The 50,943-nt window shown below is 38.8% G+C and overlaps 2 long non-coding RNA genes and 2 gene segments (V, D, J or C); 1 reads left to right on the forward strand and 3 right to left on the reverse strand.

The window, feature by feature from the left end:
* Positions 1–9,707: 9,707 nt before the first annotated feature.
* Positions 9,708–10,442, reverse strand: LOC113081682 (immunoglobulin kappa variable 1-9-like). The segment is given in 2 exon segments: positions 9,708–10,221; positions 10,326–10,442. Coding segments are annotated over 2 exon segments (372 nt in total).
* A 14,502-nt stretch (positions 10,443–24,944) lies between these two features.
* Positions 24,945–26,695, reverse strand: LOC113081681 (uncharacterized). Its single transcript, XR_003282261.1, has 3 exons — positions 25,788–26,695; positions 25,187–25,275; positions 24,945–25,038 (listed from the first exon to the last, which is right to left on the reverse strand). It is a non-coding gene; the product is annotated as an uncharacterized LOC113081681 (long non-coding RNA).
* A 2,937-nt stretch (positions 26,696–29,632) lies between these two features.
* On the forward strand, positions 29,633–32,107 carry LOC113081680 (uncharacterized). The gene is made up of 2 exons (XR_003282260.1): positions 29,633–29,762; positions 31,579–32,107. It is a non-coding gene; the product is annotated as an uncharacterized LOC113081680 (long non-coding RNA).
* A 3,744-nt stretch (positions 32,108–35,851) lies between these two features.
* On the reverse strand, positions 35,852–36,551 carry LOC113081679 (Ig kappa chain V region 3547-like). The segment is given in 2 exon segments: positions 35,852–36,364; positions 36,466–36,551. Coding segments are annotated over 2 exon segments (372 nt in total).
* Positions 36,552–50,943: the final 14,392 nt, after the last annotated feature.

Below are 50,943 nucleotides of genomic sequence, written 5' to 3' on the forward strand. Positions count from 1 at the left end.
TTGTGTGTGTGTGTGTGTGTGTGTGTGATTGTGTCGATCAGTGTTGTGTGTGTGTGTGATTGTGTCGATCAGTGTTGTGTGTGTGTGTGTGTGTGTGTGTGTGTGATTGTGTCGATCAGTGTTTTGTGTGTGTGTGTGTGTTTGTGTCGATCAGTGTTGTGTTGTGTGTGTGTGTGTGTGTGATTGTGTCGATCAGTGTTGTGTGTGGTGTTGTGTGGTGTGTGTGATTGTGTCGATCAGTGTTGTGTGTGTGTGTGTGTGTGTGTGATTGTGTCGATCAGTGTTGTGTGTGTGTGGTGTGTGTGTGATTGTGTCGATCAGTGGTTGTGTGTGTGTGTGTGTGTGTGTGTGATTGTGTCGATCAGTGTTGTGTGTGTGTGTGTGATTGTGTCGATCAGTGTTGTGTGTGATTGTGTTTGATCAGTGTTGTGTGTGTGTGTGTTTGTGTCTATCTGTGTTGTCTGTGTGATTGTGTCTATCTGTGTGTGTGTGTGTGTGTGTGTGTGTTGTGTGTGTGTTGTGTGGACATGTTGTGTGTGTGTGGTGTGTTTGTGTCGATCAGTGTTGTTGTGATTGTGTTGATCAGTGTTGTGTGTGTGTTTGTGTCGATCAGTGTTGTGTGTGTGTGTGTGTCGTGTGTGTGTGTGATTGTGTCGATCAGTGTTGTGTGTGTGTGTGTGTGTGTGATTGTGTCGATCAGTGTTGTGGTGTGTGTGTTGTGTGTGTGTGTGATTGTGTCGATCAGTGTTTGTGTGGTGTGTGTGTGATTGTGGTCGATCAGTGTTGTGTGTGTGTGTGATTGTGTCGATCAGTGTTGTCTGTGTGTGTGATTGTGTCGATCAGTGTTGTCTGTGTGATTGTGTCGATCAGTGTTGTGTGTGTGTGTGTGTGTGTGTTTGTTGTTGATCAGTGTTTGTGTGTGTGTGTGTGTGTTTGTGTCTATCTGTGTTGTCTGTGTGATTGTGTCTATCTGTGTTGTCTGTGTGATTGTCTGTCGATCAGTGTTGTGTGTGTGTGTGTGTGTGTGTGTTGTGTGTGTGTGTTTGTGTCGATCAGTGTTGTGTGATTTGTGTTGATCAGTGTTGTGTGGTGTTGTGTCGATCAGTGTTGTGTGTGGTGTGTGTGTTTGTGTCGATCAGTGTTGGTGTGGTGATTGTGTCGATCAGTGTTGTGTGTGATTGTGTCGATCAGTGTTGTGTGTGTGTGTGTGTGTGGTGTGTGATTGTGTCGATCAGTGTTGTGTGTGTGTGTGTGTTTGTGTCGATCAGTGTTTGGTGTGATTGTGTCGATCAGTGTTGTGTGTGATTGTGTCGATCAGTGTTGTGTGGTGTGTGTGTGTGTGTGATTGTGTCGATCAGTGTTGTGTGTGTGTGTGTGTGTGATTGTGTCGATCAGTGTTGTGTGTGGTGTGTGATTGTGTCGATCAGTGTTGTGTGTGTGTGTGTGGTGTGTGTGTGATGTGTCGATCAGTGTTGTGGTGTGTGATTCAGTGTTGTGTGTGTGTGTGTGTGTGTGTCGATCAGTTGTGTGTGTGTGATTGTGTCGATCAGTGTTGTGTGTGTGTGTGATTGTGTCGATCAGTGTTGTGTGTGTGTGTGTGTGTGTGATTGTGTCGATCAGTGTTGTGTGTGTGATTGTGTCGATCAGTGTTGTGTGTGTGTGTGTGTGATTGTGTTGATCAGTGTTGTGTGTGTGTGTGTGTGTGTGTGTGTGTGATTGTGTCGATCAGTGTTGTGTGTGTGTGTGTGTGTTTGTGTCGATCAGTGTTGTGTGTGTGTGTGTGTGTGTGTGTGTGTGTTTGTGTCGATCAGTGTTGTGTGTGATTGTGTCGATCAGTGTTGTGTGTGTGTGTGTGTGTGTGTGTTTGTGTCGATCAGTGTTGTGTGTGATTGTGTCGATCAGTGTTGTGTGTGATTGTGTCGATCAGTGTTGTGTGTGATTGTGTCGATCAGTGTTGTGTGTGTGTGTGTGTGTTTGTGTTATCAGTGTTGTGTGATTGTGTTGATCAGTGTTGTGTGTGTGTTTGTGTCGATCAGTGTTGTGTGTGTGTGTGTGTTTGTGTCGATCAGTGTTGTGTGTGATTGTGTCGATCAGTGTTGTGTGTGTGTGTGTGTGTGATTGTGTCGATCAGTGTTGTGTGTGTGTGTGTTGTGTGTGTGTGTGTGTGTTTGTGTCGATCAGTGTTGTGTGTGATTGTGTCGATCAGTGTTGTGTGTGTGTGTGTGTGTGTGTGTGTTTTGTGTCGATCAGTGTTGTGTGTGTGTGTGTGTGTGTGTTTGTTATCAGTGTTGTGTGATTGTGTTGATCAGTGTTGTGTGTGTGATTGTGTCGATCAGTGTTGTGTGTGTGTGTGATTGTGTCGATCAGTGTGTGTGTGTGTGTGTGTGTGTGTGATTGTGTCGATCAGTGTTGTGTGTGTGTGTGTGTGTGTGTGTGTGTGATTGTGTCGATCAGTGTTGTGTGTGTGTGTGTGTGATTGTGTCGATCAGTGTTGTGTGTGTGTGTGTGATTGTGTCGATCAGTGTTGTGTGTGTGTGTGTGATTGTGTGTGTTTGTGTCGATCAGTTTGTGTGTGTGTGTGTGTGTTTGTGTTATCAGTGTTGTGTGATTGTGTTGATCAGTGTTGTGTGTGTGTTTGTGTCGATCAGTGTTGTGTGTGTGTGTGTGTGTTTGTGTCGATCAGTGTTGTGTGTGATTGTGTCGATCAGTGTTGTGTGTGTGTGTGTGTGTGTGTGTGTGATTGTGTCGATCAGTGTTGTGTGTGTGTGTGTGTTTGTGTCGATCAGTGTTGTGTGTGTGTGTGTGTGTGTTTGTGTCGATCAGTGTTGTGTGTGTGTGTGTGTGTGTGTGTGTGTGTTTGTGTCGATCAGTGTTGTGTGTGATTGTGTCGATCAGTGTTGTGTGTGATTGTGTCGATCAGTGTTGTGTGTGTGTGTTTGTGTCGATCAGTGTTGTGTGTGTGTGTGTGTTTGTTATCAGTGTTGTGTGATTGTGTTGATCAGTGTTGTGTGTGTGTGTTTGTGTCGATCAGTGTTGTGTGTGTGTGTGATTGTGTCGATCAGTGTGTGTGTGTGTGTGTGTGTGTGTGTGATTGTGTCGATCAGTGTTGTGTGTGTGTGTGTGTGTGTGTGTGTGTGTGTGTGTGATTGTGTCGATCAGTGTTGTGTGTGTGTGTGTGTGATTGTGTCGATCAGTGTTGTGTGTGTGTGTGTGTGATTGTGTCGATCAGTGTTGTGTGTGTGTGTGTGTGATTGTGTCGATCAGTGTTGTGTGTGTGTGTGTGTGTGTGTGATTGTGTCGATCAGTGTTGTGTGTGTGTGTGTGTGTGTGTGTGATTGTGTCGATCAGTGTTGTGTGTGTGTGTGATTGTGTCGATCAGTGTTGTGTGTGTGTGTGTGTGTGTGTGTGTGTGATTGTGTCGATCAGTGTTTTGTGTGTGTGTGTGTGATTGTGTCGATCAGTGTTGTGTGTGTGTGTGTGTGTGTGTGATTGTGTCGATCAGTGTTGTGTGTGTGTGTGTGTGTGTGTGTGATTGTGTCGATCAGTGTTGTGTGTGTGTGTGTGTGTGTGATTGTGTCGATCAGTGTTGTGTGTGTGTGTGTGTGTGTGATTGTGTCGATCAGTGTTGTGTGTGTGTGTGTGTGTGTGTGATTGTGTCGATCAGTGTTGTGTGTGTGATTGTGTCGATCAGTGTTGTGTGTGTGATTGTGTCGATCAGTGTTGTGTGTGTGGTGTGTGTGTGTGTGGTGATTGTGTCGATCAGTGTTGTGTGTGTGTGTGTGTGTGTGTGTGTGATTGTGTCGATCAGTGTTGTGTGTGTGTGTGTGTGTGTGATTGTGTCGATCAGTGTTGTGTGTGTGTGTGTGTGTGATTGTGGTCGATCAGTGTTGTGTGTGGTGTGTGTGTGTGTGATTGTGTCGATCAGTGTTGTGTGTGTGTGTGTGTGTGTGTGATTGTGTCGATCAGTGTTGTGTGTGTGTGTGTGTGTGTGATTGTGTCGATCAGTGGTGTGTGTGTGTGTGTGTGTGTGTGTGATTGTGTCGATCAGTGTTGTGTGTGTGTGTGTGTGTGTTTGTGTCGATCAGTGTTGTGTGTGTGTGTGTGTTTGTGTCGATCAGTGTTGTGTGTGATTGTGTCGATCAGTGTTGTGTGTGATTGTGTCGATCAGTGTTGTGTGTGTGTGTTTGTGTTATCAGTGTTGTGTGTGTGTGTGTGATTGTGTCGATCAGTGTTGTGTGTGATTGTGTCGATCAGTGTTGTGTGTGATTGTGTCGATCAGTGTTGTGTGTGTGTGTGTGTGTGTGTGTGTGATTGTGTCGATCAGTGTTGTGTGTGTGTGTGTGTGTGTGTGTGTGATTGTGTCGATCAGTGTTGTGTGTGTGATTGTGTCGATCAGTGTTTGTGTGTGTGTGTGATTGTGTCGATCAGTGTTGTGTGTGTGTGTGTGATTGTGTTGATCAGTGTTGTGTGTGTGTGTGTGTGTGTGTGATTGTGTCGATCAGTGTTGTGTGTGTGTGATTGTGTCGATCAGTGTTGTGTGTGTGTGTGTGTGTGTGTGTGATTGTGTCGATCAGTGTTGTGTGTGTGTGTGATTGTGTCGATCAGTGTTGTGTGTGTGTGTGATTGTGTCGATCAGTGTTGTGTGTGTGTGTGTGTGTGTGATTGTGTCGATCAGTGTTGTGTGTGTGTGTGTGTGATTGTGTCGATCAGTGTTGTGTGTGTGTGTGTGTGTGTGTGTGTGTGATTGTGTCGATCAGTGTTGTGTGTGTGTGTGTGTGTGTGTGTGATTGTGTCGATCAGTGTTGTGTGTGTGTGTGTGTGTGATTGTGTCGATCAGTGTTGTGTGTGTGTGTGTGTGTGTGATTGTGTTGATCAGTGTTGTGTGTGTGTGTGTGTGTGTGTGATTGTGTCGATCAGTGTTGTGTGTGTGTGTTTGTGTCGATCAGTGTTGTGTGTGTGTGTGTGTGTTTGTGTCGATCAGTGTTGTGTGTGATTGTGTCGATCAGTGTTGTGTGTGATTGTGTCGATCAGTGTTGTGTGTGATTGTGTCGATCAGTGTTGTGTGTGTGTGTGTGTGTGTGTGTGTTTGTGTCGATCAGTGTTGTGTGTGTGTGTGTGTGTGTGATTGTGTCGATCAGTGTTGTGTGTGTGTGTGTGTGATTGTGTTGATCAGTGTTGTGTGTGTGTGTGTGTGTGTGTGTGTGATTGTGTCGATCAGTGTTGTGTGTGTGTGTTTGTGTCGATCAGTGTTGTGTGTGATTGTGTCGATCAGTGTTGTGTGTGATTGTGTCGATCAGTGTTGTGTGTGATTGTGTCGATCAGTGTTGTGTGTGTGTGTGTGTGTGTTTGTGTCGATCAGTGTTGTGTGTGTGTGTGTGTGTGTGTGTGTGTGTGTTTGTGTCGATCAGTGTTGTGTGTGTGTGTGTGTGTTTGTGTCGATCAGTGTTGTGTGTGTGTGATTGTGTCGATCAGTGTGTGTGTGATTGTGTCGATCAGTGTTGTGTGTGTGTGTGTGATTGTGTCGATCAGTGTTGTGTGTGTGTGTGTGTGTGTGTGTGTGTGTGATTGTGTCGATCAGTGTTGTGTGTGTGTGTGTGTGTGTGTGTGTGTGATTGTGTCGATCAGTGTTGTGTGTGTGTGTGTGATTGTGTCGATCATTGTTGTGTGTGTGTGTGTGTGTGTGTGTGATTGTGTCGATCAGTGTTGTGTGTTTGTGTTATCAGTGTTGTGTGATTGTGTTGATCAGTGTTGTGTGTGTGTTTGTGTCGATCAGTGTTGTGTGTGTGTGTGTGTGTGTGATTGTGTCGATCAGTGTTGTGTGTGATTGTGTCGATCAGTGTTGTGTGTGTGTGTGTGTGTGTGATTGTGTCGATCAGTGTTGTGTGTGTGTGTGATTGTGTCGATCAGTGTTGTGTGTGTGTGATTGTGTCGATCAGTGTTGTGTGTGTTTGTGTTATCAGTGTTGTGTGTTTGTGTTATCAGTGTTGTGTGATTGTGTCGATCAGTGTTGTGTGTGTGTGTGTGTTTGTGTCGATCAGTGTTGTGTGTGATTGTGTCGATCAGTGTTGTGTGTGTTTGTGTCGATCAGTGTTGTGTGTGTGTGTGTGTGTTTGTGTCGATCAGTGTTGTGTGTGTGTGTGTGTGTGTGTTTGTGTCGATCAGTGTTGTGTGTGTGTGTGTGTGTGTGTGTGATTGTGTCGATCAGTGTTGTGTGTGATTGTGTCGATCAGTGTTGTGTGTGTGTGTGTGTGTGTGATTGTGTCGATCAGTGTTGTGTGTGTGTGTGTGTGTGTGTGTGTGATTGTGTCGATCAGTGTTGTGTGTGTGTGTGTGTGTGTGTGTGTGTGTGATTGTGTCGATCAGTGTTGTGTGTGTGTGTGTGTGTGTGTGTGTTTGTGTCGATCAGTGTTGTGTGTGTGTGTGTGATTGTGTCGATCAGTGTTGTGTGTGATTGTGTCGATCAGTGTTGTGTGTGTGTGTGTGTGTGTGATTGTGTCGATCAGTGTTGTGTGTGTGTGTGTGTGTGTGTGTGTGTGTGATTGTGTCGATCAGTGTTGTGTGTGTGTGTGTGTGTGTGTGATTGTGTCGATCAGTGTTGTGTGTGTGATTGTGTCGATCAGTGTTGTGTGTGTTTGTGTTATCAGTGTTGTGTGTTTGTGTTATCAGTGTTGTGTGATTGTGTTGATCAGTGTTGTGTGTGTGATTGTGTCGATCAGTGTGTGTGTGATTGTGCTGAAATTCAGTGGATACCACTTTCTGATGACACCGTGGCTAGACGAATTGTTGACATGAGTGATGACATTGAATGCCAACTCATGGAATGAATAAAGGCAAGCCCTTATTTGTCTTTCAGCTGGACTAATCAACGGACATAAGCAACGCACTGTTACTGTTAGTTTTTGTCTGATATTTCATGGACTGTAATCTTTGTGAAGATCTGCTGTTTTGCAAAGAACTTCCAATGAGATAAGCGGCAGATAATGTCATGCTCTCCCTTGATGATTACTTCACTGAAGCACGTCCTGATATTGCTGAGTTAGATGTGTTCCTGGGTCAACATATTTTGTTGACCCTGGAACAACATTTTACTCAAATTTATTCTTTACCATATCCCTACACCTAAACCTAACCTTAACCATGCGTAATCCTTGAAATCAGAGGAAATCTTAGACGAATTACGCTGATGTACAAGCACCAAACAGTGATTTTAAGCGTAAACTTCACAAAATCTATAAACTGGTTCTTCAAATCTGATTAGTTAATCACAATGTTGTTCCAGGGACAACAAAGATGTTGTCCCAGGGACATGTCTCACTTGGTAAAATCAGGTTCTGCGTTACTGAAAAAGGTCTTGATTGGAAAATTTCACTTTGTTGACACACGAGCAGCAAAGCCCAGCTCAAACCACGTCATCAAGTTTACTGATGACACAACCGTGGTGGGTCTTATAAGCAAAGGTGATGAATCAGCATACAGAGAGGAGATACATCGGCTAGTGGACTGGTGTAAAGTTAACAAACTATCCCTGAATGTGGACAAAACTAAAGAGATGGTTGTTGATTTTAGGAGATCACATGCAGCGGATCATGAGGACAGCTGTAAAGATCATTGGAGTCTATTTCCCGTCTATCACAGACGTTTACACCACACTCTGCATTCGGAAAGCCATTACGATTACTAGCGACCCCACACACCCCTCAAACCAGCTCTTCACCCTCCTGCCGACCGATAGAAGGTACAGAAGCATTCGGACCCTCACGGTCAGATTACAGGACAGTCTCTTCCCTCGAGTCATCAGACTCCTCAACTCCACGTTAACTGACCTCACAACTACACTCAAACATATACCCCGCTACTAAAAATACCTCAATCACAAACACTTGAAACCCAACTTGGCTATGCACGTCCGCACATTTGCATTAATTGACCTCAATATTGTGCCTTGTCTATTAATATTGTGACCTGTTCTATGTACAAAAAATATGTATGTTTGTGTTTGTGTGTGTGTATATATATATATATATATGTATATGTGTGTGTGTGTGTGTGTGTATTGTAATGTCCCAGGTTGTTGCACTGTTTCTTTCAAGAAATGCACACGTGCACTTTATGTAGTCTGTATTTTGTTTTATGTTCAACTTTTTACTTTACTTCCAGTTTTAGTATTATGTTAGATTATTAAAGAAATTTTAATTATGTATAGTGTTTTGCACAGTACAATTTGAGTTTTGTAGTTAATGTTGTCGTGTAGCACCTTGGTCCTGGAGAAACGATGTTTCCTTTCACGGTGTATGAGCTGTATAGAGCTGAAACGATATTAAAGCCTCTCTGACTCTGACTCATTGTTCAGATCTTAGAATTGGGATTTTCAAAGACAAATGATGTGAAATTATGTGAACATATTTGTATCTGTATAAAAGAGCATTAGTACAAACGCATTTATGTACACATTTATAACATGAAAATAGTTCAACATTTTTTTATAAAACTGTAAAGATTAAATAATAATAGTAATTTTAATAATAATAATAAGGTAAAGACAGACAATCACGATATTCATTAATATTATCCTTTATATTACACACACACACACACACATATATATATATATATATATATATATATATATATATAATTACATCACAGGTATTAATGATTTCATGAATATGAACACATTTGGATTTTCTTGTTCATGGTTATGAGTGCTGAACTTCTTCTGAACCATAAAGTGATATTTGTGGCCGTTTTGTCGGCTGATGTGTTTGATTCAGTCACTTTGTGCTTGTATTTAAAATTAACTGAGATTTATAAAGATTGATGCATTTAGAAAAAAAAAATGTGTGCATTGTTTTTTGGTCTTATAAATTACTCAAAATTTCTGAAAATTATATGCATGTCTTTTTAAATGATGCTCCAGAACTCAAGCTCATATTTTTTAAATTGAATATCAATCAGTGAATCATGAAAACCCCTGCAGAAGATGGAAATTATGACACAAGACTGTGTAGCCAAATTGTGAGTCTCAAACACTGAAACAGATCACTCTTGGTTCTCTGTGTGTTGACTCTGTGTAGTTTTACTGTATCATGAAGCTCCTGTGAGGACGCTGAACATCTGCTGATGGAGCTGCTCTATTCTGAGAGGAACACAATCACTCAAATATGAGTTTGACTGTTTGACTCTTTATTCTCTGAAATGAGTCAGTTGTGTTGGACTGATGGAGAGATGAGGTTTGTTCACACTGAGACTCTCAGCAGTCATACTGACCTTCTGAATGATTGAATCAACTGTTGATCTGTGATGAGACTCAGTCAATGATTCATTCTGATGTGTGTCCTTCAGTATCTGTGTCTCTCACAGCTCTTACTGAATCACTCTGGCTCCTAGTATCATGGATAAGATTCATATCATATTTATTATTATTATTATTATTATTATTTTATTTTTTTCAGCAATAGAAGAATCAACAAAGACCCTCTTATTCCATCAATGTTCAGGTACTTTATAGAAACTGCCAATGTCTCTTTCACAAGAAGGAACTCTTTTCAGTCCTACATGGAAACATGTCGTGTTATAGTCATTATATGAAGCGTCTGTCTTCAGGTGATTTGTTTTCTGATGTTCAAAAATACCAGAAGGAAACATTAGTTGAGGGATGTCATCTTATTTATGACTGTAATGTGTGCTGTGTTAATCAAGTCATAATCTTATTGTGGCATGTTTTGCTATAGTAGCAAATGTCAAATCATATAATAAAAAACAAGAATCAATGTTATATTGTGTTGTGATGAAACTGCTGTTTGTTACAAACTGTATCTCCTCAAGCTGCAGTGTCTCTCAGCTGTATCAGTGCAGTCACTGTGACTCTGACTGACGGAGGTTTTTGTACGACTCTTTATCACTGTGTGAACACATATTGACTGTTTGGATAGTGTAAACTCTGACAGTAATAATCTCCTGTATCTTCAGTCTGGACTCCACTGATGGTCAGAGTGAAATCTTTTCCTCCGCTAGATCCACTGCCACTGAATCTAGATGGAGTTCCTGACTGGAGGGTTTTTATGTAATAAATGAGGAGTTTAGGAGCTTCTCCAGGTTTCTGCTGATACCAGGCTAAGTAGCTGCTAAGTATCCCTACATCTATGTTACACTCTATTGTAGCTGTTTGACCGAGCTGGACAGTTTTAACTTTAGGCTGAGTCACAGTGATTCCTCTGGATTCTGAATAAAATAAAATAGATTAGTTTGCAAATCTTCTTAATATCAGAATATTAAATTGGTGTAAACAATAATAACATTACCATTATCAAAAATAGACATCCTACCTTGAATAAAAGCTGCAATGGTCCAGATGAGGATGATGATGTTGTTCATTGTTGTTGTTGTGTCTTGTGTGATGATGAAGATTGTGTTCTGTTCTGCCCTCAGTCATGAAGTGTTAAACTCACAGCTCTATAAACACTCTCAGAGCACTGAAGCATGTGCTGACCATGCAAAGAAGTGGGCAGGATTCACAACAGCTCGAGCTGCCAACAAACTCATATGCAATAAAAATATAGAAAATTAGGATTCAGTATTGTTTGAATTTTATTGAATCTGATTCTGCTTATAGATTCTGATTCTTATTGATTCCTATAGTTTCGGTTCCAATAAGATAATATATATATATATATATATATATATATATATATATATATATATATATATATATATATATATATATATATTATCTTATTGGAACCGAAACTATAGGAATCAATAAGAATCAGAATCTATAAAAAATATTTATTCTTTCATTTTTCTGTTGCAGCTGAATAACATGAGGAAAAAAACAGCAGCCTACAGAAAACATAAGGCTACAAGAGGAACTTTTGTCTATGGTTTTATTATGGTAAATCAGGGACAATAAATCAATTAGGAATAGCAAAAAAAATACAACTGAACAAATTTCAGGCACAGAAATTGACATAAATTTAGAAACACTGCTTCGTTTTCTTTCTCATTTCTCATGTTGAAGTCCACTTAAGACAAATAAATAGCTGCATCACAAGAGTGAAAGAGAAGTCATCTCTGGTCCAGAACAGTTTTTAGACCGGGAACACACACCGCTGTTCTCTGTGCTCTGCTTCAGATGTGTGATGGGGATCATTTTACTGACTCAGATCTTTGAATCTCGTTCGTCAAAATGAACAAATCTTTTTTTTTAATTTATTTTATTTTTTATTTTTTTTAAGCAGAATATAATTAAAACGTATGTTATTAGCCAAATTATTATTCCACCAAACATCTACTTAATGCAACATTTCAAATAAGTCTGCTAATCCAATAAAACTACAGCATAATGCAACCAAGGCCAAATAATGTAAAACAGAAAATATTAATTCATTGTTTCAGATTATCTGTTATTAGTCTGTTAGTTTCCCTCACTTCTCCGTTCTTTAGTCACATCACATCTCTATAAACTGAAGCTATGCAGTCTGTACTGGAAACAGAATTGATTAGTTTATCATATGAATATAAAACATTACATATTAGTAACTATATGCTGTTATTATATGTAGGTATTATTGAGGCCTAGACCAATTTGGGACCAGAAACGCATCACTGTAAACATGTTTGAAGGGAAGTTTGGGAATTATGAACTAATTTCTGTGTACAATACTGCAGACCTGACGACTCGAGAAGTGAACTTCTCATTTCTCTTTCCGACACAGACTGCTGTAGCATTTGGATAAATCAGACACACAACATTTAACAAATAATATCTAACGCCTCCTCATCTAACCAAAGGGTCTATGGACCCTTCCCCCAGAAGGAAGCTATCTCCTCAAAATGGACTGGACAGGTCTCTGGTTCCCAACCAAAGGGACACTTTCTGATAACACTAGGTTTATGACGCCCAGGAATGTGGCTAAGCGATGCTAAACTCAAGTCTCTAAAAGAGACACTTAATACACAATAAAGGGACTCTCCTCTAATTAATCCATAGAAAAACCTTTCTTTGAATTAATTCACATATATTTTAGGGCATTGTGTATACTTTTACTGTTCTTGTATATTGTGTTTTGTGTATTGTATATGTTTTATATGTGCGTATGATGGATCACTGGTTAATATAACCTCATCTATATGATGTTTGGTATCTATGAGTTAGTTTTTTCATGATCTAAATTAATCTAATAAAAGAGTGTATATTATATTTTGATGATCTTAAAGATTCTTCTCTTGAATCCACCAATCTAATTTCATATGCAAGACACCAGACTAGAGACAAAGAGTTGTAAAACTTCCCTCCAAAAGATACCATTCCTCATTGGCTCAATCAAATCCTGAGGGTGTGACATCATCCCCCTATATAGATCACTGATCACCAGATCAGGAGGTTCTTTTAGATTCAGGAATTCCAGGAGATGATGAGCTAAGAGCCTTAAAAACCACACTAAGCTTGTGCCAGGCTTCGGCCTTGACTATTCATTCATCGAGATCCTCTGATTCGAACCGGTCTTGCTCATCTGTTCACTTCAGCAGAGACCAACTGGAAACCCAAAGTGCATCAGGACTCTTTATCAAACAATCGAGATGTGCAAGTATCAAGCTTAGTCTTATTAATTGATACATTAAGTATCATATGCACCTTTTACAAAGGTGTTTTTGAACTAAGAAACTTATGTTTCCTTCAGGCTGTAGATCTGCTGAATATCAAATTATACTAGAGCTTTATGTCTTTATTTCTTTTCTCTTTACTGCTTAAGCTTTTACCCTTTTCCTTATGAACACTGTATGCATGTGTGTTTGTGTGTTTGTGTGTGTGTGTGTGTGTATGTTAGACTAGTTTAAGTGTTAAAGTAGTTAATAAAGTCTTACTTGTCTCACACTTGAGGTTGTTCATTGTTTGCTCATAACTGAAGTCCCTAATAATGCAGATTTTTGCTACATGCTCTGAGTAGTATTGTACAGTAAAAAAGTTATTTTCCTTAACCAGGAAATTAACGTTCTTAGAATTGACAGACAGTTGACACTGAGAGGTCAAGTAAATACTTACAGCGGCTCTAAATATTTATAATTACTCATAACTAGTTATGATTGATCATTCATATTGCCCCCTTGAAATGATTCGCAACACTGCATAATGTCTGTAGGGCTGTCACGGGGTGAACAAATGACTCAAACCCAAACCTGAAGATCCGAGAGGTGAACTAATCATGTCTCAGTAGTTATTAGTCTGCACCACCTGCCAAGATTTGATTGATGACTTTGACCTCTGACCTTGACCCCTCCCCACCTGACCGTGAAGTGTGCAATGTGAAACTGTGAAACCAGGCGTGAAATGACACCATCCATGAATAATCGGCAGCTGTGACTCGTCATCTGTTTCGTAATATATCATGTCATAAGAGATTATCCTAATGACGAATGTGGCGGTCATCGGTTTGAAAAATAGACACCGGACCTCCGGTACATGACTGTTTCTCAGTGAAAATACAGACAGCGTGCAAGAAAAATGAATAATACATTATTCAATACATTTTAATTGTGTATTCAACATATACTTAAGTTTATTGAGAGTATAAATCACATTTTAAACATATTTTAAACAAAAACTGGTCATAAACAATGCCTTCTCAAAATTGAAGACACGTACATTCATGTTGCTCACATATTTATGTATATTCATAAATAATTATAAATAATTGTATAATGACATCATGCTTCTAAAGCAATTCATTAATTTAAAAGAAAGTATTTCCAATTCTTAGTCTTGTTCTTGCCATATTTTTAGTGTCTGTTTATGTTTCATTGGTTACTTTGGTTTTGACCCCTGCCTGGACTGATTATGATTTGGATTACCCCAATAAAAGACGTACCTGCATTTGGATCTCTCTCTGTGTTTTTCTGGATCGCGATCGTGACAGAAGGACTCCGTCACACACGAGATCCAGCAGTGTGTCTGTTGATGTTTCTTCCCCAGAAACCGAGCGGGAGAGAAGGAGTCAGTTTGAGGGGACCCGCCTGGTCGTGTTTCGCGGGAACAATTTCAATTTTTAATGCCACAGAACAATGTAAAACTTACACATGCAAGTCAAAAAGCATACAACACGTATTACATACTCAGAACTTACAGGAAATCAAACACACACGCAAACAACACCTCAAACATTGTGTAATATATACCAAGCACACATATACAACACTGCAAATATGAAAAGCATGTTGATACTTATTGTTCAGTATTTTTAATGTATCTGTATTGTCATTTTTTAAATTGTTGTAAAAAACTCATCGTATCCGTTTCTTTCAACATTCCCATTTGACATTAAACCGTAGGTCTATGTGTACACCCCAATCGGTCGTAAGTATTAGCATCTACCGAGTGGTACATTTTTCTTTTTGTGCACTTTTGACGGATGTGATAGACGGACTATGTCATCTTGTTGTAACGTGAACGCGATTAAGAACTATAACACTACACTACATTCCCCTGAAAAGGTTATAGATATAGTCTTTTATACAGGAACTATGTCTACCCATCAGAAATATGTATCAGTTTACCGAAATCCGCTCTTCTAAACTATTGTGAAAACTTTAATGCAGCTCTGTAAATAGCTTTTGTCTACTACTGTATACATTATTGTTTGGTTGTCTTTGTACAGTCTTTAAACATGAGATGTGTGTTTACATGAATTAATGATTGGCGGCGAGACACTAGGCTTCAACATGAAAAGTGAGTCTCTGTTACAACTATAACATATCAAATGATACATTACAAGTCATGGATGTCATGGATACAGTATTTTCATTGTATGCGTTTCTAAACAGTACTTCAATAAATAAACCGCTGTTGATAAGTTGTTCATTTAAGTGAGAGTCAGGATGATTTTGACTGTTTAAGTCATTCATTGTGTTTAAAGGGGGGGTGAAATGCTATTTCATGCATACTGAGTTTTTTACATTGTTAAAGAGTTGGATTCCCATGCTAAACATGGACAAAGTTTCAAAAATTAAGTTGTTCCTTCCAGTTTGTCACAAGTTTCGTAAAGTTTTTTTCGAGTATGGGTCTGTGTGACGTTAGATGGAGCGTAATTTCCTTATATGGGTCCTAAGGGCACTTCTGCCGGAAGAGCGCGCGCTCCCGTAGAGCAGAGCACAGACATTCACTGATCAGAGCGAGAGCTAAATGTCACAAAAGAAGTGTGTTTTGGGTTGCCAGGGCAAGACAACCCTGCACAGATTACCAAAAAAAAACAGAATTAAGGGACCAGTGGATGGAGTTTATTTTTACAGAGCATCAATGGAGTTGTGCAAGTGTTTTTGTTTGTTCCCTACATTTCGAAGATGCTTGTTTTACAAACAAGGCCCAGTTTGACGCCGGATTTTCATATCGTTTATTTCTTAAGGATAATGCAGTCCCCCTAGAACGACCAGACACAGGACCAGTTTCTTCCCCCAGGCAATCCATCTTATGAACAGCTGATAATAACTGTGGAACACACTACACTATTTATATTTATATACACATACACTTATTTATCTAACACACATACTTAGCGTACACTTACATTTTTTGCACATAATATACATGTACATACATAAATGCTCATTGTAATATACCTGCCATACATTTTCATTTTTATATTGTCATTCCTTACCCACCTATTTGTATTTTTTTGTATTTTTTATTCCTTATTGTGTTTTTTGTTCTGTCACTGTTATGTTGCACTGCGGAGCTTCTGTCACGAAAACAAATTCCTCGTATGTGTGAACATACCTTGTAATAAAGCTCATTCTGATTCTGCTTCTGATACAACTATTTGAAAATCTGGAATCTGAGGGTGCAAAAACATCTAAATATTGCGAAAAATATTTGAAGTTCAAAGCAAAGCATTTTATTACTCAAAAATTAAGTTTTGATACATTTATGGTAGGAAATTTACAAAATATATTCATGGAACATGATCTTTACTTAAAATCCTAACGATTTTTGGCATTAAAGAAACATCTATAATTTTGACCCATACAATGTATTGTTGGCTTTTGCTACAAATATAACTGTGTTACTTATGACTGCTTCTGTACTGCAGGGTCACATTTATTCACTCACTCATAACAACAAACAACACTAAACCATTGAGATATTCAACACAGTGGACAATAATTAATGACAACAGAAAAGAAGAAATAACAAGAAGAAAATATAAAGACTGTCTGCGTGTCTCTCTCTACAAACAATTAATTACTTCAAAAATGGCAAAAATATATATGCATTTATTAAAGCAGCGCATGTGTATGGAACAGTGATTAAACTGACTTGGAACCAGTATTCCAAGAATTCCAAGAGGAATCCAGTATTCAGACAGACCATGGAATAACTAACATTTACTAATGGAACCTTATTCTAAAGTGTAATTGTTTTAAAAAAATGTTCTAGAGAGGAGTCACGTGACGTGCTCATGAACCTAGTCGCACTTGAATAGAGTTCCATACTTTTGGCCCCTTTTTGCTGATTTTTTCGTTTTATTTTAAGTTTATATCACTAATAACATTTTTCCTAATGTCTGGCAATCGGAAACAGCAAGAGATGTCTCAGTCGCCTTCTCCGATTAAGAAGAAATCTAAACCACCGATCACAGATGATATGGTGGATAAGATGGCGAATACTGTTGCACACTTTGAGGAAATTCTAAGATCTGAGTTGACAGCGATGCGGAACGAGTTCGCTTCTCACATGTCAGTTGTTCAATCGCTATGCTCCAAAATGGATCTTCTTAAAGGGGAGATGAGAGAACAAAAGAAAGTTGTTGCGGATCACGATAGGCGAGTAGCAGCGCTCGAGCAACAGGTTGTTGATTTACAGGATCGCAATAGGCGCTGCAATCTGCGTCTGGTTGAATTACCTGAAGGGTCCGAAAAGGACGACCCTTTGGGCTTTTTGAAAAGATCGCTGCCGGCGTGGCTCCCGTCTCTGGCAGGCAAAGAGATTGAAGTAGAACAAGCGCATCGCGTGTACACCAGGCTCTCCTCAGATCGCGTTAAACCACGGGTTTTTCTTTTTAAGTTGTTGCGGTACACGGACAGGGAGCTCATTTTGCGGGCCGCCAGACTTCACGCCCCGGTGAAAACATCCGACGGAGCAACGCTGTCTTTCTTTCCAGATTTTTTGCCGGCCACCGCCAAAAGAAAAAGTGCATTCGCGCCAGTAAGAAAGGAAATGAGAGGCAGGCATCCATTCTCTATCCTGCAACACTGAAGGTCATTCTCAATCAGGGTGAACCTAAATTGTTATATTCCCCAGAAGAAGCAAGAGTGTTTTTCAGATCCCATTCATCCACCAACTCTCACTGAACTTCAGCTGGGCGCTTGCTATTTAATCGAAGAAGAGATGCTCGTAGATGCTCTGTGTCTTTCACTGTTAACTCTAATATTTACTTCTGAACTTATAGTTACTAGATAATTTCATTGAACATACAGTATCGCTTCCTGATCATGGTGGGATAATATTTATGTTCGTTGTATTCTTTCTCTCTTGTTTTAATTATTTAATTTATTTATTCTTATTTCTTATTTCTTATTTTATTTTTATTATTTTTTTATTATTATTATTATTTATTTATTTATTTATTATTATTATTATTTATTTTTATTTTATTTTTTCAACAGAGATACTATCTAGTCAAAATGTGACTTTGGGGCCAATGTTGGTGCTTCTGTAATGTGCAGGTTTTTGTTGACGCCACGGATCATACTGTCACAGCCACACCTTCTACACTCCCGGAATCGGACACTTACGCCACACCCACTCGTCCCCAAACACCTGAATTCTGAACACCTGTGCATCATCACCAGTGCCACATATAAAGCCATCAGTCACCATCACCCAGTGTCTGGTCTAGCACCGATCTCCTCACTTACCTGAACGCCATTCGTCTAACCTACCTGATCTGCTGAACCCTCTTCATCCTCATCTGTATTCCTGTTCCCATCGTCTTCGTCTGAGTCGCCATCTGTATCATCATTCACCTAAAGGAAAGTTGTGTTATCTCTGTGTCATCTACGTGTCAAGATTCACCTGTGTCTGAAACCTCTGATTCACATTAAACACTATATCACTTAATCCTCTGTGTCCTCGTCTGTGTCTGACAGAAGACCAGACCTCATGCAGAGCTCTTCAGATACAGGCGAGGACCGCACCGCGGATCCCTTCACTGAACTGGTTCACGCTGTACGGTCCTCACTAATGCAACAAACTCAACTTTCCTCACCGGCTGTCAACAGTTCAAACACCGCTACAACTCCGGTCACTTCTTCAGTTGCCCCTGCGAGTCCCATGGCCAAACCAGCGACATACAGCGGCACGGCGGAGGATTGCAGCGGGTTCCTGCTACAGTGTTCCCTCTACATGGAATCCAACGCTCATTTATTCACCACTGAACGCAGTCGAGTCGCATTCATCATCAACCTGCTCTCAGGTAAAGCTCTCCAATGGGCTCAATCTCTCTGGGACTCGAACCCATTTGCCATTGGATCAGTCACTAATTTCTGTTCTCAGTTAAAATCTGTCTTTGGTCAGCAAACCTCTGCATTATCTGTCCATGATCAATTATTTACAATTCGCCAACAGAGAGATGAATCCGTGAGTGATTATGCCGTACGCTTCCGTACATTCGCTTACATAAGCGGCTGGAATGAAATTGCCTTAATTACAGCATATCGCCACGGATTGTGTGACAAAATACAAGGTTTGATTGTGGTATATGAAGACTCACTGGGACTCGAGTGTCTAATCCAGAAATCCATTAGAGTTGCCCAGAGACTCACTGCCTGTCATCAGCTCACTCCCGCTGTACTTCCTCCGCCCGCTATACCATCTGTCGCTCCTCCAGCACCTGAGCCCATGCAAGTGGATTCTAACCATCTATCCACATCGGAACGTCAGCGGAGGATTAACACCGGGCTGTGTCTCTATTGTGGGGGAGATGGACACCTCTTACCATCCTGTCCAGTACTGCCTCCACGCCCAGCGTTGGAGCGTTGCTGGGTTTATCGTAACGACATCCTGGACCCCAGCCTTCTCACTGACTTTCACCGAGACCATCCAGACCGCCCCGCTCCCCGTGGCCGAGGTAGACCCCGTCGTCGCACAAGATCCCAGCCGTCAGGAGCCGCCCGTGGAGGAGGGGGTACTGTCACAGCCACACCTTCTACACTCCCGGAATCGGACACTTACGCCACACCCACTCGTCCCCAATCACCTGAATTCTGAACACCTGTGCATCATCACCAGTGCCACATATAAAGCCATGAGTCACCATCACCCAGTGTCTGGTCTTGCACCGATCTCCTCACTTACCTGAACGCCATTCGTCTAACCTACCTGATCTGCTGAACCCTCTTCATCCTCATCTCATACCTCATAAGAAGGGCCAGAAGAGACTGTTCCTGCTCAAGAGACTTAGGTCTTTTGGAGTACAGGGTTCACTCCTAAGGACCTTTTATGACTCAGTGGTGGCGTCAGCCATCTTTTTTGGTGTGGTATGCTGGAGTAGCAGCATTACAGTGGCAGACAGGAAGAGGCTAAACAGGCTGATTAGAAGGGCTGGTTCTGTCCTGGGTTGCTCACTTGAGCCAGTGGAGGTGGTGGGAGAAAGGAGGGTGAGAGCTAAGCTCTCATCCATGCTGAAGAACTCGTCCCACCCGCTTCATGGGACACTAACATCACTGAGCAGCTCCTTTAGTGACAGACTGATACACCCACGCTGTGCAAAGGAGAGATTCAGGAGATCCTTTCTTCCTGCGGCCGTGAGACTTTATAATCAGCACGGTTAAGTACTAAACCGAAACCACAACTCAGAGACGGAAAGAATGCCATCTATGCATATTCACTTGCAATGTTTTTATATTTGGTATGTGTATATGTGTATATATATATATATATATATATATATATATATTTTTTTAATTTTGTATTGTATTATGTATTGAATGTGACTATTTATTGATTATTTCATGCTATCCACTTTCTGCTGTAAATGTTGAAATTTCTCACCTGTGAGACAAATAAAGGTTGATCTAATCTGTATTCCTGTTCCCATCGTCTTCATCTGAGTCGCCATCTGTATCATCATTCACCTAAAGGAAAGTTGTGTTATCTCTGTGTCATCTACGTGTCAAGATTCACCTGTGTCTGAAACCTCTGATTCACATTAAACACTATATCACTTAATCCTCTGTGTCCTTGTCTGTGTCTGACACATACTAAGGGGTGCTGGCAGATCAAGGTTTGTTTGTTCTTGGTTTGGTCTGCCATAGTTCATGGAAAATGTTAATATATTTTTGAAAACTGATGGGATGGGGGGTGGTTTGATGGTAGACTCAACTGGTTTTGTTTTCAAATTTCTATTTTGTCTTATTATGCAGTAATGCTGTTTGATACCTATGACTGACCTTAATATTCTAAGTTGTAATATTAATGGCCTAAATGGCCCACAAAAACGTACAGGTTTTCTGGATTTTTTGCGAAGGAGAAAGATTGATATAGTGTTAGTTCAAGAATCCCATTTGAAAGAGGAGGATGTACACCGGTGTAATAAGTTTTATGAAGTGGTACTGTATCTCATTCATCTTCAGATGCTAAAACCAAGGGTGTTCTAATATTGGTGCGGAGGACTTTAAATATTACTATTTTAGATAAAGGTTGTGATACAGACGGTAGAATAACACACATAAAAACAATAGTGGAGAATAGGAATATTGTATTTATCTCAGTGTATGCCCCTTGTACTCCTGAACCTACTTTTCTCTCTGTTTTGTCTTCCTATCTTTTAAAATTTTCAGATTTTGAAATTGTATTAGGTGCAGACACCAATTCTGTAATGTCGCATATCCTAGATAGATCTGGACCAAAGGAATCACATTCTCAAGCCTTGTGTTCTGACAAACTTAGGCAATGTGTAACCTCGTCTTCATTGGTGGATAGTTGGCGTTTACTAAATCCTTCTGCTTAGTCTTTCACTTTCTTTTCTGCTACTCATAAATCCTATTCACGAATTGACTATATTTTCATTTCTACTTTATCTTCAGCTGTTCGTGATGCCGATATCTGTTCCTTATCTTTGTCTGATCATGATGGAAATTTGTGCAGATTATCTTTGATCCCTCAACCGTCTCGTGCGACTAGATGGCGATTTAACCCTAAATTATTACAAGACGAAAACTTTTGTAGTCAATTCAGAAATAATTTTGCTGAGTTTATTGAAATTAACCAAGGCTCAGTGGATGATCCGCGAACACTTTGGAATGCAGTAAAAGGATTTATAAGGAATAACTCAATTTCATATGCCTCTTTCCTTCAGAAAAACCGACATAAAAAGATTGAATTGGAATCACAGCTCCAGAATCTGACTAGAGACAATCAGCGTTGTTTCTCAGACAATACACTCAGCAAAATCATGGCGGTTAGATCCGAGTTTAATTCATTACTGCGATCCAGGGCAGAATTCCTGATTCAAAGATGTAGACAGAATTATTATTTTCAAGGAAGTAGACCAAGCCACCTTTTAGCTTTAAGAATACGCAACAGTGAAAAGTTTGCTAATATTTCAGCAGTGAAATCCCAATCCGGGCTCATTGTGACAGATCCAAAAGACATTAATATTTATTTTCATTCTTTTTACTCTAATCTCTATACTTCTTCTGCTGTTGGTGACCCTGACTCTTTTGCATCTTTTCTGTCCAACCTTGATTTACCTAGGCTGTCAGATTCGGACTCTGATTACCTGGCTGAACCGATTACCCTTCAAGAGCTGGAGTCAGCAATTCGATCTATGAACAAGGGGAAATCCCCAGGTTTAGATGGTATTCCTGTCGAATTGTATATTACTTTTTGGTCTGATTTAGGCCCCCTCATGTTAGATATGATACATTTTTCAGTTACTCAAGGTTCATTTCACCCATCTATTAATTTAGCTGTGATTTCTCTCTTGTTAAAAAAAGACAAGGATCCGACTTCCTGTTCTAGTTACCGGCCACTCTCTTTGATAGGGACTGATGTTAAATTATATGCTAAGGTACTATCTCATCGTTTAGAGAAATATATGAACAGGCTAGTTCACCATGACCAAACAGGGTTCATTAAATCTCGCTCAGCTTCAGATAATTTACGCAGATTATATCATATTATTAACTCAACTAATAGTTCGTCTTCCCCTTGTGCAGTATTATCTCTAGATGCAATGAAAGCTTTCGACCAGCTAGAATGGAACTATTTATGGGTGGATCTACAGCATCTGGGTCTAGGATCGAGTTTCATAAACATGATAAAAGTTCTGTACGCCAATCCAGCAGCCTCTGTTCTCACAGGTTCTGTCTGCTCTAACCCATTCTTTATACATCGAGGTACTCGTCAGGGTTGCCCACTTTCTCCTCTTTTATTGGCCTTATCCTTGGAACCCTTAGCTCAAGCAGTCCGACTATCTGAAACTATTTCTCCCATAAGTATAAGGAATACTCATCATCATATTTCTTTATTCGCTGATGATATCTTATTGTTTCTGGAGAAGCCGTCACATTCTATTCCCCATGTATTGAATTTATTTGACCATTTTGGATCTCTCACTGGGTTTAAAATTAATTGGAGTAAGTCATGTCTACTTCCCCTCAATTCTAAATTTGATCCCATTTCCCTTTCTGTATCTATTCCAGTGGTTCAAAACTTTAAGTACCTGGGGATAGATAATTTTCCTTCCCTGCAAGAAATTATTTAAAAAAACTATAGTAGTATTCTAGGCAAAATATCGTCAGATTTAGAAAATTGGTCTACTTCTCTTCAGGCTCATATATCGGTGATTAAAATGAATGTTCTTCCACGTATTAATTTCTTCTCTTCTATGATTCCTCTAGCTCCACCAGTTGGTTACTGGAACAAACTTGATGCATGTGTTTCACGGTATATATGGGATGGGAAACGTCCTCGTATTAAACTGACTACTTTACAACGAAGTAGATTACATGGAGGTCTTTCTTTCCCTAATTTTAGATTGTATGCTCAAGCCTTTTCCCTCCGCCCTTTATCAGTTTGGTTTGACCCTGATGCTTCTGTATCTTGGAGAGCAATTGAGGAATCTATTGTGTATCCATATAAATTGAAGGATCTCGTTTTTTCGGGGGTTCCGCTTAGGCAGTGTAAATCTAGGTTTGGTCCCATTGTAACCCATCTCCTTTCTACATGGAGGGATGTTGAAAGACGTTTACAACTAGTTGAAATTTGGCATAAGCATACGCCAATTTTTCACAATAATAATATTTTGTCAGGCAATACTCCATTCCATTGTCCGCAATGGACTCATCACAACGTAAATACTCTGGGAGATAATTATGATGATAGTGGTTTACAATCCTTCCAGAATCTCAAAACTCAATATAATCTGCCAGGCACTTCCTTTTTTATGTATTTGCGCATTAGATCGGCCCTACGGGCATATGGGGTGCCCTGGAACTCTCAACTGCCTATTCACCCTTTGCGCAAACTAATCCTTCCCTCTGAGGAATCTCCCTCCTCTGCTTCAGTTATCTATCTTTTTCTTCTTGAGCATTCTTACAAACCTTTATCTATTACAACTGTTTGGGCTAAGGATCTTAATGAGGATGTGCATGTTTTATTCTCAGATCAGATATGGGGAATGTTTAAACTGTCTTCTAAAAACCCAAACCACCAAATTATTCATTGGAAATTGCTGCATAGGGTTTACTTGACCCCACTGAAACGTTATCATATGAATCTGTCATCTTCTCCTAAGTGTGTTCTCTGTCCGCAAGGATTTTTAGGCACATTTTCGCATTTTTTTTGGGAGTGCCCCTCTCTTTCACCTTTTTGGATTCAGCTCTCACAGGACCTTTCTTATTTGTTGGGTACTGAGATATGTTTGTCCCCACGTCATTTTTTCATGAATGACTTTTGGGACCTCACCTTGTCTGTCCAACAAAGAGGTTTACTGTTAGCTGCTCTCACTGCAGCAAAAAAGTTGTTAGTCAATCGTTGGAATCCTCCTCACACAATGGACAGAAGAACCTGGGCGGTTTATTTGTAAGATATAATCTCAATGGAACTCTCAACTTCTCGTATACATGGATCTAATGTGAAAACTGTCAATTTATGGCATTCATCTTTTAATGTCGTTTCATCTTTTCTAAAATCTTTGTAAGTATTATTTTATTGTATTTTATGTATTAATATTACTTAATTTATTCATATTATTGTTTATTTTACTTTATGTATTTATTTATTATTTTTCTTCTCTACTCTTTAGTCTACCAGGGGTGGGGATGGGTTCTACATTTGCTCAGTTGCTTTTTGTATTCTGCTGTTGTAAACAAAAGAAAATTTCAATAAACAGTTGTTAACAAAAAAATTGTCATCACTTGCCTTTCAATGTCTTCCTCAAACTCGTGTGTGTCCTTGTAAAGCAAGAGAAAATATAGATAGCATGTTAGAGCTAATGAATTGGATTATTGATTTTTTTTTAAGTAAATCTTACTTAATTCATTTAATCACTGGAAACTTTGTTCTATTTTAACTTTAACTCTATTTTAACTATTTTTATTTTATTTCAATGACCATGCACATAGTTACTCAAATGGCCAAAATAAGTTTCATCAATAAGTAACGATCAAAAATATTTTATCATAAAAATAATAGTAAGTTTCATGAAATCATTCAAATGGTTAAGTGAAAAGCAACAGCCATACACATTTTTTTTCCATACATCCCTTTATTAAACTAAATAGCCCGTTGTTATGATATCACTGACCTGGGTAGACCCAGTGTGTGGCCAGTGTCATATACCAAAAATTTGAACTGAAAGAGAGCAGTGCAGGAGCATGTTGTTGCCCTGTGTGTTTACACTGTGCCAAGTGAAGATTTAAAAAAATTTTTCAAGATGTTGTAATACTCACAGCAAACTCCTTGAAAAGGTCCTCTTCTTTCTCTCCAAGATAGACAACAAGGCAGCGGATAGCTACTTCTCTCCGTACTTCAGATGTTTTGTGCTATTTAATAAAAATGAAAAAAGAATAAAGAGAAAGTGCCAACACTGAATAAATATGCTTTAATCTGAACAGGTGAATGACAACAACTTGACATTTTAAACACAAATATACATTATTTTAGTGTGATGGTCTAAATAATTTACAATACCTTGAGAAGCATGTCCCTGATCTTTCTGATTCTTTCATAAAGGTGGCTTCAAGACTTACAGTGGTTATTCTCTTGAATTGTTCATTTATCTGTATAAAACAGGAATGGTAGAACATTTAATATGTAACATCAAATTACATGTAATATGTTCTTATACATTAAATAATACTGTGTTCAGCCCTGTTCTCAGTACTTTTTTAATGCAACATGACCATGGTATAGCCTGCAATGTTTTAGAAATGCTATTTGTGAAAAAAAAAAAAAAAAAAACTGCCTCTACTAGCTTTTTTACAGAGATCAAAAGTCTGTTCATGTTGGTCAAACAGCAAACTGCCTACAATAAAACTTGAATGCTATCTGTGTGAATGACGACAGATTTTTTTTTAAATGTGTCTGTGCATTAAATTCTTTTCCTTACAGCATGAATGAAATTATCTCTCTGGCTGTGCATATTTTTCAATGAAACCGTTTTTACATTCTTATCCATTGCTATCCTGGTCAAATTACACTGCTAACATCAACTGTATTACCAGGTGTAGGTAAACCTCTAGTTAAATGGAGATAATTTATTTGTAACTGAAATAAATCTCAGATTACTCACCTTGAAATGTCCTTTATGTCGTACTGGTCAGGTTAAAACATGTCTGAACTTGCTCCTTGCTCGTTTAGTGGGGGAGGAGCTTTGAAATTCTGAACTCAAATGGTGAGGAAAAATTAAGTTATCAAGCCAATTGCATTGGGTTGCTACAACATAAATATTGGTTTAAACTACTCAACACATATATTTATGTTTAAATTACATACATTATTAAGTTGATGTAATTTTCAACATTATTCTGTCATGACAACTCATTAAAATAATGCTGGCAACTTAAAAGGTTTAATCAAATTAACAATTTAGAATTTTTAATTTACAACAATGTAATTAATTATGTAGTGGTAACAGATCCCTTGAATTATTTTTTAGAGTGTGTGTTTAAAAGCCCAAGTCCATTCAGTTAGTGTTTGTCGGGTCTACTCATAGTGTTCCTGTTGTTTCCATTGTGGATTATCCCCTGTGTTTCCTGGATTAAAGACTATTATTTGTACTCCAAGTTTCTCTCTTGTTCCACCCAGCACAGATCGTGACGGTGTAACTTTTGGCCCTCTAGCGCTTATGCTTCTTGTGGAAGAATATTGTGTCTAAATCATGACAATTGATGAATGAATGAAATCATGATAATTACTTGTAATTTATTTTTGTCTATATGCATAAGAGAACTTCTTCCCATGTGATCACAAATTAAATGGGATTAAATGGGATTTTCAGCCCACACTCCCACCCACTGGGCAAAATTATGTCCAGTAGATGTCTTTTTATGTCTTTGGAGAAGTTGAAAAGACGTCCACTGAGGAGCCAGAATGAAAGTTTTTATGACGTCTTTTTTGACGTGTTCTGTACGTCCGATTTAGATGTTCACAAAACCTCCTTACAAGGTTGAAAACTAGTTCAAAATTGGTCAGTGGAAATATTTTCAACATCATTTAAGGTTCATTTAGGCAGAAATTATACTGTTTCTGGACCAAATCAACACTCTCATTATAATATTATTATTATGTATTAATATTTTATTAGCTAAACAAATGCAAAGCTTCCACCAAGAACAAATAATTCAAGCAAGAGTACAGCGCTGCCTTCAGTTACCCGGATGAATCTGTGTTATTAGCTTTTACTGGTTGTTGTCGAGGGATAGTAAACCTCGAAATGTTGCGACTGACCAATCAGAATCAAGTATTCCACAGAGCCGTGCAATGAGCCCCAATAATGAATTTCAACTATAAGATAAAGATCAGTCTTTTATTTGGTTATTTGAATATCGTACTAAACTGACTTCCTTGTGATTTTGTTCTTGATTTTCAAATCCTTCTTTGGGAAGACTTTCAGTGTTAAAATATAAAATGTATTATAATGATAATGTCACAGCCACACCTTCTACACTCCCGGAACCGGACACTAACGTCACACCCACTCGTCCCCAATCACCTGAATTCTGAACACCTGTGCATCATCACCAGTGCCACATATAAAGCCATCAGTCACCATCACCCAGTGTCTGGTCTAGCACCGATCTCCTCACTTACCTGAACGCCATTCGTCTAACCTACCTGATCTGCTGAACCCTCTTCATCCTCATCTGTATTCCTGTTCCCATCGTCTTCGTCTGAGTCGCCATCTGTATCACCAGTCACCTGAAGGAAAGTCGTGTTATCACTTTGTCATCTACGTGTCAAGATTCACCTGTGTCTGAAACCTCTGATTCTATTAAACCACTATATCACTGAATCCTCTGTGTCCTCGTCTGTGTCTGACAGATAACTATTACAATACCTAATAATATTTATTATTCTGTCTCATGACTGTGGCGTCATTTCTACTGAAAATTTGAATAAATAAAACATTTATCAAATTGAAAAACAAAGGTAAATATCAAAAATATATTTTTGAGTCATTTCCAATCAAGCTATAATTTTACTAAATTATGAGAAAAGTGTGAAAATATTATTTGATTGTGTGACTTCCAAAAACATAATTTTCACTACTGACATTTTAATCACAGAATGATTCTTAGCACAATACATAATTTGAGATTTTCACTTTGTAGAAGAAGAAGAAGAAAAAAATAGGAATTAAATTGTAATGTTCTATCACATGCAAAATGGAGATGTCATGATGAACTGATGAACTGTTTCCCTGAATACTGTAAGTATCGTCAGATTACATTGGATTGTTTAATGGTGGAACATTTTAAATTATGAATTAAATACATCCATGGTGAAGTTATGAGTGAAAAACACATTAAAGAACCAGAAAGACTCATTAATCATTACAAGACTATCACATTTTTGTAAATGAGACTGTTATAAGAAATAACCTCCATCAGCAGCTGCAGTGTCTCTCAGCTGTATCAGTGCAGTCACTGTGACTCTGACTGACGGAGGTTTTTGTACGACTCTTTATCACTGTGTGAACACAGCTTTACTGTTGATCCAGTGGTAACTCTGACAGTAATAATCTCCTGTATCTTCAGTCTGGACTCCTCTGATGGTCAGAGTGAAATATTTTCCAGTACTCGCTGTTCCACTGCCACTGAATCTAGATGGAGTTCCTGACTGAAGGGTGTTTATGTAATAAATGAGGAGTTTATGAGCTTCTCCAGGTTTCTGCTGATACCAGTATAAGTAGTTGCTAAGTATCCCTACGTCTATGTTACACTCTATTGTAGCTGTTTGACCAAGCTGGACAGTTTTAACTTTAGGTTGAGTCAGAGTGACTCCTCTGGAGGCTGAAGAAGAAAAAATAAAGTTAGTTTGTCAGTAAATCACCTTTTATAGCAAAATATTGGTATATTAAAATGGTAAAAACCAACAATAGCTTATTATTTATATCAAACCCTAATATACCACCTTGGATAAAAACCCCAATGGTCCAGATGAGGATGATGATGTTGTTCATTGTTGTTGTTGTGTCTTGTGTGATGATGAAGATTGTGTTCTGTTCTGCTCTCAGTCATGAAGTGTTAAACTCACAGCTCTATAAACACTCTCAGAGCACTGAAGCATGTGCTGACCATGCAAAGAAGTGGGCAGGATTCACAACTGACTGAGCTGATAACAAAACCATATGACAGTATACTTGATTTAAATTTTTCACAAATATTATTTTGGTAACATTTTAGTATAGAGACCAATTCTCACTATTAAATAATTGCTTATTAGGATGCCAATTATTAACATATTGACTGTACCCAAACTTAAAGGGTTAGTTCACCCAAAAATGAATATTCTGTCATTAATTACTCAGCCTCATGTCGTTCCAAACCTGTAAGACCTCCGTTCATCTTCAGAAACACAAATGAAATCTGAGCTTTCTGACCCTCCGTAGACAGAAATAGAATAAACACGATCAACGTCCAGAAACATAGCAAGGAGATCGGTAACACAATCCATGTGACATCAGGGTTCAACCGTAATATTATGAAGCTACGAGAATACTTTACGTATTACTAACTATTAATAAGCAGTGAATTAAGAGGGTTTTTTTTTTTGCAAAAGTAGTAGTTAATAGTTTGTTAATAACGAGAACTGGACCTTAAAATAAAGTATGGTCATTATTTTTAGTAACTGTTGTTGAATCCAGGTCCAGGGGTTTGAAATGTAAAGTGGATTCACAGTGATTGAGCTGCAGATGAAGAATAGAAACATTAAGAGAAACACAACGTCATCCATGATAGAAGAGGTCAAAGGTCATTAGGTCATTAGGTCATTAAATATATACTGTATCTTGAAAAAGTGTTACATAAGAACATTTTGAAGATATTTTATTTGAAAGCTTTATTCTTACTTTTTGAAAATCATTTTTTTTTTACTAAATGACTGTCATCAATAGCTGAAGTGTTTCTTCTCTCAGTGTGTTGAAGTGTTTCTCTCTCTGCTGGAGTGTGTGTTCACTCGAGTGGAATAGAGGTTTTTGTACGAGTGTTTCATTAGATTGTATCACTGTGGTACACATTCGGTGGAGGAACTAAACTGGTGCTCGGTAAGTCCCTCTTTTTAATTCTTGCAATTTAGATAAATAAAAAAATCTGTTTTTAAAAATGAAACAACAAAATTATTATTGACAATAAATATTATTTATAAAAAATATTTAATATAAAATATTGTTTCTTTTTTTATTGTGAAAGTGTAAACTACTCATCATTTTTAAATCTTTCACCCCAGTGTGTGCACACACACACACACACACACACACACACACACACACACACAACCTGTAACCGGCAGGTTTGTAAAACATTTACAACTGATGTAAATGTTTGTAAATGTAAATGTAAATGTCTAGTTTACACTAGATTAAAGAATGCAGAAAGTGTTGTAAATGATGTATTCATGTGTTTTCACAAGAGGTTTTGAACACTTTGTAGTGTGTACTGCAGTGTAAGGGCGACTGGTGAGAATTAGACAGATGTCTTCTGACACACATGGAGTATTTGAACTGAGAGATAATAGTACAATGTTGATATTTCAGTGATTTAGAAGTGATTAATAATATATTAACTAGTAACTTCACTAGTAATTATACTAAAAAAATCATTGAATTTACTTTTTTTAAGATAAGTAGTTTCAATCAATTTATTTTAGCTACATTTAAATACACAAATTTAGTTGATTAACTATCAACATTTTCATTTTAATGTAGCTAAAATATATTGTTTGCAAACACTTACCTTAAAAAATTTAGTATATACTGTTTTAGTGTATTAACCTTTTACTAAGGATCTGTTTGATTATTTCATGATGCTATTTTTAAAGATAACTTACAAGATCTATAAATCGTTAGCATATTACTTAATAATCATTTGTGAATGTATAGTCATGTTTTGTTAATTATTAGCTAATCATCATCTAATCACTTGTAAATTATTTATAACTTAATGTACAAAACATAGATAAAAATATTAACATTTCAATTATTAATCATTTATGAACACACAGTCATGTTTTGTAATTGATAGTTTACTCAGTTTAAAGAATTAACAAAACACACACACATTGTTAGCATATAATTTATTAATTGCTTGTGAATATTTTGTAAATTATAAGTTACAAATTAATCATTAATCATTAACTAATCAATAATAAATGACTTAAAAACTGAACATTATTATAAAGTGTTAATATTCACTTTGAACAAACAATTCCTCTAAACACTTACAAATGTTTTATCAGTTTATATATATTTTTTTCTTTCATACATTTCTATATTGTGTTCATAGTTTTTATTGTAGATGTCATAAACAGAAAAAGACAGATTTGATGTTAAAATGTAAAGGTAGCAACTTTCTGCAGATTATTTAATGAGTCCGAAACTGTTTTGATCGTGTTGTTCTTCTAATTCAATGATTTTAATATGCATACAAAATATGTGTAAATCTTTTAAACTCATTTGATTCAGTTATTTTCTAATTCTGAACAGTAATATACTCTAACTTGTAGTCACACAATCTGTATTTGAAATGTAGTGTCAAACTTATAAAAAAACGCATAAAACCAATGTAATGTTAGGATGTAAAAATGACTGGATTACAGTAGTCAGTGTCTTAGTGTGTTTAGTTTTATTTATGAGGTTTAATTTAAATGTGTAAAGTGTTTGTGTAGTTTGTATATTCTGTATTAATCAGCTGTAGTGATGTTGAATATCATGAATGATGAGATTGTAGTGATTTTGACTGCACTCCTCATGTCTGCTGCTGAAAGTCCTGTTGAAATGCTGTGAATGCTGCAGGGCAGAAGAGTGCTGGAGCTGCAGTGTGTTTTCTCTGTGTTTGTGAATGTGTTGTGTTTGTCTCCTGCAGCTGGTCCCACAGTGAAGCCCTCAGTGTCTCTGCTGCCGCCCTCTTCTCTGCAGATCTCTGGAGACTCAGCCGCACTGCTCTGCCTGCTCAGCTCTTACTCTCCACAGGGGGCGCTGGTGAGCTGGACACTGGACGGCTCAGAGGTCACCGAGGGGGTTGTGACCAGCGCAGAGAGCGAGCAGGACGGCCGCTACAGCCGCAGTAGTGTCCTGACCCTCAGCAAAGCACGCTGGGAAGCGGGAGAGCAGTACGTCTGCAGAGTAACACATGATGGAGCTCCTCATGAGGCCTCGTTCCACAAGAGTCGCTGTTAGTCGCTCGCAGTGCTGATGTTTCTCCAGTGAGCGCTGCTCTCTCCTGAAGATGAGCGTATCTGAGTGTCCTGTGTCAGGCAGGATTCACATGAGTCTAGTGCTGCAGCTGTAGTCATTTACAACTCAATACTGAAAGAGAGCTCTAGTGTCAAAGCACTGGCTGATCTTTCAATCTGCTGTGTTTGCTTCAACATTCAATAAAGCTTCTCAACAAACTCCATTTGTGTCTGACAACATCATTCAACTAACAGACGAAGATGCAGGTGTCTTTCAGAAGCTCGATCAGTAGCAGTAAATCTAGTCAAATGAAGCTCTTGGGGTTTGAACATGGTCTCTGGAGACAGAGCTGCTCTATTCTGAGAGGATCACAATCACTCCACCCTGACAATGCAAATGAGATTTTCAGCTCACACTCCCAGAGTCACTGTTTGATTGGTGACATGATCTGGACTGAAACACACCAGTTTCACTTCTGCTGTAGTCCAGCAGCACACAGACAAACTCATTATTACATTTCAGGTTTTCTATTCATTTTTTTTAATTGCTAACATCCTTTTTCCAATCTGTAGTCACATTTTCAAAACACTATACACATTTAGCACAACATCAGTCTGTTGTGACCATATCTTTAGCACAATTCATGTTGTTTCCACACAATATTCAGTTATTTAACACATTTCTAAAATGCTTACATTTGCTTTTCACATAAGCTATACCTTATACCAAAATCATAGATCTTTCTTATTTTTATTTTTATTTTTATTTTCATTTTTTTTTTTTTTTACAAATGCTTAAACACAGCATGACAGAAATGAAGACCTAATGTTCCAAACTTGAAATATAGTGTAAAGCCTCTACTTCTGCAACAACATCAACTCAAAAGTATTGGAAAATATCTCTATATAAAATATTGTAATAACTGATAAGCGATTTTAAGTAACAGATCACTAAAATATTTAAAAATAGCTGATTCCAGTCTCAGTCGGAAGAATAGTCAGGTGTTGATGGTCTTTACATTACATCAACATAGAGTAAAAAAGACATCTTTGAATGGGTTTTGTGGATGCAGAACAACAGAGAAATAGACAAAGAAAAATTATGCATGTGTTTCTTGTTTTTGGACTGCTTTCCCTGTTATTGACCTCTAGCCTGTTTTGGATTTTGATTTTGGATTACTCCATTAAACACACTGCATTTGGATCTCTCGTTTCCTGTGATCAATCGTTACACTATTTAACATGCACTGTGACATTTAGTCCTTTTTAACTTATAAACACAAAATAGCTTAAGCCACTTTGAAACTCCTGTTATTTTTATTGTTATTATTATTTTATATGCTACGTTATGAACATAACATTTCAAACATACTGAAATACTTTATTCACGGAGTGAAGGCGGAGCGTGTTTCTGGTATCAGTTCGCGCGGAGGGGAAGTTGTTGCTGCTCATACACTCTGCTGTGAGTGAGAGAGATGTTTCAGCTGACAAAATGAAGACGACTGCGGGAACACAAGCACAGCACATCCGCCAAAAATTAACCTGCAGAAATGCTCGTTGATCGACTCGCCAAGCTTTACTTTTGTAGGTTGCATGGCAGTAAATAATTCAATAATATGACCACGCAGTCAATACAGATATTTAATAAAAACATTAAAACAAACAGGGCTGTAAAATAAAACATTAAAAAACGCATGCTAGATCTAAACCGGACACAACAAGCTGATGACAACTCTCGCGTCTGGTGTAGACACAGACAGTGACTGCTCTATTTACAAATAAGTTCTATAATAATAATAATAACAATAATAATAAAAACTAACCCAGCGGCATAACAAGATGGAAATATAAACTAGAAAATATATTAACAGTTCCTCCGTCCATGACACTGAGTCACTGCTGAGCTGCCAGTTTTAATCTGAACAGCTCTTAAAGCTGAGTGGATGATGGGCTAGTATTAAATAAATAAATAAATAAATAAAAATAAAGGTCTTCCCAGCATTAAGGTAACAACATTGCTGTTTTTTCTAATCATCTTGTTTCAGTTATAAATTTGACTGCTAAATGAGTGAAAAAAAGAACTATATTAAAACTTTTGTAAAATTTATTCGTCATTTGAATATTGATTTAAAAATCGGTTTAAATCATAAATCAGATTTTTTTTTCTAAAATAAAACAAAATCTGGGATTTTTTTTTTTTAGGCCATATGCTAATGCCCTACTTTAAAAGCAAGTAAAGAAGGCTCCCTTTAAAATCACTTAATTTGTCAATTACTAAAGCCCTTTTTTACATCGTGTGAATTTTGTTGATTATAATGAGAGAACTTGAGTTTAATCATGAGGACGTTTTATTAATCTGTCCATTCTTTAGAGTATCAAAGATTTAATCGTGCAGGCTTAATTTTATTTGTTTCTTGTTTTAAAATATGGGAACGAAATTATGCAGTGCTTCATGTTTAAACATATAACAATTTCTTAATCAGTTTACAGACAAATGTCTTTTTCCCAATAAGTTATGTCAAAATGAAGGACAGGTAACGAATAACAAAAATGCATGTTGTTTTATTAAAGGAAAAAATATATTTATATTTAAAATATAAATTAAAATATAGGCGTAATATATGAAAGTTTTGACATTTTGCATATTAATCCATGTAGCCTACCCCCCTAAGATAGGCTACCACTTTTAATGCTCCGATGCAAAGTAAACCACAATTTATTTTGAATAATATAACGCATAATTAATATAATATAAATAATACTGCACACCTTTTAAATGTGTCAAACCTAAAATATGGTTTAATACCATATAGCTTAGAAAATATAAGCATAGACTCAGGCACAGGCTTGACATTTATCCTGCTTGAATTTGTTCTAAGAAATGCACATAACTTCATAAATACCAAACTTTTATCTGTGAATATTAAAAAATAAATATATTATATATTTAAACTATAGTGTTTCTCTTTCATTTTCCGTGACTGAAGCAGTCAAATGTAACACATCAGCAAGGCAAAACTGACCTTTATTTGCGAAAATGTGCTTTAATGCACTTGTTTGATAACTTGTGGTTAAAGCGCCACTCAGCAGTCAAAAGCTGCAAATGCACTTTAAAAACGCCGCAGCGGCGGTACCCGTGGCGGTAAAAAGGGCCTTTTGAATGTCTACTTACTGTATGTATGGCTTGTGGGGGTCGAAATAAAGGTGTGAATCTCTTGCTCTTTCATATGGACAGTGTCTTATGAGGCTTTCAAACTTGCTGAACAGGTTAGGACTGCTGTTTTGTTATAGAATAAAAAAGTTAGTTGTTCATTTGTTATATTCAACTAATTAGAGGTTTATATTAAATTTACATAATCAAGTCTTAATATATTCAGCGCTCAAGCACATGCATTAAGTTTGCCACAAAGCACATGCAGAAGTAGCCTAATAATTCTGAAAATGAGACATTTTAATTATTTATTAATAAACAAATGTTTTCTTGTCGGCTGCAAGATGAAATTCACAGTGCTAGCTCTCTCCGACGAGAGAAATGCAACATTCACAGATTGCTGAATGTTGAATATTAATGCGCCCTGTCATTAATTTGCATTAATAATATTTGCACAAACACTTGAATATGAAAATTAATTCACATTTTGCATATGCATTACAACACAAATTATTTTTACATGCAATTATCCAAAATAAAACCAAACAAGATTTGTAATGAAGATAAAACAAATAAGAATAAATGCTGCACATCTACCATCATACGTGCAGTGCAAAAAATTGCACATATTTTACACACCTGTATTTAAATGCAGCTGCTTTTTTTATTAAATTATATGAAAGCAAATAGGGCTGGGTGATAGATCGATTTTATCCATTAACTCGAATTTTACTACTATTTTACTACATTTTACTAATATTTAGATTTGGCATGTGCAGATATTCACAAAAGGGCATGTCATTACAAAAAAAAATAAAAAAAAATAAATAATAAATAGCAAATGTCAAATCATATCATAAAAAACAAGAATCAATATTATATTGTATTGTGATGAAACTGCTGTTTGTTACAAACTGTATCTCCTCAAGCTGCAGTGTCTCTCCGCTGTATCTATGCAGTCACTGTGACTCTGACTGACGGAGGTTTTTGTACGACTCTTTATCACTGTGTGAACACATATTGACTGTTTGGATACTGAAAACTCTTACAGTAATAATCTCCTGTATCTTCAGTCTGGACTCCACTGATGGTCAGAGTGAAATCACTTCCATAGCTAGATCCACTGCCACTGAATCTAGATGGAGTTCCTGACTGGAGTGTGCTTATGCCATATATGAGGAGTTTAGGAGCTTCTCCAGGTTTCTGCTGATACCAGTATAACCTGCTATAGGATATTCCTACATCTATGTTGCACTCTATTGTAGCTGTTTGACCGAGCTGGACAGTTTTAACCTTAGGCTGAGTCACAGTGATTCCTCTGGATTCTGAATAAAATAAAATAAATTAGTTTGCAAATCTTCTTAATAACAAAATATTAAATTGATGCAAACAATATCATTATCAGTACCAAAAGTAGACATCCTACCTTGAATAAAAGCTGTAATGGTCCAGATGAGGATGATGATGTTGTTCATTGTTGTTGTTGTGTCTTGTGTGATGATGAAGATTGTGTTCTGTTCTGCTCTCAGTCATGAAGTGTTAAACTCACAGCTCTATAAACACTCTCATGCAAAAACTGTCTCTGTATGTAAATGCTCTTCAAACACAGAACAGACAGCTGTCAGTCTCAGACCACAGATTAATTAATTCAGTCACGTTTATGCTCTACAAACCATTAGAAGCTGAAATATTTTGTGATGAATATGAGCTTTTATAAACAGACAGACAATTTCAACAATGTGTGTTTTGTTGTTTCAGCTTTTTTGTTATTCATATACTCTATAGACTTATTTTTCACACACATTTTATTCATAATTGAATTGTATTTAAAACTATATACAGTATCATCATTTAAATGTACACTTATAGACATTTAAATATCTAACATTTCTTTAAAAACAGAATGAAATTGAAGTGACAACAGATTTCTTAAGGATTTTTAAAAAGATGTTAAAAGGACATTTTAAACAATGACATACTAAAAGTAAAAAAAAAAAAAGAAAAGAAAATGAATTAATGGACAAACAATCGATCGATCAGTCAATCAATTAATGTAACATGAGACATAAATTAGGATTCACATGGTGGTTTAAGACACAATGTCTGGAATGAAGCTGCTCTTCTTTTGAAACAGATCAGCAAAGTTTTTGAAACATAAGACATTGGTATCCTATCCAAAACTTCATCTTTAGCAGTCTGCGTTCAAAAACTAGAACAAATGCAATTTTATGGTTGTCTCTTATTTACATCAGCATTTGTAATGAGATAAGATTGTTGTGAGCAGAGAAGTAAAGGTCAAACATTGTTAATGTGTTAAGTTGACATTAGTTCTCTGATTGTCAGGCATCATCTCTTCTACAGTGAGCATGAAGAGATTTTCACAAAGATATTTGATATAACCCAAGTTTCCCTTCAGACTGAAGCTGGAGATGAACACAATCTGTCTTGATTATTCTTCCAATTGTGGCATAAGGCAGTAGGAAAAACGAGACAAACTAAAGATAACTATACCACCTGGGAAAGATCCACACTTATTTATACCAATTAAATCCAATAAGTCCTCCAACAGACATGTGCATATAGGTTATTTGTCACTACCCTCAAATACGACCTATACAAGCATTGCCTAAATTAGCATGCTATTTGCATTTTAAACGGTTTGTGTTTTAAAATCTTCCTAATGTTTTATTGCTAAAAAGATATGGACTTTAGATAACTTCAAGACACGTACAGGTAGGGTTTCCACATGTCTTGTAAAGTAGTCGATCATCCCGTGTTTATAAATGAAATTACGTGGTGTTTCAAATCGATACTTGACACGTCCCATTCAACCAGTTTGACATTCAGATCATTCGGTCTGACCCCCCTGTTGAAAAAAACGCAAGCGTCCTTCCTTTTGAAAATTTTGTTCCCAGATAAGTTCCCTGTCTCAACATGTATGTATTACAGTAAAACAACAACATTTTCTTTTTTCTTTATTTCAGCTGAAAGGGAAGACCAAAGGAAGGTCTGTCAAACTCTTGTCAAACCCGTCTTGTTTGTGGAGAGGGATGAATTTGACCATCTTGTTCTTTTACTGTGAAGGCCAAAAGCTGCAAAGGCAAACATTTCCAATGGTATGTCTGTGTTTGTCTCAGCACTTTGACTGAACTTTACTGCAGTTACATTTTGCACCACACTTGAGGTTTCTTGAACTGTTTTACAAACCCCAAGACCCGAGAAGTACAAAACCTTTGCTATATCAAAGTAGTAATAATTCATACAATTTCAGCATATTCATATGATATTGTACAAGCATGCTTGTGCAGAAACTCAGTGTTTTTCAATTCAATTCAAGTTTATTTGTATAGCGCTTTTTACAAAACAAATCGTTACAAAGCAACTTTACAGAAAATTATGTTTCTACAATATTTAGTAGTAGCTAGTAGTTTGTGCACATTTGACAGGATTTTAGAAAAAATAAAAAAATAAATAATAATAAAAGACGTAGTCAGCTAGACGATGAACTATCAATATAATTAATTAAGTTATTATATGATTCAGTCACACATTTAGCAATAGTTGTTAGTTCTGTTTGTTGATTCAGGGTTAGCATCATCTGAGGGTCAGCATCATCTCTTCTCAGGTACTCTGGATCCAGACTGGAGCTTGTGTAAATCGTAGTTACCACGGGATGTAAATCCCGTGGCGAAACATAGAAACAAAATACAGACATCATTAGCATAGCTGCTGATCCAAAAAAGTAAAATTAGTTTAACCCAAGCTAATGAATAAAAATGCACCTTTGATCAGATGCAACTACACTCACAATTTAAAAGATACATTATTCGAATGCTTGGCGAAAGAGATGTGTTTTTAATCTAGATTTAATCAGAGAGAGTGTGTCTGAACCCCGAACATTATCAGGAAGGCTATTCCAGAGTTTGGGAGCCAAATGTGAGAAAGCTCTACCTCCTTTAGTGGACTTTGCTATCCTAGGAACTACAAAAAGTCCAGCGTTTTGTGACCTTAGGGTGCGTGATGGGTTGTAACGTGGTAGAAGGCTAGCTAGGTACGCAGGAGCTAAACCATTTAGGGCCTTATAGGTAAGTAATGATAATTTGTAACTGATACGGAACTTAATAGGTAGCCAGTGCAGAGACTGTAAAATTGGGGTAATGTGATCATATTTTCTTGACCTGGTAAGGACTCTAGCTGCTGCATTTTGGACTACCTGTAGCTTGTTTATTGACGAAGCAGGACAACCACCTAGAAGTGCATTACAATAGTCCAGTCTAGAGGTCATGAATGCATGAACTAGCTTTTCTGCATCAGAAGCAGATAACATGTTTCGTAGCTTGGCAATGTTTCTAAGATGGAAGACTGCAGTTTTTGTAACATTGGAAATATGATTTTCAAAAGACAAATTGCTGTCTAATATAACACCCAGATTTCTGACTGTAGAGGAAGTAACAATACATCCGTCTAGTTGCAGATTGTAATCTACAAGATTCTGTGTAGTGTTTTTTGGTCCAATAATTAGTATCTCTGTCTTATCCGAATTTAATTGGAGAAAATTATTTGTCATCCAATCTTTTACATTTTTAACACACTCTGTTAGCTTAGATAATTGGGAAGTTTCATCTGGTCTCGTTGAGATATATAGCTGAGTATCATCAGCATAACAGTGGAAGCTAATTCCGTATTTTCTAATAATATTACCAAGGGGCAACATGTATATTGAAAATAGAAGGGGACCTAGGACGGATCCTTGTGGCACTCCATATTTTAGTGATGATAAATGAGATGACTCCCCATTTAAGTAAACAAAATGGTAGCGATCGGACAGGTAGGATCTAAACCATCTTAGAGCCTGCCCTTGAATACCTGTATAGTTTTGTAATCGATCTAAGAGTATGTCATGATCTATGGTGTCAAACGCAGCACTAAGATCAAGTAAGACTAGAAATGAGATGCAGCCTTGGTCTGACGCAAGGAGCAGGTCATTTGTAATTTTAACAAGTGCAGTTTCTGTTCTATGGTGGCGCCTAAAACCTGACTGAAATTCTTCATACAGATCATTTTTATGCAGGAAGGTGCTCAATTGAGCAGACACAACTTTTTCTAAAATTTTAGACATAAATGGAAGATTTGAAATAGGCCTATAATTTGCCAGTACACTCGGATCTAGCTTTGGTTTCTTAATAAGAGGCTTGCTAACCGCCAGCTTGAATGGTTTTGGGACGTGACCTAAAGATAACGACGAGTTAATGATATTGAAAATCGGTTCTTCGGCTACAGGTAACAGCTCTTTCAGTAATTTAGTGGGTACAGGATCTAATAAACATGTTGTTGGTTTAGATACAGTGATAAGTTTATTTAGCTCTTCCTGTCCTATGGTTGTAAAGCACTGCAGTTTATCTTTGGGTGCGATGGATGAAATGTTATCTATTTTATCAGTGAAGAAATTCATAAAGTCATTACTATTTAACGTTGGTGGAATATTTGAATCAGGTGGCGTCTGGTAATTTGTTAACTTAGCCACTGTGCTAAATAAAAACCTTGGATTGTTTTGGTTATTTTCAATGAGTTTGTGTATATGCTCTGCCCTAGCAGTTTTTAAAGCCTGTCTATAGCTGGACATACTGTTTTTCCATGCAATTCTAAAAACTTCTAAGTTAGTTTTTCTCCATTTGCGTTCAAGACTACGAGTTACTTTCTTGAGAGAGTGAGTATTACTGTTATACCATGGTACAGTATGTTTTTCTCTAACTTTTTTCAATTTGATCGGGGCAACAGCTTCTAATGTATTAGAGAAAATAGTGCCCATGTTGTCAGTAATTTCGTCTAATTCATGTGTATTTTTGGGTACAAATAGCAGTTGAGATAGATCATGCAGGTTATTTGAGAATCTTTCTTTGGTGGCTGGAACAACAGTAGCCCAGACGGTATCGCTGCGACATATAGTTAATATCAGTTATACGCAGCATGCACGATACAAGGAAATGGTCTGTAATATCATCACTTTGAGGTACAATATCTATAGCAGTAAGATCGATTCCATGCGATATAATTAAATCTAGTGTATGATTAAAACGATGAGTGGGCCCGGTGACATTTTGCTTGACTCCAAAGGAGTTTATTAGGTCAGTGTGGCAGGGGGGGCGTGGTTTAGCGAAGTCTGCAGCGGGAGAGAGAATCAGGAGACGAGCGGTAAGTGAGTGGTTTGGGCAAAAATGATCATCACCTGTTTCTCGTTCTAGTAATTGGCGTGGAGAGAGTATAAAACGCCGGGAGAAACGGATGCAAGAGAGAGAGAGACGGACTGCTGACCCGAACCGGAGACGGAAAACCGGAAGGAGTGAACCGGAAGTTTGACAGAGCGTGTCAGAATAAGAGTCACCGTTTGGGTGTTTGTGATTTTCTTTGTTCTTTGTTTAGTTTTGGTTAAATAAATACGTCAGCAGTCCAGCCGACCCCTTTGTCCTCTTCCTTGCCACACGAACTTACTACACTGGTGCAGAAACCCGGGAAGGAAGAAGGACCGCCGCCGCCATGCAAAGCCCGTCCTCCACGCCGCTTGCGGATATCATCGCTTCCCTCGCGGTCCTGCACCAAGAACAACATCAGGCCCTGCTGGACCTGAGGACCGATCAGGAGAGACGATTCCAGGCCATCGTTCAGGCCCAGCAGGAGGACCGCGAGAGGTTCCGGAGCTGGATGGATCGGGAGGTTCGCGCCGAGGCCGCCGGGCCGCCCGCTGCCCCCATGCACCTGCCGCTTCACAAGATGGGGGCCCAGGACGATCCGGAGGCCTTCCTGGAGCTCTTCGAAAAGTCGGCGGAGGCCTGCGGGTGGCCCCGCGAGCAGTGGCCGGTACGCCTAATACCCCTGCTCTCCGGTGAGGCCCGTTGGTGCGCGTCTTGTCCGGAATGTCAATTGGTAAACCCACCGGCCGCCCCAAAAGCGCCTTTGCGCCCTCTTCCCTTAATGCAGGTCCCCTTCGAGAGAATTGGCATGGACCTCATCGGGCCATTAGAGCGATCGGCACGAGGACATCGCTTTGCATTAGTCATAGTTGATTATGCAACACGATATCCTGAAGCGGTGGCCCTCCGCAACATTTCCGCTAAAAGTGTTGCGGATGCCCTGTTTCGTCTTATCTCCCGGGTGGGGGTTCCAAAAGAAATCCTCACCGATCAGGGCACGGCGTTTATGTCACGTACGCTACGCGAACTGTACGGATTGTTGGGCATTAAATCGATTCGAACTAGCGTCTATCACCCACAAACCGACGGCCTGGTCGAACGATTTAATCGCACACTTAAATCCATGATTCGTAAGTTCGTTCACGAAGACGCCAAAAATTGGGATAGGTGGCTAGAGCCCTTGTTATTTGCTGTGCGAGAGGTCCCACAAGCCTCCACGGGGTTTTCCCCCTTCGAGCTTCTCTATGGACGCCAGCCCCGGGGGGTGCTCGACGTACTGAGAGAAACTTGGGAGGAGGGACCGTCTCAGGGCAAAAACGAAATTCAGTATGTGCTGGACTTGAGAACAAAACTCCACACATTGGGGCGGCTATCCATGGAGAATTTGTTACAAGCCCAGGACCGCCAGAGCCAGCTGTATAACAGGGGAACTAGGTTACGCAAATTTGCACCGGGAGAGAAAGTACTTGTATTACTCCCAACGTCGAGCTCCAAATTAATGGCTAAGTGGCAGGGACCGTTTGAGGTTGCACGACAGGTCGGAGATCTCAATTATGAGGTAATACGGTCCGATAGGAACGGGTCCAGTCAGATATACCACCTCAACCTCCTTAAAAAATGGAATGAGGCGGAATCAGTGATGTTGGCAACGGTGATTGGCGGAGAGGATGATCTCGGGCCAGAGGCGAATATCAAACCCCAATCCCTCGCCCTGGCTCCAGGTGGAGACCACCTCTCGCCGTCCCAACTCACTGATGTAACGAAATTGCAGGCAGAGTTTGCCGACGTCTTCTCGCCCCTACCGGGCCGTACTAACCTAATTCAGCACCATATCGAGACCGAGCCGGGCGTGGTAGTTCGCAGCCGGCCGTATCGTTTACCTGAGCACAAGAAACAAGTAGTTCAGTGTAGCAGAAATGAGTCGAATCAGACAAATCAAAGAGTCTATCAGAGCTGTGTGCATTGAAACGAGAGCCGAATTCCTCAGGAAGTCATAAATCAGTTCTAGTGCCACAAGAACCAAGCAAGATAACCAACCAGCCAACTTGTTCACACAACAGCTTTCAACATTAACACCAATATAACAATTATTGACAATTTTAATTCGAAGAAGAGATTGTCAAATTTATCGTTCGTGATTGGAATGCAACGCTGGACATCACATGTAAACCCAGGAGATCAAGTTAAATACTTGCATTGACTCCCCCCCCCCCCCCCCAGCCAGTGAAACCAGACTGAAATTCCTAAGGGGGAAGGGCTTTAAACCTTTGTCTTCACAGAAAAGTCCCTTTGCCAGAGAATGGCAAAGAAACTGCTTTTTATACATTATATATGGACCAGAATGAACTCAAAAAAGACTTATGAATGAATCATTCCATTGCTTAACTCCATATTCATTTACGTGTAATCCACACATTTGACTATCATGTATAATCACTTATTGTGTATGTCTTTTGATAACTATAGGATACCTAGTCATGTCTAGTATTCAAATAATCGCATTTTCTTGCTTGATATTGTCCTGACAATCATTTATTTGTAAAATATATCATAATCATGTTAAAGGAATCATGTCCAAAATTAGACCCTGTGAGGCAAGAACCACATGCTTGGTAAGATAAACAGTGATTTATGATACCCCAGACCCCAGGACCATATCTGATTGGTCAAGGCAACATTTGAGGGGTGGCCAACAGGAAAGTTTAAATACTTTGGATACGATTAAATTTTTTTTTTTAGTTCTAGTCTAGCTGCTGCTATTAGCCATGTCGGCTTTTAGTCTAGCATTGCTTGTGCTATCAGTCATGCGGGCTTTTAGTCTGCTTTTAGTTCCAGCCTTGCTCGTGCTATCAGTCATGCCTGCTCTTAGCTTTTAGCTTGTAGCTTTAGCTTGTAGCATCTAGCCATGCGGTTAGTCATCATTGTTCTTTGAGCGCGGTTCCAGCGTGCCTGCCTGCTGCTACTATGCCACGATGAGAAAGAAAACAACCTAGTCTCGTCAAACTTTATTTCTTTTCTTTTCCGTTTGAGAGTTTCGTGTTCTGAGTTAAGTTTTGTAACGTCCATTCAACTTCAACCAGCGAACACGACTCTGCACTTTCAGCCAACGCCCAACAACCACGGGCTTCCCAAGACGTCACTTCACTACTGAACTTCAAGCCAATCAGCGACACCGGGCTACCCCTTTCAACTGGAGTCCCTTTCACAGCAAACGAAGGCAACGTATTCCCAGATATTTGTTGTGCTGGTGTATCTAATATAATTTTAACCCCATTGAGGAACTCGATGCGAGCGCTAATTATGTGATTGATGGTTGTTCATGTCTATGCAATTTAACGTATTGCTGTAAACTTGGGATTCCATATTTCCATTCTCTTAAACTCATCTTTCCCTAACTTTCGACCTTCCTGCAACTTGTGTGAATGTGTGTGTGCGTGTGTTTATGTGTTAGATTAGTTTATATGTCTTAGATTTATCTAATAAAGCCTTATTCATATTGAAAAGAGAAGTATCTTGTGTTTTGTGCTTACAAGTTAATGTCTTAAACTGCCGATCTTGTTACTGTGCTAATTGATAGTGTTTTCACTATAGTTTGGATATTAGTATCCAGCGCAGATTTTATGTTAAACGGCTCGTTCACTGAACCGCAGGCGCGTCTCCGTGAACAGCCGTGAAACAGTGATTCTGTTCAAATTCCCTTTAAAATCTTAAATGATTCCCTTTGAGCTAAATTGACCTGTTTCCCTTACATTTATAATGGTGGAGAATGATTGCGGGCAGTTTAATCTAAATTGTGAGCATAAACCAAGTTATTTAATCTTTGATTTTGCTAAAGGAATGAAAGATGAGAAACTTGCGAGACCGGAGTATGTGTGTGTGTTTGTGTGACGCGTGACGAAAGCAGCGCGCGCCCTCCCGCTTGAATGAAAGGAGCTAGAGGAGACTTTAACTCGAGTCCGTCTCCCCTTTGTTAACAGCAGTAAGTGAACTTAAAAGTAAACATCTGAGATCGTACAATAAGGTAGAAATTGAGGGTGTTCCTCATTTGTGTAATGCCTTGTTTTATAGCTGATTTGATTTCACTGCGTGTTCCAGTGTCTCAAACGCTATCTCAGTCACTGTTTGCTGAACGGAGCTAAACTGTTAGTGTTTCAAAAGGGATATAAATCGGTGAATAAAGAATAGTTTTGAGCGGGTTCCTCAATCTATTTATCAAAGTCCCCGTATTCATATTTCATATAGTTTGATTGCCAGTGCGTGTTCCACTGCCGAATCAAATTTGATATTCGACTCCCCTAAGTTAACGTTAAACATTAGAGAACAAATTTTGCCCATTTGTATTCGTTCACAAAGTGAATGCAATCTCGCGTAACACGGCGTGTGTCCGAGAGTAATTTGAATGGGAGTGTTTTAAAAGCTTGATCAAGTAAATTTTAACTGTGTACCAACAGCGAAGGAAAACTTTTAGGTTTGTGTCCAGAAAAACTGGCACGGAGAATCAAATTGCTGAGATTGATATAATAACTACAGCAGGAAGCTGCTATTTGAATTAAGATAAATGTAACTCTATACAAACTGAGAGTTTAAGTGCCACATCGCAAAACCAACTGAAAGGCAGTGTTGTTATTTGTACAGTGTTGAAATGAGCCGACATTTCATGTAACATGCTTAACTGTATTTGCAACAATGCAACGATTCATGTGCTAATCCACTAGAATGTGTTTTGGTTGCCATAGTGACGACCGTGACCCGGAAGCCTAACGTACTTCCGGAGCAACTCTGAACTGTGCACGCGCAGTGCACAAACTCTGCGTTGTCGCTAAGCTAACGAAACCATTGCATTTACATTGAAGTCTATACTAAAGCCACTAGCCTCAAAGGTTAGCCGTTAGCATTAACATCCAGTGGTAGAATAATGTGTGTTTGGGCAACGCTGACGTGATTTAACCATTTTAAACATCTTAACTAACACTTGTTAGTCTCTTTCTCTTTAGTGCTCTCTTTCCTCACTAAACCACTTATTTTCATTTTACTAGAAAGGGAAATACTGACTCACAATTATTAATTGTCAAATTGAAATTTAATTGAAACATTAAATTTATTTTGAATCATTTAAAATTTCCCTCTCAGATTTCATATGATCTTTTATTTCTAGTATTCTCTTTTGGGCCTAATTATTTTAGGAATGAATAAGCCTTGAACTTTGGAAGTTAAGTAAACTTATTCTTCCTAATTTATTTATTATCCATCTGAATATATGCTATTCAGACCTTTACTTATTTGAATTCGTTTTACCCCTCTTCCTATTTTGGTTATACACTTAACCACTATTGTTTTACTTATTGATTTCCTCTTTTAATTTCATTTTTTGCATATTTTGCCCATTTATTAATTTTTTTTAATTTTCCTATTTCTTACCATTTCTTTTGTGTATCCTAGCCTGGGAACGACAAACCTGAGCCCTAAAAGGAGACATTGTTATCCCTCACTACGAGTTCAAATAAATTAGAAAGACAACTCTCTTTCACTTAAAGTTTATTTTGTTTGATTAGTTGTGCAGCAACTAACACAACGCTCTCCTTGTAGTTGAGGTAACCGCTTCTGAGACTTACCATCTCCGTCCTCTCTCTCCTTTACTTTCCTCTTCTCTTTTTACATTTGTAGGACATGTAAGAACCATCAATCAATTCTGAGTGAAGTAAATACACAATCGTGCCAAAGACGACGAATCATCCTTATGAATTTGATTGTAATCATCCTCTCATTTGTTCTTCCTAAACTCCCTACATTTGGAAACGCAATCCAAGTTTTAGCATCTCATCCAACGTTGAGATCAATTTAATAGAGCAACTGTCACCTTCGCTGACTCCCTGGTGAGCGGTCCAACTGAAAGGTGTACGGTGTCAATCCTGTCAGACTAAGAAAAGAGATATCAGAATTATTATTGTATTCTTTTGTCCAAAGCAAGAAATATAATAATATTATTTACGTTTTTGATAACATTTAATTGGAAAAAATAATTTTCCTCATTTGAAAAACAGAAATTTTGCTTGTCATTTGAATTTGTTTTTCACCTCTGTCTCTCTTTTCCTCTTCCTCATTAGAGTGACAAAGTCTTCGCATCTCTAGTCTACTTAGACACCCTGAGACCAACACAGTCATCACCACATTTCACTAGTGGTTCACAATCACTGATACAACACTTAGTTGTCCCACCACACATAGGCTTTTACTCCACACAGATCTGTGTCAGTCTCTCTTCTCCCCAGCGTGCCAACATGCCGCAGACTGCAGACCCCATTTCCCATGGGGAAGATGTGAACATTTGGTTGAGAGGCATAACAGACAGCCTCACTCCAAAGACATTTGAACTGTTATTATTTTTAATAATAATCCTAATCCTGAGAAGATTCCTGACACAAGATTCAAGCCAGAACAACAACCACGAGGAGCTAGTCAAGATCATGAGCTCACTAAGCTATGCCTTCACAACCCAGCTGAAACTGAGCGACAAGCACATCACCCACCTTCAAGAGGAGCTGACACGTGCTCAACGTCGCATAGACAAGCTGGAAGTGAAAGTTCAAGATCAACTCAAAGCACCCAGCGAGAGGGAGCAGGATACAACAGAACAAGTTAAGAAGCTCCAAGCAGCCCTGGCAGCAGCTCAGCTTGACCAGCAACATACAACGGCTGCTCAGAAAGACCTGGTAAACAGACTCCAGTATGCCGAACAGCTACTGGAGAAAGCCAAGATAGACATCAGAAACAAGAATTCTGAAATCAGTGCTTTGAAAGACCACCTTGAAAGGTACAGAACTGAAATGGACAATCTGACCCAACAACTAGATGATACCAACGATGAGCTCTACCTGGTCAGAAAAGAACTCCAAAATGCTCACAAGCACAAACTAGAGCCAAGGAAAGAAAAACATCTCCTAACCTCATCACTGCTGAGCAGAGCAGAGTCCCACGTCCAAGAACTGGCATATGACGAAAGGAGCGAAGGGCCACAACCCAAAACCTCACCTGCCTTCGCCACACAACCCTTTCCTGCCAACGAAAGAAAACCTCCCGTCCAAGGCCTTGAAGCTGCACACGGGATGACAATCAAAGACCTCAACAAGCTGTCTAAAAACATCAGCAGGTTCAACCCGAACTCCACAGAGAGCCCCGACATCCAAGCTTACCTGCGAGATATCAAATTTCACCTGGAAGTGAGACCTCATGTGACTGACAGAGACTGGTTATACCTCCTTAGAGCCACGCCCAGTCCGAGGTACGAAACTTTCTAGATCGACAGCCCAGTCAAACCAAGTCAAACTACCAGCGACTTCGTGAGGTCCTGATTAAAGAGTTTACAGACCCAGAGTCTGAACATGGACTGTTAACTGCCTTGGAAACCAAACAAGGTCGTCAAGAGACTCCACAAGCTTACTACAACCGACTCCGACAATCCTACTTTGGTGCACACAACAACTCTGACCTTGAAGAGGATGTGAACTTCAAAACCCTCTTCCTAAAGAATCTGCACCCTGGAGTCAGTCACCATCTAGGTGTCATGGCCTGTCCGAACTCCATGACCATCCAACAGTTGCGTGACCTAACACAGAAGGCCTATAACAAGCAGAAGTTGGCCTCAAAGAAAGGTAACAAAACATCCACACTCTTGAACTCTGTCAACAAAGACTCAAGCCTTGCACTGGACGACACCCAGTGGCATCACAACACCAGAGTCTTCCATCAAGAGCACAGAGAACGTGACGCCCATATCCACGACCGCTTTCAGCCCAACTGCTGGAAAAATCCATGGGACCAGCCACGCTTCTCAAGAAACCAAAAGGATAACATCTGGAAACCTAACCAGATATCCAAAGGTAATCACCTGACTCATCCAAGAGCAACTCGTGTGGGTAAGCGACAACAAAACCCACCTCAGCACCACTCAGACATGCACAGTGCTGAGTATGCACAAGAACATGACCGCTTACCATTAGAAGACACGGAACAAGTCATGGAACAACTAAGAGAGTTCCTTCAAGACAATTTACATGCATATGACCACAAAGTTGAGTCATGCTCGCTGTGACCAGCGACAGAACGGAAGGCCGGTGATCCCCTGGTGCACCACATCAGAGATGACAAGCACCTGTTCAACAACAACCCAGAATGAACAAGTCTTTCACGGCCAACTGTTGATGAAAAATCTGAGGTACTAAAGGACATCACCTCGGTCACTAACAAACTGTCAAATGAACTCCAACTCCAAGTTCCAAATTCCCTGTCTGTGCAACAGCAACCACCAGAGCACAGAAGGTCAGAAAGTCTGCTACAGCCAGAAGGCATCACAAGAAGAATGCAACATAGGAGACAAGTTTTGCAACTCAGCTTCACACAGCCATGCCAAACTGCCTCCGACTGTCTGCTAAAGAACTTCCTGCCTTGCTGGACTGACCCCTCATTAGACCATGGACACGCCCTCATCCAAGCCAAGGATGCTGAGAGCCAGTCTTAAGTGACATGCTAGAAAAAGGGGGAGACAACACAGATTTGAACAGATCTGACCACACATGCACTACACCAGTAACACACAACATTACCTACATCCAGAGGTAAACACATCTACTGATAACACAGTCAACAAACATATTATTCCCACAGGTAGAATATCCAACTTTTAGCGTAACAAAGTTACACATACCATCCATGAAGAAACGTGCAGCCATCCTCACAATAGGTAGAACACCTGACACTAAGTAAGGTTCACGACACACTAGCTGCACCTGACATCCTAGCTCAATAGTAGTTTGTGACACATGCTAGGAAAACCCACAGCAGCCTTGTTTTGTTTTGTTCTTCTTTTACCTATCCTTCTCCCTTCCCCTCTTTCCTGAGTAGGTGAAACGCCTAGACACCCTGTGGGGGTCGAAGGTCTGATATTAGGATTGACTCGCAACGCCTAATATCCGCCAGCCACTCTAAACTGAATGGAAGCCAGAGAGCTCCATGCATGATAGGTCAATTCATTGAATCGAAAATGAAATTACTAGAAAACTAACGGTAAATGTGTAAAGTAAGACAACCTAGAAGAACCAAACAAAGTTAACCACAAATTTGATTGATGAATTCAAAATAAAAAACAATTTCCAAGACGATCTAAAACTATCCTCAATGTGCTAAACTACATTGACTAATTGAACTTAACCACGTGTACCTAAATAACCTGATGCCTGCACCAGTACAGTAACTGTCATGGAGGTGTTGTCTTGCTGTTTGCTGTGTTTGTCTGCTTCTTCTGCCTTTGTTTCTCTAGCGATCGACGATGTCTTCACCTAAACACCTCGCCGATCGAAAAGGGGGATATATGTAGCAGAAATGAGTCGAATCAGACAAATCAAAGAGTCTATCAGAGCTGTGTGCATTGAACGAGAGCCGAATTCCTCAGGAAGTCATAAATCAGTTCTAGTGCCACAAGAACCAAGCAAGATAACCAACCAGCCAACTTGTTCACACAACAGCTTTCAACATTAACACCAATATAACAATTATTGGACAATTTTAATTCGAAGAAGAGATTGTCAAATTTATCGTTCGTGATTGGAATGCAACGCTGGACATCACATGTAAACCCAGGAGATCAAGTTAAATACTTGCATTGACTCCCCCCCCCCCCAGCCAGTGAAACCAGACTGAAATTCCTAAGGGGGAAGGGCTTA

The sequence above is a fragment of the Carassius auratus genome, unplaced genomic scaffold (genome assembly GCF_003368295.1).
Source record: "Carassius auratus strain Wakin unplaced genomic scaffold, ASM336829v1 scaf_tig00034984, whole genome shotgun sequence".
Taxonomy (NCBI): Eukaryota; Metazoa; Chordata; class Actinopteri; order Cypriniformes; family Cyprinidae; genus Carassius; species Carassius auratus.